Below are 72089 nucleotides of genomic sequence, written 5' to 3'. Positions count from 1 at the left end.
TGTGTGTATAAATCCTGCAATCCAAGTCTCCTTCTTCCTAGTTTTCTTCCTATCCTAGGATGTTGAGGATCATCAAGTATAAACCTTCCATTTTGTAGAATTAAATGAAAAACAAGAAATGACTTATCTAAAATAAAAGAGCAGGGCCTCCCTGGTGGCGCAGAGGTTGAATGCTGGGCTGCGAATCTGCCCGCAGCCTCTGCAGTGCTGGTTCGATCCCTGGTTGCTCCCCGGCCACCGGAGGAGGGTCCCACATGGCGCGCAGACCTCTCAGACCACCCGCTGCTCCCCTCAGCAGTGTATTTCATCAATCTGCCTGTTCTGCTCCCCGCTCTGGCTCTGGTGAATTCGCTCACCCTCCCACACTTCTAACTGTACCCAGTGCTTGTGTAAATTAAACAAAATAAATAAATAAATAAATAAATAAATAAATAAATAAATAAATAAATATTTTTAAAAAATAAAAGAAAAGAACAAGTTTATTTAGCAGCAAAAATGGAAATCCATCATTAGGACTGGGATTGCCACACCATGTGGGACCTTTGCTGGTGGCCAGGGATCGAACTGGTGCTGCAGAGGCTGCAGACAGCTTCGCAGCCCAGTGCTCAACTGCTGCGCCACTAGGGGAGGCCCTTAATGCAATATTTTTAAGAATCAAAATTCATGCAAAAAATTCCATAATGAACAAAATATCCTTTTTTAACTAAAGAAATGTTCCAACATGGTGAGGCAAGAGGGACAAGACTGTACAGGACAGAGTTGGACCCTGTCCTATATAGATATCATACAGAAATAGATGTAGATATATAAATAGATAAATAGATATATAGGCACATACCACATCTTCTTTATCCATTCATCCAGTTTTGATAAGTTTTGTTTTAAATGATGCTTTTTTGTTGTTGTGATTTTGTTTTGATTCAAGGAAAATTTTTCTTCTAGCTGATCAGGACCTGCAGAACTAGTTCTGCTGATCAGAACTAACATGTATTTGCTTTTTCCCTCTCTCTCTTTTATACCATTATAGATGAAATAAATGAGTAAGTATATAATAAAATTAGTATTCTTATTACTCTTGGGAAAATGTCTATCTTTGCACAGTTTCAAAAGGGAATGGTATTTGTTTCTTTAATTTAGAGAATTGGAAACATGTTTTATTATATGGCTTTGACTGAAATTCTTCTGTAAATTGAATTTGAACTTTAACAGAGGAGAAACTACCAGTTTGCTTATAGGGCTCCAGAGTGAGGAAAGCCTTAGGAGCCTGGAGAAGAGGAAATCCCAGGTGGAGTTTGGTAAGACTATGGCCTTGATGCTGAAGCCTACACAGATCAGATGACGAGAGGTCACTGTAAGGTCTTATGGAGAATTCCAGCAAAGCTAACAAAATCCTGTTTGGTTATTCTGCCCTGTGAATTTATGCAAAAATAGGTAAAATAGAGTGGAATTAGACAAAGAGCAAATGCAATCTACTATTGGATGTGTTTTGGAATAAGGTAGAAAAGGACTTAATAATAAAATTATTTTTAAGATGTTTTTGCCTTTCTAAGTTTTTCTGATACTCTGCTATTTATTTGACTAACTCTCCAGTTTTTTTGTTTGTTTGTTTGTTTGTTTGTTTTCCTTTTGACTTGGACTGATCAACTATTTTCCAGAAATGGAGAACTTTGCCACACTGACCATCTATGGATAATGTCATTGCTATTTCTTTTGAACACACTGGAACCCTGGGAGAATGACTCCTAAGGCTATACCCCCAGATCTCACCACCATAGAAATTGTGAAAAACAAATGAAAATGAGGTTATTGTAATAGAAGTTTTTCCATAAAAAGGGGGAGGTTCTGTGTTCCCTGCCTAATGAGGGATGGAGCTGAATAGCTAGGTGAAGCTAGTGATGAAATGCTGGTGGGCTCAGAACACTTGGGTAACACACAGAAGAGAGACACAGGAAAGGAGGTGTGAGGGGAGATACACAGAAGAGAGACATATTAAAAAGAAGGACCCACTTGCTTCTCAGCTTTGGATTTACACTAGAGAATGGGGGGACATGGAAGGAAACACGTGAAGGAGAGACACATAGAAGAGACATGTGGAGAGGCTGACAGTGACAATCATTGCCTTGATTTGTACTTGGTTTTGCTCACTTTGCCCCAGACATTCTTGGTCTCTATGCTTGTTTCATATGGCCCCGTGCCAGAGGAGCCTTAAACTTGTGGCAAGTATTTTGGCCTCAGCAGCCCCACTTCAGGACAACCATGTTTGGATGGACATTTGTCCATGGGTAACTTTAGGTATTTCATTGGGAAACTGTTATCCTTTCTTATCTCTCCTATGCACTAATCCTATTAAAGTTTTTTACACTAAACTTTGTGCACATGGAGGACATGACCCTTTAGAGCATCCAAGTGTGTGAGTTCTGGGTTACCCCTCAGTTTTCCCACTAACACAAAGACAGAGACTTGGGCTGTTTGGTTGTTTCCATATCTTGAAATGAATATGGGGGTGCATATATCTCTTTGAGGACTTGATTTCATTTATTTTAGATATATATACACATAAGTGCAATTGCTAGATCATATGAAAGCTGTATTTTATTTTTTTTGAGGAAATTCCATACTATTGTTCATAATAGACACTGATTTAAATTCTCACCAATAGCATGCAAGTACTCCCTTCTCACATTCTCACCAAAATTTGTAATTTTTTAAAAAAGATTTATTTATTTATGCATACAAGAACTGGGGTACAGGCCAGAGGTGTGGGGGTGAGAAGATTCACCAGAGACAGAGTGGGGAATAGAACAGGCAGATTGACCAAAGTACACTGCTGAGAGGAGCAGCAGGCAAGACAGGAGAGATCCGTGGCTCCATGTGGGGATCTCCTGGCTGGGATCGAACTCATCCTTCAGAGGCTGTGGAAGGCCTCACAGTGCTGTGCTCAACCCCCTGCACCAACAGGGAGGCCCCTGTATTTGTATTTTTTTTAAAGATTTATTTATTTATTTATACAAGCACTGGGTACAGTCAGAAGCACGGGAGGGTGAGAAAATTCATCAGAGCCACAGCGGGGAGCAGAACAGGCAGAAGGACTGAAGTACACTGCTGAGGGGAGTAGCAGGCAAGACAGGAGAGGTCTACATGCCATGTGGGACCCTTTCTGGTGGCTGGGGATGGAACTGGCACTGCAGAGGCTGTGGGCAGCTTTGCAGGCCAGTGCTCAACTGCTGCACAACCAGGGGAGGCCTATTTTTTTTTTATTTTATAAAAAACTTTCTCATGGGTGTGAGGTGATATCTCACTGTGATTTTGATGTAATGTCCCTGATGATTAGTGACATCAAGCATCTTCTCATGTATCTGTGATTTCTTTTGAGACAGAAACACACTGAGCTGGGTGCTGACAGTCTTCATTTTGTTACCAAGCACAATGCTAATTAATGCTCATTTGTGGTCTCTCTCAGGCCCACAGATTCCAGCTGACTCTCTACACTCAGTCGCTAGGCATCTGTCAAAGTTTGCCCCCAGGATTTTGGGATAATGCATAGGGAGCCAGTCGCAGGGTGAGAGAGGGTTGAAGGTGAAACAGACAGAACACTGGTGGCAACTGTTGGGGGCATCTGTGGGCATGGCACCCCATGACTCATGGGCAAACATTGGTGCATCCTAAGACGTGGTCTTGGGAAGCTAGTGTAAACAAGAAGTTGAGATGGAAAAATGGGGAGGCAGATGGGAAGAGTCTCTGCAAAACTTCACATTTGTCTAGACTTTCAGGTTGAAGTTTCATCAATCCTCAGAATAAGCCATATTAGTTGAAATTTTAAGACTTCATGTATTCTAAGTCCGGAGAGAGGTCTCTGGGATGGGGGGCACTGGGAACAAATCAACTTACAAAGATTTTCCTTCATTTGCAATTTGATTTAATTAACAATCTTGCAAAATGGATAACTTTTTTTTAACAAATATAGATGCTCTTGTAGATATCAACCATCAGGACCAATATATATGTTTACAGATTTAGAAGTTTGGCCTTTTTCACTAAAGTATTGGTCCTCTTTTATGCTTACTGTCTTATTTTTCACCATATTTTACCAAGCCTCTAGTCTTGGAAATCAGGGTTTAATCAGAAATAAATAACGTGAAATTATTTTTACATACCTAGTCCCACATTTTCTCTTGAAGAGGTGAAGAAATAAATTTGAATAGTGTAGTATTTGTTCTACTTTTAACCAGTAGTGATTCTCCCCATCATGGCAGGAATCTGTTACTGTTGCTTCCGTTGACCCTTAGACCTTGCTTCCATGGTTTTAGCTCCGAGGGCACAAAGCCATCTTTCTCTTAAAGACATATATAATGGGGTCAGCTTTAACATAAAGGGAACACATTTGCTTTTTAGGAGAGCATCAGATCCATTCTGACTATTCTTTGGTTCCAAATTTGAACCTTAGTTGGGTCTACTGGAAGCTAATATTGAAGGATGATTGTTGTTAACCTCTGAGGGTAGTCTCACCATGCAAAATGCCATGGCTGGAGCAGCTGTGACTATTATGAGGTTAGACTTCAGTCTCTAGAGAAAACTGCATCTTCCTCAGATTCCTCCTGTTAAACAATGATCACTTTATAATAAGCATTAAAATACTGAAATCCTTAGGGCCTCCCTGGTGGCGCAAGGGGTTAAGGCACAACCTATGAAGTTATCCACAGCCACTGCAGCACAAGTTCCATCCCTGGCCAGGGAGCTACCCACATGGCACAGCAGACCTCTCTTGACTCCTCACTGCTCCCCTCAGCAGTGTATTTCAGTAGATCTGCCTGTTCTGCTCCCTGCTCTGTCTCTGGTGAATGCTCTTACTCCCCGCATCTCTGGCCTGTACCCCAGCTCTTGTATGCAGAAATAAATATATCTTAAAAAAAAACAACAAACAAACTGTTATCCTTAAATGAGGCACCATGACAGTATCAAAGTAGTAAAATGCAGAGATCTGATGACTTCCCGGTTTGGAAGTCAAACGGCTATTAGTTCGTGTTCCAAATTGAGCACATATTAACTGTATCACTACAGGAATTCATGTGTTTAAGCTTCTGTTTTTATGAGAGACAATTTTAAGTAACCTCATGAGTATAAGTGAAGATTGAACTGGGTAGTACGTGTAGCACTTAAACAGTGGCTGACACACAATAAACCCTGCCTTTCTCGTTATTAGCCGGTTCTTCCTCCATTTGCTTTCAGTAATGCTCAGGGCTTCTGCCATTTGAACTTAAATACCTTAATATCCTAATTAAATTTCAATTACTCTCATTTTTTGTCTACCATTATGTTTAAGCAGTTTGAGCAGTGCTACTCAAACCATGGTCCTTAGGCTGGCAACCTCAACATCATAAGGGAGCTTGTTAATGGTACAAATTCTTAGGCTGGGCCAACACTTCCTTAATCCAAATGTCTGGGGAAAAAATCTGCACTGTAATAAGCTTTCTAGGAGGTTTTAATGCCTACTAAACTCTGGAAATCACTTTTATAAGTGCATTACACTTTAATGAAAAAGACTTAAAAATAAAGTTAAGATTTGAGTTTAGGGGCTCCCCTGGTGGTGCAGTGGGTTGAGTGGCATGCTGTGAAGCTGTCCGCAGCCTCTGCAGTACCAAGTTCGATCCCGGCTGGCCGGGAAGATACCCACATGGCACGGCAGACCTCTCCTGTCTCACCCACTGCTCCCCTCAGCAGTGTACTTTGGTCTGTCTGCCTGTTCTGTTCCCCACTCTGTCTCTGGTGAATTCTCTCACCTCTGGCCTGTACCCTGGTTCTTGTATACATGAATAAATAAAACATAAAAAAAAAAGATTTGAGTTTAAATCCAGCTCTGTCATTTACTAACTCTATACAACCTGACAAAATATTTAATCTCTTTGACTCCAGTTTTTCTTTGATCATGTGTACAAAATTTCTTGCAGTTTTGTTCAGGTTATAGACTAAGATGCATCAATGTGGAGTCCCCCCGAAATATAGTGTTGTTTTTTTTTAATAAGATATTCTGTTGGTTATGCACATAGTATCAGAAGTCAGGAATCTAGTCCACAGTGAGTGGGTGGCTGTGTTCCATGAGGTCACCTCAGAACTCAGGATCTTTCTGTCTTGATCTTCTACCACCTCCTGGGACATCCTTTTGTCTGAATGGGTGACTTGAGTTCAGTGATTTTGCATCACATTTCTCCTCTGAAGGAGAAAGGAAAGAGAGTAGAGTGAGGAGAACCAATTTTCTTATAAAGAGGTGATGCAAAAGTTACATGTACTGCTCATAATCTCTCACTGAGAAGCTGAATGTTTGGCCACACTTAATGGGAAACTTGGGAACATGTCCATGAGCTGGGTGATGAGACATCTGTATAAATTCTGGCACTGTGGGTATTCTACCCTACTAGCTGATCATGAAAACTTGTAGTAGAACACCCAGCACATAGTAAGTACTCCACGATCACTAATATGGGAGGAAGGGTTAGCACAGTGAAGTCAGACAGACATGACCATGTATGTAAGTTCTGCTTCATACATAGTATGTGACTTTAGGAAGATTATTTCTTCTTTGAAGTCCAATTTCCCATTTTGATAATTCCTTACCTCACTGTATTGTTTTTAGGATGAAGGAATGTTATCCAATTTAGACTACCTCTAATCCCAGGCCAGATGCACTTTGGTTCTCTTAATCACTATGAGACAGAAGACAGCCAAAATTAGAATGTTTCACATGTCATTAATTCCTTATCAAATCCAACTCCAAGCAATATGCTGCAATTACTGTACGGCTTTTGGTCCTCAGCCTGAGATAGGAATCTTTATTCTAGGGTCCATTTGATGGTTGGTGGGTCATACATAACAGAGATCTTGCCAACAGCCTAAAGCACAGCTCTCACTTCCAACAGAGGAAGGGTTGTTTCCACCCCTTTATTACAATTTCTAGGGCTGAAATTTCAAGTCAGTGGTGAAAAATAATTACAAGTCTCTATTGTACTACTTGGGTTATAAACAAGTTCTTCCCTAATCAAATTATAGAAACATAAAAGCAAGTATGCTGGCTTCCTAAAAAAGAGCATTAAACAGGATTTGCACATGCCATTTACTCTGATGGAGCAGAAAAGCAGCTTTGTCGTTACAAACAGTGAACACCTCCTGTTGGAGAACAATACTGCTTATCCAAGCTAGTTTCATCTGTTTTGATAGTAGGAATCTGTTTTGGCACCTATTTTTCTATCATCCCCTTTCCATCTCTTAGAAAAATGACGTTCTCTACATTCTCCAAGTTAAAGCCAAAAGATATCTGTGCTCTCTCTGATCTTGTCCTTCACAAAGCACATTTAATGTTGAAAATAAGAAAATACAGTATTCTGGGGCCTCCCCTGGTGGCGCAGCGGTTGAGCGCTGGGCTGCAAAGCTGCCCACAGCCTCTGCAGCGCCAGTTCGATCCCCGGCCGTGGCGAGGGTCCCACATGGCGCGCAGACCTCTGCTGCCGCCCGCTGCTCCCCTCAGCAGTGTACTTTGTCAGTCTGCCTGTTCTGTTCCCCACTCTGTGTCTGGTAAATTCCCTCACCCTCCCGCGCTTCTGAGTGTACCCAGTGCTTGCATAAATAAATAAATAAATCTAAAAAAAAAAGAAAATACAGTATTCTGGGTGGACGATCAGCTACATTGCTGATGAGCCCTGTACTTGGTGTTCTCGGTTAATAAGGAAAGTTTCTAGTAGTGAGAAAAAGGCATGGGGATTAAAGAAGGTCAAAGGTCTTTTTTTAACTTGGATAGGCCAGAACAGAAGCTGGAACTTCATTTGGGGAGTGCTTCTGAGACAGTGCTAGCACAGTGCTGGAGGAGGGCTGGAACTGGACCAGACACAGCAGAGGCAACAGTCCCAGAAGGTAGTGCGGGATGATCATAAGTGGTGACAGCTCTCAGAGGTGACCTGGTCACAGAGCACCAGCCACCTGCCAGCAGTGCTGCCCAGCACTGGCCATAGTGTAAGTCATCACTGTCACCAGGAGGCAGTGTCAGAGACACAAGTGTTAAAAGCACTTTGTAAATTTTTGGCCCAGACCCACAACAAACAGCTCTTTGAGACACCAGGTACAGGGCCTCTGGTGCTCCTTTCAGGCAATATCAGATGCAAGATCAGAGGAAGGTGCAAAGGCCTGGTTTCTGTGATGAAGATTTTTGATTTTTTTTCTTTCTTTGGAGGTTAGCTGCTGATCCTTCTTTCTTCTTCATAGATAGGAGCAGAGTGGCTAAACTGGCTCCTGTTCTACCTTATATCCTTTTTCAGGGTCCACCACCACCACCCTACCTGCCTGATTAGACTATTTTCAATTCTAAGTGACCAATTGGATTATTTAAGACCTATCAGTCCATTCTTGATATCTTATGAGCTAAGTGTACTGGATTGGTTCATTTAGTTTGCACCTGGTTTGTGCAATGTATAACCCATGTGCCAAACATAAAAAAGAAAATTTGGTGCCTGCACAGACTTGGTCTGCCTTGACCACAGGGCAGACTCATGGGCTGGTGGGCTCAGTGGCCATAGCTAACCTCAGTAGAAATATAGACACTGCACCTGGTAGCCCTTCAGTGTGGCTGGTTGTAACAACATACGGGGGGGAGGGGTACCTGCAGCAGTACTGTGGGGTGGGCGCCACTAGGAGCATTCCATATTGGCACAGGATTCCACAGGCCTCTCTACTGCCTGTGGCTGGCACTATGGGGCCCCATGCCCCTACCAGAAGCCCTGAACCATGAGCTGTGGGGCTAACAATTGCCTCTGCAGCCCCAGTGGTACTGCATGACTTGGGGCAGTGTGGCAGGGAAACCACTGTCCCCCATCATCACTGCCTGCCCCTGCTGGCATCCTAAGCCCCAGTGGAACCACTGGTGACAGGTGGTAAATGCTCACCATCCACTACCACTGGCACTGCCTACAAGCAGCTTCTAGGGCCATACGCTGGAGCCCCGGGAGTGTCGGGGTGCTCTGATGCTCAAACCCAACTAGCGCCCGGTGGCCATCCAGTTTAGCCCACTAAGGTGGTCCTCCATGTAGCCATCCTGGAAGCTGCAGGACAGGCTGGGTGCTTCCCAGAGGCAGTGCTGTCAGCAACCAGTGGGGAAACTCCTGCTATGCCAGAGAGCCTGAGGGGCTCTGTGCTCAAAACTGCCTGCTACCTGGGGGAGCGGCTGCCCATAGGCAGCAACTCTGGTTATGGGCAGGAAATTGCCACTGCATCTCCAGAGCTGGCCTTACCCTTGGCTTGTGCTGTGGGCTCTGGTTTCAATTCCAAGTAAAAGGAATGACGGGGAAGGGGCAAGAAACAGGACAGCATGGAGAGGGGAACCAATTCAAAGCTGTGCTGGGGAACTATCCAGTGTGGTAGCCCATGTAGTTCTATCGTGTGGGATGTTCTGGGAAGACTTATAACATGACTGGCAGAACTCTCCCCCAAAGTGATAAGAAGGGGAGGCAGTTAGTCATCAGTTTCCAGATTCCCTGGTTAAGGTGGGATTGATCAGGTGTAAGGGAAATGAGTTAAAATCAGTCTATTTTCTGCCTTCCACACAAGGCAGCTCAGATCTTCAAATGCTGTGTTTTCCATCATTCCGACATCTAGCAGGTGGGCCTTGCATTTGCAGGAATGTATCGATTGCATGGCTATGGGCACTTAAGGGGGCCTAGGCAGAGGGAATGAGTTGCCCTTATGCCTCTCTCAGTGTTGGAGTCTCTCTGCCCACCTGTCTGCCTGTGTATATGGTCCCTTGTTTCAGCATTAAAGGCCTGCAAAATCCATCAGAATCCAAATTCTTTTTTCGTCTGCCAGAACTGACAATGAACATTCCCATCCTAGGATGGCTGAATGGCATCAGGGTTAATTCTTCTGCTCTTTGGTCATTACACACATCTAGTCTCATTCTGTGACATCTGAGAGACCACGAGGTAGAGAGTAGACAGAGTCGCTGGATCAGACATGAACAGCAGAGGCCAGGAGAGAGTATGGATTTTAGGTGCTGCACAGAGGTCATGGATGTCCAAATAACATTTTATTTCTGGGCTTTATATTTGGTTTCACTGGCTTGTGTGTCTGTTTTAGTTCCAAGACCATACTATGTTTATTGCAGCGCTCTTTAATTTTTTTTAAGATTTATTTTATTTATGCAATCAAGAGCTGGGGTAGAGGCCAGAGATATGTGGGGGGGGGGGAGGGGGGATGAGATGATTCACCAGAGACAGAGATGATTCCCAGAGACAGAGTGGGCATCAGATGATTCCCAGAGACAGAGTGGGCATCAGAACAGGCAGATGGACTGAAATACACTGCTGAGGGGAGCAGCAGGCGAGACAGGAGAGGTCTGCTGCGCCACGTGGATTGCTCCCTGGCCAGCCTGGGATAGAACTGAGGCTGCCGATGCTGCGGACAGCCTCACAGCGCTGCTCTTAACCCCTTGCGCCACCAGGGAGGCCCAATGTTATACAAAAGTTTTAGTCTTGGTGAAAATAAAAGGTCTGCAGGATGAATTTTGTAACCTAGTGATATTTTTTTTCTAGGAGCTGTCTTGGAATTTGAAAAATACCCTACTTTGGAATTATGGGTGGTCTCTGACTTACAGTGTTTCAATTAAATGACTTTTAGACTTGTATAATGCAAAAGCACTATGTATTCAGTGGACACTATACTTTAAATTTTGATTTTTTAATCTATTCCTGGGCTAGCAGTATGTGATACTATTCTCTTGTGATGCTGGATAGTGACAGAAAGTTGCAATTCTCTGTCAGCTCCACAATTATGAGGGAAAACAGCCCATACCCTACAAAATAATTTTTTGCCACATTTTTTGGATGCTATGTTTTGTTTGACATCCCTTCATGTCTACAAAACACACATCTGTGTCTGAGGTATTGAATACTTTATTATAAAGTGACTTATTGTTAGGTGATTTTGCCCAACTGTAGGCTAACGTAAGTGTTTCGACAATGCTTAAGATAGTCTAGGCTAAGCTACAATGCTCAGCAAGTTATGTGCACCAAATGTATTTTCAACAAATATAGTTTCAACTATGATGAATTAATCAGATGTGAGCCCATCATAAGTCATGGAAGAAGACTAGTTTTCTGTACGATTTTGATTGTTACATTGAAGACTAAGAAAAGAACAGAGTCAGAAGAAGGAGAAAATAATTTGAAATATGAAAGAATGTGCTGTTTTGGTGCTTGTGGCTCTAGGGCCGAGCTTCCCAGAGAAGTCAGTTATGGGATCCTGCGGGCAGTGGGTATCTCTGCATTCAGGGGTGATTTCAGCTCTCTATCTGTCTCTGCTACTGGTACTTCTGCTATATAATTTCTGTAGTCAACTCCAAAAAAAGATTTTCACCAAACTCTGCCCAATTGACTTAGGACACATGATTCATTAATCCTGATATTCAGAAATTCTTTCCCCTGTTCATTTTTAATATAGCTTTTATCGGTTGGTGGGGTAGAGCTGACAGCCACTTTGATGTCTTCATCTGTAAACATGGTATAATGCTTTCCATCTTCAATGAAAGTTTATAGTTTCAGTGACATGTTGTAGGTCACACAGTAGGTCCTCAATCCATATTAGTTAAAAGTTTCCTCAGGGCCTCCCCGGTGGTGCAGTGGTTGAGTGCTGGGTTGTGAAGCTGCCCGCAGGCTCTCCAGCGCCAGTTTGATCCCCGGCCACCAGGCGAGGGTCCCATATGGCGCGCAGACCTCTCCTGCTGCTCCTGCTGCTCCCCTCAGCAGTGTACTTCGTCAGTCTGCCTGTTCTGTTCCCTGCTCTGGCTCTGGTGAATCCTCTCACCCTCTGTGCTTCTGACTGTACCCAGTGCTTGTATAAATAAATAAATAAATAAATATTAAAAAAATTTAAAAAAAAGTTTCTTCAAACTTTTGATGCCCCCAAATATATTTCTCAGTTCCTCATATAGGCCAAATTTCTTGAGCAGTCACTCCTTTTTAAGGCTAATAGCTATTCCCCAAAGCTGCAGGATGGCTGAGTACAGACAGTAAATTAAGGAGGATAGTTCTGTTAAAGGGACAGACTCTTCTCAATGCCATGGTTTCTCCAACACACATTTCTGGAGTCTTTCATTATATATATATATATGTGTGTGTGTGTGTGTGTGTGTGTGTGTGTATATATATATATATATATGTCTTGAGTCTTAAAAATGTGTTAGCTATTTTTCTATCATGCTGTCACTGCCCAAAATACAAACTTCTCAGAAACCAATTGGCCATCATTCATTCATATATGCAGACTTAAAGATTAGTCTTTATCTGGAACATTTCCAGACACAATACAGAGATAAAAAGAATATGGAGTGTCATCTGTTGTTTTGGGCATTATTCTTGTTATTGTTTCCACCCTCATGTCATTGGCCAGAGCTAAGATAGTCACTATGAGTTCAACAAAGTGGATGTATAATGCTTTCACAGAGAGGGCAATCAAAGGGAGACTACGAAAAATATATAGTAATTAGGAAAGCTACTTATCCACCGCTAGACACAAGTGCTATATTTCATCTCATCTCAGAATCACCAGATGTTCCTGCTTGATTGGATGAACATATACATCAATTTATACATTCACATATCTTCTGGCTCAATCAACATCCCCAAACACACTATATGAGGTCCCACTTTTGTGTCTTGCTCATAAAATTTCCTCTTGCTGAAATGCCTTTCCTCTGTATTGACTTGTTGAAATTCTGCAGATTTATTTGGGAATATGAATAGGAAATTAAAAAATAAGAAATACAAATAGCCAAGAAAATTGTTCATGCTCACAAATAAGACAAATTTTAAAAAAAGAAATTTTATCTGAATCCTTCAAAATAGGCAAAACTGTGAGAAGAAATATTAAATGCTTTTCAGGTATTTTCATTTACTACCAGAAAAAGAAGATACTCTACATCAAGACATGTCAATAAATAATAGAGGTACTCAAAATTACCTATATAGGGCCTCCCCTGGTGGCGCAGCAGTTGAGCGCTGGGTTGCAAAGCTGCCCACAGCCTCTGCAGCACCGGTTCTATCCCCGGCCACCGGGCAAGGGTCCCACATGGCACGCAGACCTCTCCTGCTGCCCGCTGCTCCCCTCAGCAGTGTACTTCGTCTTTCTGCCTGTTCTGCTCCCTGCTCTGGCTTTGGTGAATTCTCTCACTCTCCCGTGCTTCTGACTGTACCCAGTGCTTGTATAAAGAAATAAATAAATCTTAAAAATAAAAATTACCTATATAAAGATGAGCATTGTGATATTTTTGAACTGCAAAAAAATTGAAAAATTAGAAAGAGTCTAAGTATCTCGATCTCTATCATCCTTTATTTTTCTCCGTACATTTATTACTGCTTAATACACACATTCACACACACTCACACACACAATACACACACACCTTTGTTAGCTTATTGTTGTTCTCTCAAGAGAATGAAGTTCCATGAAAACAGTGGTCCTATCTGCCTTCCTCATCCTAAATATCTCCATTCTCTCTAGAATGAAGTCTAATTTACAATATAAATGTGTACACACAGTAAGTATTTTGTCAATGAATAAATGAATTAATAAGTAGGGTTTTGGTCAAATTAACATGATACAGCTACATAATAAAACTTATAGATATTAATATTATACTTTTGTAAAAAATTAACACATGAGAAAATGCTTATATGTATAGTAAGAACACAGAAATACAGTGATTATCTTGGACTAGTGAGTTTATGATAGTTTTTATTTCCTTTTTAAAAAAATTCAGTGGTCCAACTCAAATGTGACCCCTTCCAGTCCCTAAATTCTCAATAGTATTCGTGATCTTGGCATCTCCAGTCCCCAGGACACTAAGACTGTTCCTCATCTCCAATTTCTGATTTGTGTATATGACCCATTTATCTCATTTATCTGTATTCCCCTTATATTAACACTCTCTGCTAAATGCTAGGGTGAGTGATGGAATAAAATGTACTCAAGAAAGCAGAGTGAGGGGCCTCCCGGGTGGTGCAGCAGCTGAGCACTGGGTTGCGAAGCTGCCTGCAGCCTCTGCAGCACTGGTTCGATCCCTGTCCTCCCGCGAGGATCCCACATGGCGCCACAGACCTCTCCTGCTCCCCGCTGCTCCCCTCAGCAGTGTACTTCATCAGTCTGCCTGCTCTGCTCTCCCCTATGGCTCTGGTGAATTCACGCACCCTCCCACACTTCTGACTGTACCCAGTGCTTCTATAAATAAATAAATAAATAAATAAATAAATAAATAAATAAATAAATATTTTAAAAAAGCAGAGTTAAGATATACACAAGGAATGAGAAGAGAGAAGGAGAATGTGAAGATAACAATTTATCAGAAAAATCTGCAGAAACTTAAGAAAAAGAGTCCTGTAACTGGTTCTTAAAAAATGACTGAGATTTTTGTACTTTCAAATAGTGCTTATTTTTAACTTCAAAGAGATACCCTAAAACTTCCAGCTGACTGTTTTTGAGGTCATAGGTGTCCATTCTGAACGGGTAACATCGATTCCTAGGATGGACAGTTCAAAAATCTGAGAGGTATTAAATAGGCTTATTGTGTGCAATAGGAAAGTTTAGGTAGGTATGGACTAAGAGACAACAGCCACATTGAAAACAAAACTTCAGTTAACAAATGGATCAATTATTGTCTGTTTCAGTCTATTGTACACTGTCTTCCGACCTCTATGAAAAACAACTTCACTAGGAATTGGACAAGAGGAATAGCAGCCTGCATGAATGTGCCTTGATTGGCTTTTCAATAAATGTGCCATTATCAGTCGTATAAATGGAAATTGGGCTTTTATCTAAACGTCCTAACAGTCTACACACAGATTTCAAAAACGGTGTTTTTGATATGTGCAATTTAGGAACTGTTCTCTGTTCTCTGGTTTATGCCTCTTAGCTAACCTTTTTTTTTTTTTCCTGTTTTTTTTTTTGTTTTTTTGTGAGTGTGTATCATTAATTCTTCAGAACAAACATAAAAATATCCTTCATTGACATATTTGGTGAATATAATTGAACCCTTTGATATAAAAGAAGAAAATTAAGAAAATGGACATTTTTAAGTGTGTAAAGAAGGAAGAGAATAATAAAATTGACCTTGATGACGTTTGGCAATTTTATGGAAATTCTTGCAGTTAACCTCAAAGACTCTTATGAGGAAGATATTGTCTCTATATTGCAGATGAAAAATTTTTTGAAAGGGTAATTTACTGAAGATCCCAGAGATAAGTGACAGAACTGTAATGCAAAATCATCTATTCATTGCATCTCATTGTTTGAGGGTGTCTCCTAACCAGGTGTCTATAAAGCTCTGACAGAGGGAAGCATGCCATCTCCTGAAGGCGAAAGTCTATACCAATGCTGAGGGAGAAAAATCCTGGATGCTTAGGCACATTGCCAATATATACAGGGTTATCAAACATAACCAGGATAAATGAGAAAATGCAGTTAGAGAGAAGAAAGGATAATATTTTCCCAATAAAACACCCGTTGTCCATCCCCTAATGGGATAACTGAAATTAGGGCCACCGAGGCTTGAAAAGTTGTCACATGTCTAAGGAAACTTCTGGCAGGGAACCACAGGACGTGGCAGAGGGCCCAGGCTCCCTTCATTCCTTATTTAACTGGACAATAATTATTGGTAGTATTCTTGTAACATTAACAGTTCCCACTGTCCATTTCATATAAATTAAAATAATTTATTGCAGGGCCTCCCCAGTGGTGCAGCGGATGAGCGCTGGGCTGTGAAGCTGCCCGCAGCCTCTGCAGCGCTGGTTTGTTCCCCGCCACTGGGGAGGGTCCCACATGGTGCGCAGACCTCTCCTGCTGCCCGCTGCTCTCCTCAGCAGTGTGCTTTGGTCCTTTTGCCTGCTCTGCTCCCCGCTCTGGCTCTGGTGAATTCTCTCATACTCCGGCACTTCTTACTCTACCCAGTGCTTGTATAAATAAATAATTCTTTAAAAAATAATAATAATTTATTGCATCCTTTTATAAAAATGGCTGTCTTATTTGTAACATAAAGATGTAATAGTAAAATAATTTTTGTCTTTTAAAAAATTAGAAATAAAAGACTTATTTTAGAACAAATAAATACTGGAATTAAAAAATGTTATTGCCTTAAACATTTTTTTTTTAAGATTTATTTATTTATTTATTTATTTATACAAGAATCAGGGTACAGGCCAGATGTGCGGGAGGGTGAGAGGCTTCACCAGAGACAGAGTGGAGAGCAGAACAGGCAGACTGATGAAGTACACTGCTGAGGGGAGCAGCGGGCGGCAGGAGAGGTCTTCGCGCCATGTGGGACCCTCACCTGGCGGCCAGGTATCGAACCGGTGCTGCAGAGGCTGTGGGCAGCTTCTCAGCCCAGCGCTCAACTGATGTGCCACCTGGGAGGCCCTGCCTTAAACTTTAGATTGGACATGCTGAAAGAAAGAATTAGTACACTGGAGGATTCACTCAGGAATCCTACAGCAAAAAATAAAGCAAGTAAGATACTATACTACTTACACTATTTATTTACTTAATGAATCTTTGAAGAACATTAAAAGAGATTCAACTAATTGTTCAATATTTCTAAATTTGTAGACCCTGAATGAATGAAGTTTTGAACTCTCCCCCCCCAAAAAAAAAGAAGTAATAGTGTTATCTTCATGAAAAGGGGAGGTTCCAGGTTCCCTGTCCCACCTAAGGAAGGGTGGGACTGAACAGCAGAGAGTAGCGTGGGAAGGGGACATGGAGCAGAGAGACATGTGAAGAAGTCCCGCTCGCTTCTCGGCAGGGACTTGGGGGACATGGGAGGAAACACACGGGGTCAACATACAGAGATACTTGGAAGAGACAGGGTAGAGACCCATAGGAAGGCTGACAATGGCAACCTTGAACTTGATTTATATTTTGATTTTGCTTTTTTTGTTCCAGACTTGCCCGGTCCCTTCTTATCCTTTCCCCTGAAGAAGAGGGGGGGTGCTGCATTGCTGGCTTAACTGGGGTATCTACCACACTTGGTCCACCTATGACTTGTGCCACAAACAGCTGTTTGTTGTTCCAACAAGATGTCATCCTCACTTCTCCACATGTGTTCACTCTATCCTCTTTGCTGATGCAAATTCTTCCATTATAACAGGCTCCTTATTCTTCATGTGCAAATTAGATTTCTGGTAGGAATGTTTCAGGGAATAAAAGGAGAAGCACACAAGCATACACTGTATAAGAATGAACAAAGATATAAAATATATATATATATATATTTTAAAAATTATATAAAAATAATTAGCTGTTACCTACCCTAAGCAATTTCCATGACAATCCTCCAGCTCCAAATTGGAACATGTATACCTTATTTAGAGTCTCGTATAACATATAGCACAACATCTTAATTTCATCAACCATAAGTTTGTTGAATAAATAACTCAATAAATGAATGAGTGAATATTTGATTGTTTGAAGTCCCTTACATTTCATATTATTGGAGCAACCATCTATCTCTGAGGAGATCTAACCTATTCCTTTCATGTTAATATGCAAAATAAATCTTACTTCACAATGCCACATTTCTCTTTTTAGCAAAATAGAACTATGCAAATGTAGTCATTTCATTAATGAGAACTGATGTCAAAGACAGATCTCCTAACCTAGATTTAAGGTTTCTAGATGCTCAGAGGGCTCATCCTCTGGCGATCCCTAAACTGTGATTATACACAGTTAAAATGGAATTTATTTGTAGCATTTAATACCTAGAAATAGTTCATGTGTCTGTGCATTCTAATCGGTGGCTTTTTCCTCTGAAATATTCCCTTTAATTGTCTGTGTCAGGTGAAGACAGATTAATTAAGGATTAAATTCTTGAAATTACAAAAAAAAAACCCAACAAAATTTTTTGTCAAAAAATACAGTGGCCTCCCTGGTGGCGCGGGGAGTTGAGCACCGCACTGTGAAGATGTCTGCAGCCTTTGCGGCGCGGGTTCAATCCCAGCTGACCAGCAAGACTCCCACATGGCAGGGAAGACCTCTCCTGTCACGCCAGCTGCTCCCCTCAGCGGTGTGTTTCAGTCAGTCTGCCTGTTCTGTTCCCCACTCTTTCTCTGTTGAATCCTTTCACCCTCCCGTACATCTGGGCTATACACGGTTCTTGCATAAAAATAAATAAAATATTTAAAACAAAACAAAACAAAAAAAAAAAAAACAAGACTAATTGTAGTTCATGGGATTTTATAAAACTGTTCAATCTTTCCAACCCAGAGTGATTCAAAATTGAATAAATAAAAACTACTTAAGTGGTGTTAGATCACAGTGTCATAGCATAGTGTTCTTGTCACATATTGTGCTAGTACGGGGACAGGATGGCAAGTCACTCAGTGAGACTACTGAACTCACTATTGCAGTTAACAGTGTCACAGTCTTCAGGGGAAAAGTCAAAACCTTAGGCTTGAGTACAAATCATGACTTTGTCACTATCAGTTGTATGACATTAGTCAACTCATTTTAAATTTTGAGTGTTAGCTTACTGATGTGTAAAAGAATGTATTATTACTTTTCTTAGAAGTTTCTGAAAAAAATGGGCCTATCTGGTGGCAAAGAGGTTAAGCCTTAGCACTATCACCACCGCGGCCTGATTTCAATCCCCAGCCAGGGAGCTAACCCAGATTTGGTGCACCTGACTTCTGTCTCACCAGCTGCTCCCCTCAGCAGTGTATTTCAGTCAATCCACCTGTTCTGCTCCCCACTCTGTCTCTGGTGGATCCTCTCACTCCCACCCCCCACCCCGCCCCACCTCTGGCCTACGCTCCAGTTCTTCTATGCAAAAGTAACTTTAAAAAAAAATTAAGGGACTCCCTGGTGGTGTAGCGGTTGAGCGCTGGGATGTGAAGCTGCCCACAGCCTCTGCAGCGCCAGTTAGATCCCCGGCCGCCGGCGAGGGTCCCACATGGTGCGCAGACCTCTCCTGCCATGCCCGCTGCTCCCTGAGCAGTGTATTACATCGGTCTGCCTGTTCTACTCCCCGCTCTGGCTCTGGTGAATTCTCTCACCCTCCCGCGCTTCTGACTGTACCCAGTGCTTATATAAATAAATAAATATATCTTTTTAAAAAACAAATTTAAAAGCTACATTTATTTAAAAAAAAGTTTCTGAAAAACTGGACTGTGATAATGAATATATAGGTGCTGTCACAGCATTAAGTGCACGGTGTGTTCTCCATCCGTAGCTAACCCTTTTCTACTATCTACTCTAGTATAGCGATAAATGTAGCTTCGCTAGACTAATACACCAACTCCCAGGCCTTCCTGCTCGCCTCATGGATACGGTTCCTAATATCTATATTTATTGGACCACTAATTTAATTTTAATTGAGGGCTAAGAGAAGGTTAATCATTTCCTTTGCAATGAAACATGTTTTGAAAAATAAATATTATTTTCCATCTTTTATCACCATAATCTCAAATGGAGAATACCATCTAACAACAAGAAAATATTCAAAGGATAAAAACCCAGAAGGAAAAATAAAGTACTTGTAATTATGTTTTATATTTTATATAAAATATTACCTGCTTGTGTTTGTTGTTGTTTTTCTCATGTAGTCTAAAATTGGGAGTTCCATTTAGGGATTGGTGCTGGTCTGATATACGGAGCAATGGACCCAAGGTTCAGGTAGACAGCTTGTGGACATGGCCATAGGAAGGACTTCTTAGAACCCAGTTGCCTGGGTGACCAGGTACACCCTCCAACGATTAAAGAAGCCAGTGGTGAGATCTGCCTCAGATATGACAGGAGATATAACCAGTGGTAGAGATGATCCTTAGTCTTATATCTAATCTTTTTAAATATTGTATTTGGGGGGCAAAGATTTCTTGATAGAATTTGAGGACTTCACCAATTCTTTTTTTTAAGATTTATTTATTTATGCATACAAGAACTGGGGTACAGGACAGAGGGTTGGGGAGGTGAGAGAATCTACCAGAGACAGAGTGGGGAGCAGAACAGGCAGATCCACTGAAATACACTGCTGAGGGGAGCAGTGGGCAAGACAGGAGAGGTCTGCTGTGCCATGTGGGTAGCTCCCTGGCCAGGAACCGAGCTCATTCTGCAGTGGCTGCCAATAGCTTCAAAGCGCTGAGTTTAGCACCTTGCACCACCAGGGAGGCCCACCTTCACCAATTCTACAGCTTAGGACTTTGGCTGAGGTGTAATGTGGCTGACTGTGCCTGTGTTGTTGTGTGTATGCATGTATGTGTTTCTGCATGTGTGTCCATGTGCAGAAGTGAGTGCATGCACATGTGAATGTGTATGCATGTGTGGGCATGCATGCATGCACTCAGGGGTTATGGAGCACTTATTAGTCAAATTTGATTTGCGAATATCATTAGGTAAAAATCACCTCTAAAAAAGTGCTGTCTGGTGCATACATTAATATGGGCTTGGGGCTCTATGACAAGATATGTGGTTTTAAAATAAAAACTAAATTCCAATTGTTCTCTACATCAAGAAAGACCTAGAACTGTTCTGTGTGGTTTGGAGGAGACAGTGTAGAATCTTCTATCCATCATCTGTTATCTATATATATCTATAATCTTTCATTATATTATCTGTCCCTTACTGGAGACTGAGAATTAAAATTTTATTCCTTAACATTTATTATATATAATATATAGAGCTCAGTGAATGGATTTTCATCCTCAGAATACCCTTTCTGTTTTTTTGAAACCTTTCATTTTGTGTTAAGAATTTTCAAGAGTGCAATGGTAAGGACTTATTCCATAGCAAATGTGTGATACCCAGTCTAAACCGGCTAAGTAAAAGGCTTGTTCTTCTGACTTCAACGATACCACATGCTCAGTACACACTTGTGAACACTCAAGCAATGCCATTTTTATCCATGCATTCATTATAATTCACTACTTTTTATTTGTATTTTTGTTCATCACCTCTCCCTCATAACATTGAAACCTCCTCTTTTATTAATGTCCTTTTGTTTTTATAAATATTTCTTTTGTCAAAGCTATGTAAATGTGCATTATTTGTCTTTGATTTACTATAAGTAATTCCCTGTATATAATTATTATACACAATTCCCTTCAATTCTGTTCACCCTTGGTTTAAATGGCAACATTTCTTCTTTCCTGATGGCTGGATAGTTTTCCATTGTACTGACATGCAACATCTTCTTTTTTAAAAAAAAATATTTATTTATGCAGACAAGAGCTGAGGTACTGGCCAGAGATGTGGGGGGTGAGAGGATTCACCAGAGACAGAGTGGGGAACAGAACAGATTGACCGAAGTACACTGCTGAGGGGAGCAGCGGGGAGACAGGTAAGGTCTGCTGCGTCATGTGGGCATCTCCCTGGCTGGCCAGAGGATCGAACTTGTGCTGCAGAGTCTGTAGACAGCTTCATAGGTTGCGTCTTAACCCCTTGTGCCACCAGGGAGGTCCTGCAACATCTTCTTAATCCAGTCATATATCAGTGGATGCATTGTTTCAATGTCTTAGCCTTTGTAACTAACGTTCCAAAAAATAATTTAAAACATAATTTTTTGAGTTTATGGTTTCATGTCCTTTAGATACTTGCAAAAGCGAGTCAAATAGTATTTCCATTTTTGTTTGTTAAGGTAGATCCAGATCACTTTCTAAAATGGCTGCACTGCAGTACTTATAACAGCCAGACTATGGAAATAACCTAAGTGGTCAAAGATAGGAGAGTGAATCTAGAAGATAAGATGGATATACACATGGGAGTATTACTCAGTGATCAAAAAGATAAACATGCAGCGACATGGCTAGATCTGGGAGGGATTATGCTAAGCCAAATGAGTCAGTGGGGGAATGTTAAATAACACCTGGTGTCACTTACATGTTGATTATAGAGAATCCAAACAAAGATCAGATAAATCCAAAGTCATAACCTAATCTTTGAAAGTTAAGTATAGAACTGAGGGATTCAGAGGGGAGGTGAAGAGGAAAGGACCAGCACAAAGTGTGGAGGGCGCACAACAGTCTGTGGTAGTGGGGTGTGGGTACTTTGGTAGTGGAAGTGCTATAGTAACACTCCTGAAGGGGGGAGATCTTATATTTACAAAATGAAAACTTATAAAAACCAATGCTATCACCTAAAAAGTATTAAAAATAAAATGAACACACAAAAAACAACTATTGGAAATATGCCTTCCAACTTCATAATGTGCATGACCATCAATGTTAATAAGCTTTGGGGGAGGGCAGCTAGAACTCAGTGGGCAGCTTGTGTTTCCTTTCTCAACATTTATTCCAAAATCACATTTATAGCTGTTTTTATCTGCTCTTTGGATTTTCTTATATGTGGCTCATCATTAATTGTAAAATAAAAACCTACTCACTGAAAAAAAAATCAATTATTTACATATTTAAACATAGTTAAATTACAGAAGAACAGAGGCATTCCCACTGTGGAAAATATAACTAATATTGAATATAAAATTTAATGCTGTGGGAGTGGAGTGAAGCAGGGAAAGTGGGAGATGTTATAAGAACAATGTATTGTTTGGGGGGCCTCCCCTGGTGGAGCAGCGGTTGTGTGCTGGGCTGCAAAGCTGCCTGCAACCTCTGCAGCGCCAGTTGGATCCCCGGCCACCAGCGAGGGTCCCACATGGCACAGCAGACCTCTCCTGCCTTGCCCGCTGCTTCCCTCAGCAGTGTACTTTGTCAGTCTGCCTGTTCTGTTCCCCGCTCTGGCTCTGGTGAATTCTCTCACCCTCCCGCACTTCTGACTGTACCCCAGTGCTTGTATAAATAAATAAATAAATCTTAAAAAATTATAAATTATTCTTTAAAAAAAAAGAACAATGTATTTTTCTTTCCTCTTTTCAAGGCTTAAAAATTTTCAGATATTTAAATAACTGAACACAAAACTCTTTCTCTCTCTCTTTCTCTATCTCTCTCTATATACACACTGTAATATATTTATAATGTACTAGAAAATACAAAAAAAATTAACAGAATTTTAAACTATACTCATACTCCTATGAAAAATCAATATTAACCTTACAATGTATTTCTTTCTGTAATTGTTAGCTAATGAAGTATCATTTTAAATCAAATGGGCATATGGTTTTATAAAAACTTTTCTAGCATTAATAAACACTATGAATTTGTATTCTGTATTGTTCATCTCTTTAGTCTCAGCATGTTGCATAGTTTGCATCTTGCATTTTTATTGGCACTCTATATTACTTAAATGAGTGGGGGGAGTCATTGTATAGGATTCAGCAACTTACCCCATCCCTCAGTGTTATCCTCAGTCATTCTGTTGTTGATTTTGCTCTAACTTTTTGAATAGAGTTGACTGGCACTTGCCCATAACAGGAGTGCTTATATTCTATAGGAAACCTGAGCTGGGCCTCCCCTGGTGGGGCAGGAAGTTGAGACCCTCACTGTGAAGCTGTCTTCAGCCCATGCATCACTGGTTCGATCCCAGCCAGGGGTCCCACATGGCACGCAGACCTCTCCTGTCTCCCCCGCTGCTCCCCTCAGCAGTGTGTTTCCTCAGTCTGCCTGTTCTGTTCCCCACTCTGTCTCTGGTGAATCCTCTCACCCTCCCACGCATCTGGCCTGTACCCAGGTTCTTGTATAAAAATAAATAAATCTTAAAAAAAAAGAAACCTGAACTTATAGATTTCTATATAAACCACATTGTGTCACACAGAGGGTGATAATTTACACTGTTCTAGCAACATCCAGCAAAATACCACTGCCTCTCCCACTTCCAGCAGCATGAATACATGCAACTCATTTAATCATCTTGAGCTTCAGTTTTGCCTAGTTTTTGTATTTAACTGACTTAGACTAGGAGAGTGCTAAGACCTCTTTTAGTTCTAAATTCCATAATACAACATTTTCCCCTAAATTTGAGTACTGTGGAGGTATTTTCATCTAATTTATCATATTTCTACTTATTCAATTGCTTATTCATTCATTTATTGTATTGAGGTAACATAAGTTTGCAACACTGTATAGGTTTCCAGTCAGCAATTTCTTACCTCAGCAAATGTATATACATACAACCAAAATAAAAGGAAAAGAAAACGGCTAAACCAGTTTAAATTCACACCAATAGTGTATTATGGCTCCTCTTTCTTAGTCCTCTCCAGAGCTTGCTATCGGTGGTCTTTTGACATGTATCATTCTCGCAGAAGCATTAAGCCAACCTAAAAACAGCCTATAGGAAGGAAAAATATTTTCACAACACACAACTGACAAGTGGGCTAATCTCTAAAATTTGCACTGTTCTTATACAATCCAGCAACAAAAACCAAACAATCCAACTTAAAAAAAAATGGCAAAGGACCTAAATAGATGTTTTTATAAATAAGACATTCAGATGGACTACAGACATATGAAAAATTGTTCAACACCTTTTATTATAAGAGAAATGCACTTCAAGACCACCTTGAGGGCCTCCTTGTTGGCACAAGGGGTTAAGACGCAACCTGTGAAGCTATCCCCAGCCAGCCACCGCAACACAAGTTCAATCTCCAGGCACGGAGCTACCTACATGGCACAGCAGACCTCTCCTGACACGTCCGCTGCTCCCCTCAGCAGTGTATTTCAATCAATCCTCCTGTTCTGCTCCCACTCTGTCTCTAGTGAGTCCTCTCACCCCCCCCCACCTCTGGCCTGTATCACAGGTTTTGTATGCATAAATAAATTAATCTGTAAAAAAAAAAAATACCTTGAGATACCTCTCACCTGTACCCATATAAAAATGAATGGAATCAACAAACGCTGAGGTTGTAGTGAAAGGGAACTCTTATTCATTGTTTGTGTGCATGCACATTGGCACGGTCCTTGAGAAACTGGCATGACTATTTCTTTTTTTCTTTTTTTTTTAACTCTTTTTTTTTTAAGATTTATTTATTTATTTATACAAGCACTGGGTACAGTCAGAAGCACGGGAGGGTGAGAGAATTCACCAGAGCCAGAGCGGGGAGCAGAGCAGGCAGAAGGACCAAAGTACACTGCTGAGGGGAGCAGCGGGCGGCAGGAGAGGTCTGTGCACCATGCAGGACCCTCCTCCGGTGGCCGGGGAGCAGCTGGGGATTGAACCGGCTATACACCAATATCCCTGAGGAATATTGTTGCAAAATTTTCAACATAATACTAGAAAATCAAATTTAGAAATACATGACAAACATCATGCATAATGTTCAAGTGAGATTTATTCCAGGGATGCAAGGATAATTTAACATATATATATATATATATATGTATATATATATATATCAATGTAATACAGTATATAAACAACAAGAGCAGCTTCGCAACCCAGCGCTCAACCACTGCGCCACCGGGGAGGCCCTGGCATGACTATTTCTTTAAAAAAATAAAAATGGAAATCCTGTACAGTCTGGCAATACATCTTTGAGTAATTTATCCAAATAATGTGAAAACTCTAATATGAAAAATATGTCTATGCCCATGTACATAGTGCACTCTCCACAATTACCAAGTCATAGAATCAACCTAAATTCCCTTCAACAGATGAATGGATAAAGAAATTGTGGAATATATTTTTGTCACAGAAACAGCTGTGAAAACAAAAAGATGAAATATTGGCAATTGGGAAAAAATAAATGGATCTCAAGGTGATTATGTTAAGTAAAATAAATCAAAAAGTGAAAAATAGATATTGGGTGGATTCATTCATCGGTACACTATAAATAACCAAAAAACATATCCAGTCATAGTAGGAATAAACTTGAACTCATTGAAAGAATATGGTGATTGCCACAGGCAACATAGGAGGGAGGTAGATGAGGTATTGGCGCTGATGATATGTACATATATGGAAGAGCAAATATTGAAATAAAAATTGAGAAAAAATATATTGATATTTCAATTGGGATTGCATTAAATCTATGTATTACTTCTGATGGAATGCTTATTTTGGTTATATTTTCCCTATCCAGGAGAATGAAATGTCTCTTTAGCGCTTTATTTCTTGCTCAATATAATTTTTTAAATTTATTTTACATCAGTATTCATTTTTTAAAATTAAATTATGTATATTTTTACATCATTTTTCATTTTTGCACAATGTATGCATTTTCATCTTGGTTATAATCCCCATACAATTCCCACCTCCCCTTATTTTGACCCTAATACTTCCTCTTCTCCCCCTCTCCACCACGTATGTTGTCTCTGGTTTATAGGTGCTGGATCAAGAAGATGTGGTACATAAACACAATGGGATATTACTTAACAATCCAAAAGATAAACTCATGCAATTTGCAGCAACATGGATGGAGCTGGAAGGGATCATGCTCAGTGAAATAAGCCAGAAAGAAAGAGAAAAATACAAGATGGTCTCACTCATAGCAGGAATTTAGAAAACCTAAATAAGGGACCAGGAAAAAGACTAATTATAATAAAGTAAAAATCAACATCAATGTTCATTTTTAAACAACATTTGCTTCCTGCCATACCCTCAGGTGTAGTCCCCATAGAATTTCTTTCATCAATGCATCTGTGCACCATCACCTCAGTTCCCTGTGCTCCTCCCTTCCTCCCTTTAGTAGAGTCATGTAGCTTTTTTTTGTGTAAATCCTTTGCCCCCTCAGTAAGGATAATACCTAGTTATTTGATTCTTTGTGATGGAATTCTGAATGGAATTATTTTCTTAATTGCTTTTTTCTCATTCATTTTATGTAAAAATGCAACAGATTCTTGTATGTTTGTTATAGGACAGGGAGAGGGGCAGCCCAAACCCTGCAAACCTGCCTATTCTAAATGGGTTCTGCCATCCGCCGCATCAACACAAAACATATGAGACTTTAATGGGAAGGAACTTTAATAAAACTAGGAAACAATGCAGGTAAGGCAAAGAGTCTAGTTTCTAAATGAAGCATCCAAAGTTACCCGTCCCCTCGTGAGTAAAAGTCCATCCATATGGGAATGACGCAGAGCAAGGCCCCAAAGCCTGCCACACGTCTAAAGCATCTTCCAGTGGGGACCCACAGAAAAGGGTCACAAACAACCGGACAAGCCCGGAAGGAAAAGAGCAAAATCAACATCAAGATAAAAGCTGCCATTGTCACCTCTCCACGGGTCTCACCCACATCTGTGTCACCCAGTCCACGACCAAAAAGACAAGCTGTTTCTTCACATGTCTCTAGGCTCCATGCGCCTCCTCCAGGTCTCCTGGCTCCATCCTGCTTCCTTCCTCAGTCTCTTTTGCCGCTTCTCCCCTTCCTGCTCAGCTCCACCCTCCCTTGGGTGGGGCAGGGAACCTCCCCCTTTCCTGGGGACCACCCTGTTACATGTTGATTTCATAACCTACTGCTTTGCTATGTTCTTTTATTGTTTCTAACAGCTTGTTGGTATTGTAGATAGTGTTTTCTCGATATATTATCATATTTTCTAGGAATAATGAAAGTTTCATTTCTTAGTTTTCAACATGCATTTCTTTTATTTCCTGTAGTTTATATACTGTATTACATTGATATATATATGTTAAATTATCCTTGCATCCCTGGAATAAATCTCACTTGAACATTATGCATGATATTTGTCATGTATTTCTATATTTGATTTTCTAGTATTTTGTTGAAAATTTTGCAACAATATTCCTCAGGGATATTGGTGTATAGTTTTCTTTTCTTGTTCTGTCTTTGGATTTGGTATTAAGGTAATGTTGCATCATAAAATATATTAGGGATCATTCCCTCTTGGATTTAATAAAATGAGCAAGATGGATATAAATTCTTCTTTAAAAACTTGATAGAATCTTGATAGAATTCTCTTTGTAAAGCCATGTGGCCCTAGAGTTTGTTTTTTGTTTTTGTTTTTTTTAAGATGCTTGCCATTTCAATTTCCATTATTGTAATCAGTTCATTCAACTATTCTCTTTGTTCTTGGTTTAGTCTTGGTAAATCATATTGTTCCAGAAATTTAGCAATTTTAAAGGTCATTGAATTTGCTGAAGTACATAGTAATATCTTATGATGTTTTGAATTTCTGTGACATATGTTGCAAATTCCCCATTTCTAATTCTGTTCATTAATTTTTTTTGATATTCTGATCTTTATTAGTTTAGCTAGAAGTTTATAAATTTTATATATCTTCTTGAAAAACCAACACAGTTACATTGATCTTTTTATGGTATTTCTATTTCACTTGTTTTTTGCTCTTAATTTTATTATTTCCTTTCTTCTATAATGTTAGGTCTTGCTTCTTCCTCTTTTCCATGTTATTTTAGGTATAATATTTTTATCCGAGATTTTTGTTTATCTTAGTGTGAGCCTATATTGCAATTATCTTCCCTCTTAAGGCAGGTTTTGCTGCATTCCATAAATTCTGATAGCTTAAATCTGAGTTTCACTAGTTACAATGCATTTTTTAAATTTTTGCTTTATTTTTTTTAATCCACTGGCTACTAAACAGCGTATTGTTTACTCTCCATGTATTTGTAGTTTTTCCTGTTGTTTTTGTGGTTGATTTCTAGCTTTCTGGCATTATGGTGAGAAATAATATTGGATATAATTCAATCTTTATAGTTTTATTACCAATTGTCTTGTGTCTGTTCTTGAAAATATTTCTTGTGCACTTTATAAGAATCTGTATGCAGTGATATTGGGGTGGAATATTCACTAGATATCTTTTAAGCCCATTTAATCCAAATCTTCATGTGAATCTATTATCCTTATTAAATCTGTCTTGTTGAAATGTCCATAGTTTTAAGAGAAATATTAAAAAAAATTATCTAGTAATATTTTGTTGTTGTCGATATATGTATTAGTGCTTTTAATATTCAACTTGTATGGATAGGTGCTCTATCACTTGGTACATACATATTTATAAGTGCTATTTCTTTTAGTTGCATTAAGCCCTTTATCATAAATCAATGTCCATGTCTATCTCTCATTACTTTTCCTTGCAAATCAATTTTATCTGATATAATGTAGCTGTTCCTAAGTTTTTGACTGTCATTTGCTTGTAGGATTGTCTTCTAGCTTTTTTTTCTTTTATTAAAATTCATTTATTGGGCCTCCCCGGTGGTGCAGCGGTTGAGCACTGGCTTGCGAAGCTGCCCGCAGCCTCTGCAGCGCCGGTTCTATCCCCGGCTGCTCCCCAGCCACTGGAGGAGGGTCCCACATGGCGCGCAGACCTCTCCTGCCGCCCGCTGCTCCCCTCAGCAGTGTATTTCGGTCCTTCTGCCTGCTCTGCTCCCCGCTCTGGCTCTGGTGAATTCTCTCACCCTCCGGCACTTCTGACTGTACCCAGTGCTTGTATAAATAAATAAACAAACAAATAAATAAATAAATAGATTCATTTATTTATTTATACAAGCGCCAGGTACAGTTCAGAAGTGAGGGAGGGTGAGAGAATCCACCAGAGCCAGAGCGGGGAACGAACAGGCAGACTGACAAAACACACTGCTGAGGGGAGCAGCAGGTGGGGTAGGAGAGGTCCGCGTGCCATGTGGGACTCTCGCCAGTGGCTGGGGATCGAACCAGGTCTGCAGAGGCTGCGGGCAGCTTCACAGCCCAGCGTTCAATTGCTGTGCCACAGGGGAGGCCCTCCTTTCAAGTTCATTAAGTCTCTCCATTACTTGCATTTCTCTGCTTGTTAGGCCTCTATTGGATTTTTAAAGTATGATATAGTACTTTTCTGAGACCCATCAGTTACCATTTTTTAACTGTGTTCCTGTTTTATAGCTTTTGTAGTTTTTCCTAAATCAGCAAGCATGGATATACTGTTACCTTAAAATACTCCTCAGGCATAGTCTATCATTCTGTGGGTTTGCCACTTCCTTCTAGGTCTTTTTGCTCCAGCGTTTGTAATAAGCACTTCTATGTTTTCATTTTTAGTTTATATGGGTTGTAATAGAAAGTTTCCTATTAACTTAATAGATCAGCTTTAAACCCTATCATTTAAGAAGCCGTCAGTAGTCCTTAGGTTTTCTATCCAAGACCTTTAGGTTTCCATTATTTCACAAACTGAAGACTTTGCACCTGCCCAGATGGCCAGAAGACTGGAGGCAGTAGGGGATAATGAGAAAGAAGGAACTGAGAGAGTCTTTCTGTTTTAGTGATGGTTTCTTTCACTGTGCAGAAGGCTTTTAGTTTGGGGCTTCCCTGTGGCGCACTTGTCTCCACAACTATGATTATTTATATTTCATTAGACCAAAACTAATGCACTCTTGCTTAATACATAAATTTGGTAATATACAAATATGCCAATGACCTAAGATGATACCAAGGGGAAATATCTTAAGTGTCCAGGATGTTTGAGAATATGTTTATAGTGTAAATCTTGCTTTGTGAAGACAAATACCTTAGCCATTTATAGCTCATAAATTATTAGCTCATAAATTCAGTTGTAACATTAGCAATTATGATGGGTTATTACTTAGAAGTGTGCCTCACTTATACCTCTCCTTATTTCTACAATTGTTGAAATTAATTTTATATCCATGGCAGTGGATACCTGTTTTTACACTGTGATTTTAATATTTGCTAAATCCATTAGTGTATATTCAGTTGCAAGTCACAAAGATTGACTCTGACTTCTTAAGTGCCATAGAAAGTTTTCAAAGCATTATGCAGTTTTATTGACTTGCTAAGTGGCTGAAGGATCAGACTGGGCAAACCTATGAGAATCAAAGTAGCTTTAGAAAATCCAGAAAAAGAATATCAACTTTGATGAAGAGCAATCTGGCCATTATGTTGTTTTTGCATGTAAATTTCTCCCAACTTAATAAATAAAAATAGAAATATTCGGGCCTCCCTCGTGGCACAGCAGTTGAACGCTGGGCTGAGAAGCTGCCCACAGCCTCTGCAGCGCAGGTTGGATTCCTGGCTGCTGGCAAGGGTCCCACATGGCACGCAGACCTCTCCTGCCGCCCGCTGCTCCCCTCAGCAGTGTACTTCCTCTGTCTGCCTGTTCTGCTCCCCGCTCTGGCTCTGGTGAATCCTCTTACCCTCCTGCATTTCTGACTGTACCCAGTGCTTGTATAAATAAATAAATAAATCCTTAAAAAAATAAATATTCATCCATTTATATTCACCTCAATCAAGATTTATTTTAGTATTTTATTTTATATAATTCTTACATCATTTTTCATTTTTGCACAATGTATGCACTTTCATTTTGGTTATATTCCCCGTACAATTGCACCCCGACCCCTTATTTTGACCCTAGTCCCTCCTCTCCCCACACCTCCCCTGCCCACTGTGATTCTGGTTTATAATTGATTGTTGATTTTGATTTTGACTTTGTATTAATTAGTGTTTTTCCTGGTTCCTTATTTAGGTTTTCTAAATTACTGCTATGAGTGAGACCATCCAGTATTTTTCCTTTACTTTCTGACTTATTTCACTGAGCTTGATCTCTTCTAGCTCCATCCATGTTGCTGCAAACTGTATGTGTTTATTTTTTTTGATTGCTGAGTAATATTCCATTGTGTCTATGTACCACATCTTCTTGATCCAGTCATCTATTTTTGGGCATTTGGGTTGTTCCATAGCACAGCTATTGTAAATAGTGCTGTTATAAATGTAGGGATGCAGGTGCCCTTTGGAATTAATGTTTCTGTGTCATTTGGGTAAATACCTAGGAGTGGAATTGCTGGATCATATGGAAGCTCTATGTTTAGTAGGTCAAGAAACCTCCACACAGCTCTCCATAGTGGTTGGACCAGTCTGCACTCCCACCAGCAATGCAGAAGAGTTCCTTTCTCTCCAAATCCTCGCCAACATTTGCTGTTGCTAGTTTTTTTTTTTTAAATATGTGCCATTCTCACTGGTGTGAGATGGTATCTCATTGTAGTTTTGATTTGCATTTCCCTGATTACAAGTGATATTGAACATTTTTTCATATGCCTGTTGCCAATTTGCATTTCCTCTTTGGAGAAGTTTCTTTTCAGCTCTTCTGCCCAATTTTTTTTAAAAGATTTATTTATTTATTGGTTTATTTATTTATTTATATGTTTGTTTATTTATTTATACAAGCACTGGGTACAGTCAGAAGCGCGGGAGGGTGAGAGAATTCACCAGAGCCAGAGCAGGGAGCAGAGCAGGCAGAAGGACCGAAGTACACTGCTGAGGGGAGCAGTAGGCAGCAGGAGAGGTCTGCGCGCCATGCGGGACCTTCCTCCAGTGGCTGGGGATCAGCCGGGGAGCGAACCGGCGCTGCAGAGGCTGCAGGCAGCTTCGCAACCCAGCACTCAACCGTTGCGCCACCAGGGAGGCCCTCTTCTGCCCATTTTTTGACTGGATAATTTTCTTTGTTTTTGTTGAGTCTCATCAGCTCTTTGCAGATTTTTGTGATCAGTCCTTTATCATTAGTGTTGTGTGCAAAAATTTTCTCCCAGTTGGTGGGGTTTCTCTTTATTTTGGTTCTTGTCTCTTTTGCTGTGCAGAAGCTCTTTAATTTGATGTAATCCCAGCTGTTGATCTTTGCCTTCACTTTCACAGCTTTAGGTGATGCCTCTGTAAAGATGTCTTTGAGGTGCATGTCATGTAGTGTTTCACCTATATTTCCTTCTATGTATTTTATGGTTTCAGGTCTTATATCTAGTTCTTTAATCCATTTTGAGTTGGTTTTTGTGCACGGTGTGAGGTAGTACTCAAACTTCATCCTTTTGCATGTAATGACTCAGTTTTCCCAGCACCACTTATTGAACAAACTTTCTTTGCTCCAGTGCATATTCTTTGCGCCTTAGTCAAAGATTAGTTGACCATAAATCTGTGGGTTTATTTCTGGATTTCTATTCAGTTCCATTGGTTGGTGTGTCTGTTCTTGCGCTAATACCATGCAGTTTTGATGATTATTGCATTGTAGTATAGTTTGAAGACTGGGAGTGGGATGCCTCCATTCCCTTCTTTTTTTTTTTTTTTTCAGGAGAGTTTTGGCTATTTGGGGTTTTTGGTGATTCCATATGAATTTCATCAATAATTGTTTTATTTCTTTGAAGAATGTCATTGAAATTGTTATTGGAATAGCATTGAATTTGTAAATTGCTTTTGGTATGATGGCCATTTTAATAATGTTAATTCTTCCAATCCATGAGCAGGGGATGTCTTTCCATTTCTTTGTGTCTTCTATTTCTTTTAACAGTGTTTTATAGTTTTCTTTGTAAAGGTCCTTTACCTCTTTTGTTAGATTTATTCCCAAGTATTTGATTTTTTTTTTTTGTTTCAATAATAAAAGGGATTTTTTTTTATTTCTTCTTCTTCAGATTTATTGTTTGTGTATAGGAAGGCTACTGATGGTTGCATGTTGATTGTGTGTCCTGCCACTTTACTAAACTGATTGATTAGTTTGATTAGTTTTTTCTGTGGAGTTTTTGGGGTTCTCTATGTATATTATAATATCATCTGCAAATAGTGATAGTTTAACTTCTTCCTTGCCTATTTGGATTCCTTGTATGTCTTTCTCTTGTCTTATCGCTCTGGCTAGCACTTCCAGTATTGTATTGAAAAGCAGTGGTGAGAGTGGACATCCTTGTCTTGTTCCAGATCGTAATGGAAGTACTTTCAGCTTTTCGCCATTGAGAATGATACTGGCTATGGGCTTGCCATATATGGTCTTTATGATGTTGAGGTATGTTCCTTGTATCCAGAGAATTTCAAGGGCCTTTATCATAAATGGGTGGTGTACTTTGTTGAAAGCTTTCTCAGCATCTATTGATATTATCATATGGTTTTTATATTTCTTTTTGTTGATGTGTTGGATAATGTTGATTGATTTTCGGATGTTGAACCATCTTTGTGTCCCTGGCATGAATCCTACTTGGTTGTGGTGAATTTTCTTATGGATACATTGTTGGATTCTGATAGCTAAATTTTTATTGAGGATTTTTGCATCAGTGTTCATTAGGGAGAGTGACCTGTAGTTTTCCTTTTTTTGTGTTGTCCTTGTTCGGTTTTGGTATTAGAGTAATGTTGGCTTCATAGAACGTGTTTGGTATTATGCCTTGCTTCTCAATTTTTTGGAAGAGTTAGTAAAGGATAGGCACTAATTCGTTTCTGAACATTTGGTAGAATTCATTTGTAAATCCATCATGTCCTGGGCTTTTGTTTTTGGGGAGGTTTTTGATTACCATTTCAATTTCGCTGCTTGTAATTGGTCTGTTTAGGTGTTCTATTTCTTCTTTATCTAGCTTTGGGTGATTGTAGAGTTGTAGGAATTTGTCTATCTCCTCTAGATCGTTGAACTTGTTTGCATATAACTGTTCATAGTAGTTTCTGATTAGTCTTTTGATTTCTGCTGTGTCTGTTGTGATTTCTCCTCTTCCATTTGTTATCCTATTTATTTGTGCTTTCTCCCATTTTTCCTTTGTGAGCTTGGCTAGGGGCTTGTCTATTTTATTTATTTTTTCAAAGAACTAGCTTTTGGTTTCATTGATTTTTTTGATTTTTTTTTTTTTTTAGTTTTGATTTCATTTATTTCTGATTTGATTTTTATTATTTCTTTTCTTCTGCTGATTTTTTTTTTTGTTGTTGTTGTTCTTTTTCCATTTCTTTGAGCTTTGAGTTTAGGTTGTTTGTTTGAGTTCTTTCTTGTTTCTTGATGTGAGCTTCTATTGCTATATATTTTCCTCTTGTTACTGCTTTTGCTGTGTCCCATACATTTTGGAAATTGGTGTCCTCCTTTTCATTCAATTCAAAGAATTTTTTAATTTCTTCTTTGATCTCCTCATTAGTCCAGTGGTCTTCCAGTAGTGTGGGTTTCAGTCTCCATGAGGTAGGAAAGTTCCTTGCTTTCTTTTTATGGTTTATTTCTAGTTTGATGTCTTCATGGTCAGAGAAGATGGTTGGTATGATTTAAATCTTGGTGTATCTGCTGATGTTTGTCTTGTGTCCCAGCATGTGATCATTCCTGGAGAATGATCTGTGTGCAATTGAGAAAAATGTGTATTCAGAATTTTTTTGGGTTTACTGTTCTATAGATGTCTGTTAAGCCCATGAGCTCTAGATCCTTCTTTAGAGCTTTAGTGTCCTTACTTATTTTTTGTCTCATTGATCTATCCATTGCTGATAGTAGTGTGTTGAAGTCTCCTACCACATACATGTTTTTTTCTGATGTCTGTTTTCAGAGATGATAATAATTGTTTAATATATTTTGGTTCTCATTCATTTGGTGAGTATATGTTAATGAGTGTTATGTCTTCATGAAGTATTGTCCCCTTGATCATAATGTAGTGACCGTTGGGATCTCTTTTTACCTTTTTTAGTTTGCAATGTGTTTTATCTGATAACAGTACAGCTGTTCCTGCCTGTTTTTTTGGTCCACTTGCTTGTAGGATTGTTTTTCATCCTTTAACTTTGAGTCTATTTTTATCTTTTGTAGTTAAATGTGTTTCTTGGAGACAGCAAAATGTTGGGTTTTGTTTCTTAACACAGCCTGCGACTCTGTGTCCTTTTATTGAAGAGTTTAGTCTATTTACATTTAGAGTTAATATTGACATGTTAGCATCTGTATTTGCCATTGTGTTGGTCTTTTCTCTCAATTTATTTATTTATTCTTTTAATAACATTTTTTTGGGCCTTCTTTCATTGTTATTCATCCCTCTGTTGGTTCTGGCTTTAGGACTCCTTGTAGTATTTTTTGGAGTGGGGGTTTATTTGTAATGAATTTCCAGAGTTTCTGTTTGTCTGGGAAAGTTCTTATTCTTTCTTCATAGAGGAAGGATGGTTTTGCAGGATAGAGTATTCTTGGTTGGCATTTGTTGTCTTGGAGTCTGTTGACTATGTCCCTCCACTCTCTCCTTGTCCATAGTGTTTCTTTGGATAAGTCTGATGTCAGTCTGATTGGTTTTCCTTTGGATGTTATCTGTTTCTTCCCTCTTGTCAGCTTCATTAATTTTTCCTTGTCTTGGATTCTTGGGAGCTCTATTATTATGTGTCTTGCTGTGTTTTTCCTTTCATCATGGAAGTTTGGTGTTCTTCTTGCTTCTTGTATGTCAAGTTTTAACTCCTTATTCACATTTGGGAAGTTCTCTTCAATTATTTCCTTGAAAATTTTCTCTGTTCCTAGGTCTCTCTCCTCTCCTTTTGCGATTCCTATAACTCTTATATTTCCTTTCCTCTGGAGTCAGATAGTTCCCGACATCTTTCTTCAGTCTTTTTCATTCGTATTTCTCTTTACTTTTCTCTTTTGGTTCTTTTTATTTCTGTGACTTCGAGAGTGCTTATTCATTCTTCTGTTATAGGACAGGGAGATGGGCAGCCCAAACCCCGCAAACCTGCCTATTCTAAATGGGTTCTGCCATCTGCCGCATCAACACAAAACATATGAGACTTTAATGGGAAGGAACTTTAATAAAACTAGGAAACAATACAGGAAAGGCAAAGAATCTAGTTTCTAAATTAAGCCCCAAAGTTACCCGTCCCCTCGTGGGTAAAACTCCATCCAAATGGGATTGGCCCAGAGAAAGGCCCCAAAGCCTGCCACAAGTCTAAAGCACCTTCCAGTGGGGACCCACAGAAAATGGTCAGAAACAACCAGACAAGCCCGGAAGGAAAAGAGCAAAATCAACATCAAGATAAAAGCTGCCATTGTCACCTCCCCATGGGTCTCACCCCAGTCCACAACCAAGAGACAAGTGCAGTTTCTTCAAATGTCTCTAGGCTCCATGCACCTCCTCCAGGTCTCCTTCTGGCTCCATCCTGCTTCCTTCCTTCCTCAGTCTCTTCTGTAGCTTCTTCTCTCCCTGCTCAGCTCCACCCTCCCTTGGGTGGGGCACGGAATCTGGAACTTCGCCCTTTCCTGGGGACCACCCTGTTACACTTCCATTTCCTCTATTCTGTCATCACTCTTTTGTTAATCCGTTGATCTGCTGCATTTCCTTCATTTCCCTCTTTAAGGACTCAATTTCATTTTTTGAGCGTTGTTTTCCTTAATGAGTTCTGTCAGTTTTTTCATCACGGCAATTTTAAATTCTCTTTCTGGAAGGCTCAGAAGTTCTTCCAAGTCACTGTCGTTGCAATCTGGTGGGTGGTTTTCTTTATATGGTGTGTCTTTTTCCTGAGGAGTTGCTAGGTTGCATGTAGTTTTTCTTCTCCCTGATACCTGTTTTCTAATTTGCCCTATGCATTGGGACACTGTTGCTGGTACTGGCTGGCATCCTTTTGGTGTGCACTTTCTGGGATTTTGGAAACTGGTGGTCCAATCAAGTCAAATACTGTTATGCCAGAAGTCCAGTGAGACAGTGGTACTTTGAGTATATTAATGGTCTCTGTCACAGAATATCTCCTCTTTCTGTGTTTGTTTAATTCCAAAGGTGTGTCTTGAAGTCCCACAGACTTCCCTGGAGGTGGCACGGCTGGATTGCATTCTAGGCCCCAGATTACTGGATCCCCCTCTGGGCTCCAACTCCCTGCCAGGTGGGACCAGGTTTGTGGGGGCCTTCAGCTCACCTCTGGATGTGCAGGGAAACTTCTCCTGGTTTCAAGCAGTCTTTATTGAAGGAAGGTCCCTGTTCTAAAATGGCAAGTCAGAGACGTACTTTCCTGTACACGTGGTCTGCCCAGGCCTTGGATGCCTGCTCCCTCTCTGGGCTCAGACTGCTGGCCAGAAGGGACCTGGCATGAGTGTGCTTTCCAGCTCACCTCTGGATGTGTGGGGAGCCTTCTCCTGGTTTCAAGCAGTCTTTATTGAAGGAAGACCCCTGTTCTAAAATGGCGAGTTAGAGACACACTTCCCTGCGTGCACAGTCTCCTCAGTCAAGATTTAATATTTTAGGCAGGAGTGTCTAGTTTACTCAGTGTGAACCATCACCTTCACCTTGGTTACCAGGGTAAGACAATATTTGAATGTTCAATTTATGTATTTCAAGTTAGATACACCGGAAATGTGAAATAAATCAGATTCTGACAAAATGCCCATTATCCTTGATTCAACCCCTTTTTGGTAAATCTTCCTTCTCCTGAATTTTTAGATCTTTATCATTGTGAATAGATTTGATTCAGCTCTCTCCAGCTATTTTAGGAATTTCTTTTATCTTAGGTGAAAATTCTGCATTCCAATTTTCTAGTTTCCTACAGTCCTTTTATGTGACTAGTCCCCAGATACTCTATACTGAAAAAATAGGAGAAAGGCACAGCCAGCTCATCAGATTTTTGTCATTTGTTTACAAAATGACAGCTAGGACTCAATAATTATAAAATTTACTCTCAGAATAAATGTGTCAGAATCTTCTGGAGGACATACTTGACAGATATTCCTGTACTTATCTCTGTCAGAATATTTTTGTGGTTCTCAGGTAGAGCTTTGAACTTTCAGTGTTCTCAGATGATTCTGACTTTCAGCTAGTTTTGAAAAATACACTTCTGTAGACACTCCCTGATGTTCTATCCAATTTAAATATTCTGCTTTATAACACAATACATTTGAGAATTTCAGATAGCAATGCAAACAGAAAAATTTACTTGAACCCAGTAGATAGTTCATTGCCCCTCAAATCTTAGATTTATATTTCTACTCAGAATCTTGGTATTGAAAGTTACTGAGTTAAGGTTATTACAAGGGTTGGTAAAGTAAACGTAAACTTTAGCTGTATGTAGTGAGTTCTAGATCCTTAAAAACTTAATTTACATTGTGTAATTATGTTTCAATTCTAGCAGCCCTCAAAAATCATCAGGGTGGAGGTTACATTTAGGAATGTCAAGGCTCAAAATGCTCATGTCTTTTCTAATAAAATTTTATGGGTGAATTAGACACATGAGTATAGAACTTGTTAGAAATGTAGCATTTCAGGCTCCTACCCAAAACTACTAGAAAAAAAATCTAAAATTTTGCAACATCCATGGGTAATTCTTAAGTTCAAGAAACACTTGGCTATGTAGGTTTCCTCAAGCACCTACATCAGACAAATATGTCAAAATATGAAGAGATCATTTCCAAAGAGAAATATCATTGCAGCCTATGACTTAACAATCAATGTCCACCATTTTCTGGTGAGTAAGTGACAGGTCACAAGACAGGGAGGGTATCAGAGCTGTCAGGGCTGTTAGGGGGTCTCACCATCAGGCACCCAAATAGGGAGCAAAAGAGAAACTGAAGTATAAAATGGGGGGAAAAGCATTCCCTTTAGGGTTATCTTGAGAGAAGACTTTATTGCTCACAGGTAAGAGTAACTATATGTCTCTTAGGGTCTGACTTTGAGTTTTTTGGTTGTTTTTTTTCACAATGAAATGGACAGGAAGAAGAATCAGGCAAAAGGGCAACATAACATCAAGCAAACAATAATTAATTATGTTATTTAATTGACAGCAATAATCTTCATTAGTGTAAAAGAAAGAAAATATTTGAAATTTTCCTTTTGCTCAAAGCTCTGACTTCGAAATCAGAATACCCTGTCCTCCTGCTCCCCTTAGCCTTACCGCTTTCCTCCCTCTCTCGACCCTTCCCTTTGTAACAACCTCCCTTTCTCTTTTCTTTTCTTTCTTCTACATTTGCTGAGTATTTACCAAATGTTCAATACCTAGGATATGAAAATGAAGGGCATAGATTCTTGTCTATGGTGCAATGAGGAAGAAAATAGAGAGATGATCTCAACAAAATGATACCATCTTAATTAATTTTGCCTTATGTGGATGTGCCTATTGGCTTTTATTTTATTTATTTATTTTTTAAAGATTTATCTATTTTTACAAGTACTGGGTTACAGGCCAGATGTGCGGGAGGGTGAGACAATTCACCATAGACAGAGTGGAGAACAGAACAGGCAGATCCACTGAAATACACCGCTGAGGGGAGCAGCAGGGAGATGGGAGAGGTCTGTTGTGCTGTGTGGGTATCTCCCTGGCTGGCCGGGAATGGAATCTGCACTGCAGAGGCTGTGGACAGCTTCACAGAACTGTGCTCAACCCGCTGTGCCACTGGGGAGGCCCACCTATTGGCTTTTAAAGGAACACATTTTTGTACTACTGATCAACAAGAAAAATAAATGGTCTAGTCAACTTCAGGCAGACAAAATTCAAACAAAACTGGGATGAGTCTAAGTTTCCCACCTTTCTATGAACCAATCCCTGTGACCAAAGGGGCCAGAAACTGCATTATTTTGGGTTACTAGGCCATTTCTGTGTTTAGAGCGGGGACAGAGAAATCACTAAATAGACATGAGGAAATAAGTTGGAAGGTGCTATTTCCAGCAAATAACTAATGTCTCTAATCCTTCTTTACATCTAAACTTTGAGTTTATATCATATCTCGCCAGCAGTTGAGAGAATGTTTTTTCTAACAACTCAAATAAGAATAGACTGTGTCATTTTTGCTGAGGCAGGTGACATGTGCCCATTATAAAGCAATTTTAATCTGTTTCATTTAACCTTATTAAGCAGTTTTCCAAATCTCTTTGGGAAATTAAAATTTTACTAAGTAGTAGGAAGTCATTAACTACTTAAATCATTGCACAGAAATATTAATTACTGAACTTTGTTTACTTTTGGCTTTTGATTGCAAGGAACTAAGGATTTGGGCCTATTAGTAAACAGACATGTTTTGTGTCAACTAGAAAAATTGAAGCATGTGTTTTAGAATTATGAATATTTACTTCTAAATCTTCCAATCCAATTGGCTACTATTTAGAAGTGAAGATTCTAAGAGATAAAATTTGGTCATGACTAGAAACATTAAATTCCTTTTGATAATTATTTCTAGATTGCATTGTAAATTTGATTTTCCTGAACTAACAGCTTTACCTTCCTCCCATGATATTTGAAGTTGGAATTATTTCTCCATAGGTGGTTGAAACTACAATATGTAAGTTCTGGAGCTGTAGTCTTGCCTCCAAATAGACCAAAGAAGCACCAAATAACAGTATAAAGCAATTGGCCTGAGCTAAACAGAAGGAAATACTGAAAAGGAAGCTTTCAGAATGTGCACGCTGTGTTATGGTCGTTAAGGTTACTTCCAGAGAGCAAGCTGCTTTTTTGTCCCCATGGAGTTGTTAGAAAAAAACCCACTATAATTAAACCTGTATTTTTCAGACTAGAAACAGAAAGTAAAAGAAAAAAAAATGAGGCCTGATCATTAAAAATTAAAAATTAGAAATGAAAATATTGTGGCATGCTGGATAGAATTAGGAGCCTGAGCCACATGTTCCACTGTGTTCTCTGTGAGAAGCCAAGATTTATAAAAACTATACTGATTAAGGTAAATAAGTAAATTTGATTTACAACATTGTGTATGTTTTGAGAATGTAAGTTCATACCTCTAGAAATGTATGTTTCCATATAGCACCTACCATGAACGGCCCAATAATACTCTATCAGAATTCATCAGCCCCTTGGGCCTCCCTGGTGGCGCAGCGTTTGAGTGCTGGATTGTGAAGCTGCCCGCGGCCTCTGCAGCACCGGTTCGATCCCCAACCACCGGTGAGGGTCCCACATGGCGCACAGACCTCTCCTGCAGCCCGCTGCTCCACTCAGCAGTGTACTTCGGTCCTTCTGCCTGTTCTGCTCCCTGCTCTTTTTCTGGTAAATTCTCTCTCCCTTCTGCGCTTCTGACTGTACCCAGTGCTTGTATAAATAAATAAATAAATCTTAAAAAAAAATTCTTCTGCCCATGTTTTGATTGTGTCATGTTCATTTTGTTGAGTTGGATGGGTTTTTTCTATATATTCTGGGTATTGCCCATTGATGGATATATGCTGTGTAAAATTTTTCTCCTTTAGTAGGGTGTCTTTTTGGTTTAATGATAGTTCATCAATCTAGAAGAGATGGACAAATTCCTTGAACTATACAATAATCCAAAGCTAGATAAAAATGAAATAGAAAACATAAACAGACCAATTATAAGTAGTTTGAAACAATTATCAAAACCCTCCCCAAAAACAAAAGCCCAGGACCAGATGGCTTCACAAATGAATTCTACCAAACATTCAGCAGTGAATTAGTGCCTATCCTACACAAACTCTGAAAAAATTGAGAAGGAAGGAATACTACCAAACACATTTTATGAAGCCAACGTCACACTAATACCAAAACCAAACAAGGACAACACAGAAAAAGAAAACTACAGACCTATCTCTCTAATGAACACTGATGCAAAAATCCTTAATAAAATCCTAGCAAGCAGAATCCAACAATGCATCAAAAAGATAATTCACCATGACCAAGTGGGATTTATTCCAGGAGCACAAGAAGGGTTCAACATCCAAAAATCAATTAATGTAATCCAACATATCAACAAAAGGAAAAATAAAAACCATTTAATCATATAAGCAGATGCTGAGAAAGCATTCAACAAAGTTAAACACCTGTTTATGATGAGGGCCCTCAAAACTCTTGGGATAGAAAGAACATGCCTTAACATATAAAGTTCCTCTACAACAAACCCATAGCCAATATCATTCTCAATGGTGAAAAGGTGAAAGCCTTTCCCTTAACAACTGAAACAAGACAAGGATTTCCACTCTCACCACTGCTTTTCAATATAATACTGAAAGTCCTAGCCAGAGCAATAAGACAAGAGAAGGACATACAAGGAATCCAAATAGGAAAAGAAGAAGTCAAACTATCACTATTTACAGGTGATATGGTGATATACATAGCGAACACTACAAACTCCACAGAAAAACTAATAAAAATAATCAATTTAGTAAAGTAGCAGGATACAAAATGAACACACAAAAATCAATAGCCTTCCTATACGCAAACAATCAATATGAAGAAGAAGAAATGAAGGAAACCATGCCTTTTATATTTGAAACAAAAAAAAAAAATTAAATACCTGGGAATAAACCTAAAAAAAAAAAAAAAGAAAGACCTATACAAAGGAAATTATAAAATATTGTTAAACAAAATAGAAGACACAAAGAAATGGAAAGACATACCCAGCTCATGGACTGGAAGAATTAAAATTATCAAAATGCCCATCCTACCGAAAGCAATTTATAAATTCAATGCTATTCCAATAAAAAATTCAATGATATCCTTCAAAGAGATAGAACAAATATTGATGAAATTCAGGGCCTCCCTGGTGGCACAGGTGGTTGAGCACCACACTGTGAAGCTGTCTGCAGCCTCTTCAGCTTGGGTTCAATCCTGGCCAGCCGGCAAGAATCCCATGTGATGAAGCAGACCTCTCCAGTCTTGCCTGCTGCTCCCCTCAGCAGTGTATTTCATCAGTCTGCCTGTTCTGTTCCCCGCTCTGTCTCTGGTGAACCCTCTCACCCTCTCACACATCAGGCCTATACCCTGGTTCTTGTATAAATAAATAAATATTAAAAAAAGAACAAATATTGATGACATTCATATGGAACCACAAAAATCCTCAACTAGCCAAAGCTTTCCTGACCAAAAAGAAGGAGAATGGCAGTATCACACTCCTAAACTTCAAACTATACTATGAAGCTATAATAATTAAAACTGTATAGTACTGGAACAAAAAAGACCAATGGAATCAAATATGAAATCCAGAAATAAACCCACATATTTATGGACCACTAGTATTTGACAAAGGTGCAAACTATATGCAATGGAAAGACAGTTTATTCCATAAATGGTGCTACAAAAACTGGACTGCTATATGCAAAAAAAATGAAGCTAGACTATGAACACACACCAGCACAGAAACCAACTCAAAATGGATGAAAGAATTGAACATAAGACCTGAAACCATAAGATATATAGAAGAAAATATAGGTGAAACACTACAAGACATACATCCCAATAACATCATTAAAGACTCATCACCCAAAGCAGTGATAGTGAAGGCAAAGATAAACACCTGGATTACATCAAACTGAAAAGCTTCTGGACAGCCAAAGAGACATTAACCAAAACAGAGAGACACCCCACTGATTGGGAAAAAATGTTTGCCCACCAGTCACCTGATATGGGACTGATCACAAAGATATACAAAGAACTCACAGTGCTCACAGCAAAATAAACAATCCAGTCAAGAAATGGGCAGAAGAAGTTAAAAGACATTTATCCAAAGAGGAAATGCAAATGGCCAACAGGCATATGAAAAAAGGTTCAACATCCCTTATCATCAGGGAAATGAAAATCAAAACTACACTGAGATACCACCTTACATCAGTGAGAATGGCACATATCAAAAAAACAAGCAACAAAAAATGGTGGCGAGGATGTGGTAAAAAAGGAACTCTCCTGTACTGCTGGTGGGAGTGCAAACTAGTCCAACCATTATGGAGAGCTGTGTGGCGATTCCTCAGTCTACTGAAAATGGACCCAGCAATTCCACTCCTAGGATTGACCCAAAGGACACAAAAACATTGATTCAAAAGAACACCTGTACCCCTATGTTTACTGCAGTACTGTTTACAATAGGTAAAACCTGGAAACAACCCAAATTATTATTCAGCAATTAAAAAAGATAAATTCATGCCATTCACAGCAACGTGGATGGAAATAGAAGGAATTATGCTCAGTGAAATAAGCCAGAAGGAAAAAGAAATATATCGGATGGTTTCTCTTACAGCAGGAACATAGGGGAACCAATTATGACATCAGTGTAAAAATAATAACAGTACAAAACACAACAAAGCAAAAACAGATAATTACAAATCAGAGATATCCTGCAGGAGAGGAGGCGGGAGAGGGATCAGAGGGAGAGAGTGAGGAGCACAGGGGACTGTGGTGATGGTGCACGGGTGCCTTGGGGAAGGAAATTCTATGGGGACTCAACCTGAGGAGGTGGGGGTAAGAAAATATTGTTTAAAAAAATAAATAAATTTATTAAAAAATAAAAATAAATGTATTTAAAGAGCAAAAAAAGAAAAATATAATAAATCAAAAAACAAAATTAATAGGCAACTATTAATCAAAGACAAGCTGTAGAGGAGGGCAAGGGAGATCAAAACAGAGGAGGGAAGAATACACGGGACTATGGTGATGGTGTACAGGTGAATTGGTGGTGGAAATTTTATAGGGAATACACCTAAGAGGAGAAAGCATGCATTGTAAAAGAAGGATGATGTAATATATATATATATATATATATATGTATATATATATATATATTCTATGTAATTCCATTTGTTCATTTGTTGGTTTTTGCTTTTGTGTCACTAGTGTTGGAGTCATGTTCCTAAAGATATCTTTGAAGTCAATGTCTTAGAATGTTTTGCCTATGTTTTTCTTCCATGTATTTTATTATTTCAAGCATTACATTGAAGTCCTTGGTCAATTTTGAATTATTGTGAATGGAGTGAGACAGTGATCTAATTTCATTCTTTTGTGTGTGGTTGTCCAATTTTGCCACCACCATTTGTTGAAGAGAATTTTTCCTTTCTCCATTTTATGCTTGTGACTCCCTGATTATTTAAGAGTGAGTTTATCTTGGGCTATAAATTCTATTCCATTGATCTGTGTGCCTATTTTTTATTCCAATAATATATTGTTTTGATTTCAGCTGCTATGTAACATGATTTGAGGTCTAAGAACATAATACCTTCATTCTTTTATTGTCAGAATTATTTATTCCCAGACTTTTGTGGCTCCACACAAACAACATCAATGTTTGCTATAGCTCCTTAAAGAAAGCCTTTCGAATTTTGATAAAGATTGTATTTAAACTCTATATTGCTTTGAGTAAGATGACCATTTTAACAGTATTAATTCTTCCAATCCATGAGCAAGGAAGATCTTACCATTTCTTTGTGTCTTCTATTTCTTGTTTTTAAAGATTTATTTATACATGCAAGAACTGGGGTACAGTCCAGAGATGTGGGGGATGAGAGGATTCACCAGAGACAGAGTGGGGAAAGCAGAACGGACAGACTGACTGAAATACACCACTGAGGGGAGCAGTGGGGAGACAGGAGAGGTCTGCTGTGCCATGTGGGTAGCTCCCTGGCTGAAGGATGGAATTCATGCTGCAGAGGCTGCAGACAGCTTCATAGGTTGCAACTTAAACCCTTGTGCCACCAGGGAGGCCATGTCTTCTATTTCTTTTAACAATGTCATGCCCTTTTTGTCAGATAGGTCTTTTACTTCCTTTGTTAAGTGTAATTTTAGGCACGTAGTTCTTTTCCATGCAATTATAAATGGGATCGTTTTTCTAATTTCTTTAACTTTTAGTTCAGTATTTGCAAATATGAATGCAACTGATTTTGTATATTGATTTTGTAGCCTATCCATTACTGTTCTGATTTATTGTTTCTAATATTTTTTCATGTTTTTAAGGAAAACATGAAATTGTTATGAATATCATCATGCCATGAAAAAAGGGGAGATTTTTACTGCTTATTTCCCAACATGTATTCCTTTTATAACTTTTTTATTTCTTAATTGCTTTAGCTTGGATTTTCAATACTATGTTGAATAATGGTGTTGAGAATAGACATCTCTGTGGTGTACCTGCTGTCCATGGAATAGTTTTCAGTTATTCAGTATTGATTATGATATTAGCTGTGTGTTTATCATATATGGGCTTTATTATTTTGAGCTATTTTCCTTCTATTTCCATTTTTGTGGGTTTTTTTTTAAAGATTTATTTTAGTTTATTTATGCATACAAGAACTGGAGTGTAGGCCAGAGGTATGAGGTGGGGTGGGTGGTGAGAGGATTCACCACAGACAAGAGTGGGGAGCAGAACAGGCAGATTTACTGAAATAAACTTCTGGGGGAGACAGTGAAGTTCTGCTGCACCATGTGGGTCAGCTCCTGCTGGGGATTGAACTCATGATGCAGTGCCTGGGATAGCTTGATAGTGCTGAGACTTTAACCTCTGCACCACTATGGAGGCCCATTTTTGTGATTTTTTTTTTTTAACCATTAATGGATGCTGTTCCTTAGCAAATGCTTTTGATGCATCTATTGATAATACCATATGATTTTTATCTTTGCTTTTGTAAATGTTTTGAAATACAGTAATTGATTTTCTGATATTGAACCATGTTCGCAGTCCTGGAATAAATCCTACTTGGGCATAATATACGATCTCTTTAATGGATTGTTGAATTTGGCTTGGTGAGATTTTGTTGAGGATTTTTCCTCTATGTTCATCAAGGATATTTCTCTGTAGCTTTTTATTCTTTTTTAATTTCCTGTTTGCTTTTGATTTTAAGGTAATTTCACCCTCATAAATGTTTTTGAAGTATTCCCTCTTCAATTTTTTTGGAGAGTTTGGGAAGGTACTAGTTCATATTTGAATGTTAGTAGAATTTACTAATGAAATCATCTGGTCCCAGCTTTTGTTCTGAGGAGTCTTTGGATTGTTTTTCTAGTGCTTCTACTTGTAACTGGTCTGTTCAGATATCCTCTTCTTGATTGGGTATTGGGGTGTTGTATGATTCTAGGTATTGTCTGTTTTTTCTAGATTTTCCACTGTGTTGGGATAAAGATATTAATAAAGTAATTTTATGTTCCTCCTTATATTTGTGCTGTCTTCCATAACTCCTTTTTTATTTCTGATTCTTTTTAATAGAATCTTTTCTCTCTTATACTGAATGAACCTAGCTGGAGGTTTGTCTGTGTTGTTTATCTTTACAAAGACCAGTTCTAGCTTTGTTTTTGTTTTTTTTTTAAGATTTATGTGTTTATGCATACAATACCTGGGGTACAGGCCAGAGGTGTGTGTGTGTGTGGTGGGGGAGGGGGCGATGAGAGGATTCACCAGACACAGAGTGGGGAGCAGAACAGGTGGATTGACTGAAATCCACTGCTGAGGGGAGCAGCAGGCACAATAGGAGAGGTCTGCTGCACCATGTGGGTAGCTCCCTGGCTGGGAATAGAACTCATTCTGCAGTGGCTGTGGGTAGTTTCATAGGTTGCGTCTCAACCCTTTGCGCCACCAAGGAGGCCCCAGTTCTCGCTTTTTTTTTTTTTATATAGAGGCATATTTTATTTATTTGTTTGTTTGTTTGTTTGTTTGTTTATACATGCACTGGGTACAGTCAGAAGCCCGGGAGGATGAGAAAATTCACCAGAGCCAGAGCAGGGAGCAGAGCAGGCAGAAGGACCGAAGTACCCGAAGTACACTGCTGAGGGGAGCAGTAGGTGGCAGGAGAGGTCTGTGCACCATGTGGGACCCTCACCAGTGGTCAGGGATCGAACCGGTGCTGCAGAGGCCGCGGGCAGCTTCGCAACCCAGCACTCGACCGCTGCGCCACCGGGGAGGCCCAGTTCTCGCTTTTAATTGGCCTTTTGTACTGTCATTTTGGTTTTCTATTTTGTTAATTCTGTTCTAGTTTTTACAATTTCCCTCCTTCTACTGACTTTTGGTTTTTTTTGTAGTTTTTTTTTTTTTGTTTGTTTGTTTGTTTTTTGTTTTTGTTTTTAACTTCTGAAGGTGTATGGTTAGATGGTTTATTTGAATTTTTTTTTTTTTTCATGTGGGCCTGTGTTGGTAAGTGTGGCTTGACCTGGTTTTGTTTTGGTTTGTCTTGTCCTTTTATTTATTTACTTTTTTCATTTCTTCAAGATTTGTTTGATTCCCTTTCCTTTGCATTATGTGTTACATCTGTTTATTTTCATTTAAGAGTTCTGCTGAGGTTTGTATGTGATGGACAATTTATGGACTCATTTGATGGTCGAGTTTCCAACTCATTTTGATGTCAAATTATTGTTCTCCTCCTTCCTCATGTTAATGGTTTAGGTAGCTGTTACCACTATTGTTGTGGTTCTGTTGCTTTATAATAACCCCATTAGCAGTTCCTTCATGTGCACCTTTGTTCTTTAATTTTTGGCTTTATGGTGAAGCTTCTTACTCTTCTTTCTGTCTTAATTGTTAATCTTGAAGGGTAAAGTATTGTAGGCTGGAAATACCTACTTTAAGTTCTGTATTTCCTGCCAATCCCTTTGTGCTTGTGTTTTTTCTGCTGAAAAGTTGCTGACAATCTGATTCATGTTCTCTTATCATTTATCCTTCTTTCTCTTGATATTTTTATTATATTGTCCTTGTAGTTGTTTTTCAACTTTCTTATAATGTGTCTTGGAGTGTGTCTTTATTATTTTGTTTGGAACACTGGCCTCTTCCATCAGGACATCTGGTTCTTTTCTCAAATTGAGATTGTTCTCAGTAGTTATTTCTTTAAATAAATTTTCTATGCCTTGTCTTTCCTCTCCTTCTGGGACACCCATGATGTACATGCTGTTTCTCTTGGGCTATTCCAAAGGTCTCTTACACTATTTTCTGCTTTTGCTTCCATTTAGGCTTCTGTTTATCTGCTATTGAGGCCTTTTAAGTTCATTTAGAGTATTTCTTACCCCATTACTTCTAATTGTCACAGTTTCATATTTTCTCTATGTCCATTCTATTGCTGTTTTATATCCTCCATTGTTTGTTTGTTTATAGTTCTATAAATGGTATTGTAACTATTAAATCAAACTTCTCTTTAGTCATGTTCCAGAGTTGTGGAGGATTGAGATTGCTCTCAGGTTTTTATTTTTCCCAAGTATTTCTGATATATTCTTCTGTCTCTTAATTTATAGTTTGTATGACTTTTTTAATTTTTATTTTTACATCATTTTTCATTTTTGCACAATGTATGCATTTTCATCTTGGTTATAGTCCCCATACAATTCCCACCCCCTTATTTTGACCCTAATCCCACTTCCCCTGCCCCCCAGGCCTCCCCGTCCCTGTAGTGTGTCTCTGGTTTATAGTTGCTTGTTGATTTTGATTTTTACTTTATTATAAATAAGGAACCAGGAAACTGACTAGTTTGTATGACTTTTAACAGGGACAGGCTTTCAGACTGTTGCTTTTGCACCCATAATAAAAGACGGTACTGGGACTCCCCTGGTGGCGCAGCAGTTGAGCGCTGGGCTGTGAAGCTGCCCGAAGCCTCTGCAGCACCAGTTCTATCCCCGGCCACCAGCAAGGGTCCTGCATGGCGCGCAGACTTCTACTGCCACCTGCTGCTCCCCTCAGCAGTGTATTTCATCAGTCTGCCTGTTCTGCTTCCTGCTCTGCCTCTGGTGAACTCTCTCACCCTCCCGTGCTTCTGACTGTACCCAGTGCTTGTGTAAGTAAATAAATAAATCTTAAAAAAAAAAAAAAAAAAAAGAAAGAAAGAAAGACAAAAGATGGTACTGGCAGGGCAGTAGGGCACCGAAGGACTACTCTCATTGAGTGCTAGGACTACTCTCATTGACTACTCTCATTAAATGTCCCATCATGTTGTAGGCAGGAGAATTGCATGGTAGGGATCCATAGTAAGCTCTTTATCTAGGTCAGCTTCTTGTCTTAGCATCACTTACAGTCTACTATCAGCTTCCACCTTTACACTGTTTTTGAACACTAGATGAGATGTTGGGCCCATTTTGAAGCTGACATGGGGTCAGAGGTCCAGCTTTGTTCTCGTCCCACTGCCCGTCCCTCCTACCAGAGGAGAGACTTCATCCTGAGTTATTGCTCCTGTTGTTAACAGTTACTTAAATTCTGGTTTGTGAAATTGTTCATTTGTTGTCTTTTTTAAAAAAGATTTATTTATTTATGCATACAAGAACTCAAGAACTGGGGTAAAGCCAGAGGTGCAGGGGTGGTGGTGTAAGAGGATTTATCAGAGCAAGTGGGGAGTAGAACAGGCAGACCGACAAAATACACTGCTGAGGGGAGCAAAAGGCGGGACAGGAGAGGTCTGCAGCACCATGTGGGTCACCTCCCTGGCCAGCGGGGGATCGAACTTGTACTGCACTGCCTGGTGGTAGCTTGATTGAGCTTTCTTTAACTCCTGCACCACCAGGGAGGCCCCATTTGTTGTCTTGATTTGCTCTGTGATCGGTAATGACAGGTATTTTGAATATTCCACAATAGGCTTCCAATAGTAGACTCTTCTGAGGAGATACAGGTCATCTGACCTATTTTTCCCAATGATTCAGCCTCTAGCTGTTCTATATTGAGATCCTCAGGCTCAAGTCAATAATCCTCACTCTGAACCCCTATTCCTGTAGTTCTATACCAGTGACTCTTCTGTGTCCTCTGTATGCTCCTTTACCCAGTACGTATGGGTCTTAAGCGTTCCCAGTGTGGCATGCACATCTATAGAGGGCATCTATAGAGGGTACTGTATAACAGTCACTCCTCCCTTTTGTGTGCAGTGCTGTACTTTTATCACTATAAGCAGTTAACTTAAAGTTTTCCTACAACTTTCCATCCAGATGTTGCTCCCATTGTATGCTGTGGCCATCCATTTTTCCTCCTAAGGATTTTGACTTTGCTCTGTTTCAGTCTTACCTATGAGTATATGGTGTAATAAGCAAGAGTCTTCCCCTTGCTGCAAACTTGTTATACTATTTCCCTGATTTTTTTAAAGATTTGTTTATTTATGCTTATAAGAGCTGGGGTACAGGCCAGAGATGCGGGGGGTGAGAGGATTCACCAGAGACAGAGTGGGGAACAGAACAGGCAGAATGATGAAATACACTGCTAAGGGGTGCAGTGGGCGAGACAGGAGAGGTCTGCCGCACCATGTGGGTAGCTCCCTGGCTAGCTGGGGATTGAGCTTGTGCTGCAGAGGCTGCGGTTTGTTTCATAGTGCTATGCTTAATCCCTTGCTCCATAGGACACCTATCATACCGGGATTGTTTTCCAACCCTTCTCTTTTAGTGCATATTTGTCTATAGAGTTCATATGGGTCTTGTTGAGAAAGAAGAAAATTCTGGTTTTGTTTCTTATCCAACCAGCCACTCTATCATTTGATTAGTGTGCTTCAGTCATTGAAATTTAGGAAAATAATTGATATGTAAGTATTTATAAATCAATTTTTCTCTATTCTTTTGTTCTCTTATTCTCTTCCCTGTATTTTGAAAACTACCTTTGGTGTGTAATTTGGATTCTTTCTTTCTTCTAGGTATTTTTGTTTTGAGATTACTATGTGATTTACATATGTGATTTTATATATATGGCCAATCTTAAATTGTAAATAAGCTAATCTTGAGGTCCTGACAGTAATTCCTATTTTTACTATCCCTCATGCCCATAATTTCTGACTTTGGGAACTTGTTGCTTCTATGAGAGGTTTTTTTTGTTTTATGTATGTCTCTTTATAATTTTCCGTAAAGCCAGTTTATAAGAGATTAATTCCTTTGCCTGCTGTTTGTTTGTAAATTTCTCTATTGTTTCTTCAGTTCTGAGCTTTAGCCTGTCGAGAGGATGCCTGGCCAGCAACATTTTCTGCTTAGAAATCCACTGCTAGCCTTCTGCATTTCCCTAATATATGACTCTTTTCTCTGACGTCTTTAGGGATTCTCCCTGTATCTTTAACTTTTGCCATTTAATTGTAGTGTGTCTTGGTGTATACCTGTTTGGGCTTGTTTTGTTTGGAACATTGTGAGCTATCTACATCTGGACGTCTACTTGCTCCCCAGGTTGAGGAAATCCCAGCTACCATTTTTTCAGTTAGTATTTCTCCTCTTTCTCTCTCTCTCTTTTCCCTTGTAAAGCCTGTGATACAAATGTTATTCTCTTTTATGCTATCCCATAATTCCCTTATATTGTGTTCATTTTTATTGCTCTTTTCTCTTTCTTTTTTTAAATTATTTTTGCTCTTGGGGCCTCCCCGGTGGCGCAGCGGTTGAGCGCTGGTTTGCGAGGCTGCCCGCAGCCTCTGCTGCACCGTTTTGATCCCCGGCTGCTCCCCGGCCACTGGGTGAGGGTCCCACATGGCGCGCAGACCTCTCCTGCCGCCCGCTGCTCCCCTCAGCAGTGTACTTCGGTCCTTCTGCCTGCTCTGCTCCCCGTTCTGGCTCGGTGAATTCTCTCGCCCTCCCGCGTTTCTGACTGTACCCGGTGCTTGTATAAATAAATAAATAAATATTAAAAAAAAAAAAAAAGATAATAAATATACCAGAAACACATACAAAAAAAATTATTTTTGCTCTTTTTGGATGATTTCCACTACTCTATTTTCTGTCTCACTGATTCATTCCTTGTCCTCATTGAGTCTACTGATATGCCCTCTATCATATTTTTAACTTCAACTATTGTGCTCTTTAATCTCTTTGGAACTTTTCCATAACTTTTCTGTCCTTGTAGAATTTTGCATTTAGTTAATCCACTGTTTTCTTAGTTTTAATAAGTATAATCAACACTGTTGTTCTATAGTTTCCTCCAGTAGTTTTTTCAACCCTGTTGTAGTAAGATTTTTCCCAAAAGTTTGTCTTGATCTAAAGATTGAGTTAAATTTCTCTGTTACCTCATTCTATTTGATGTTTTGCGTTTATTTCTATGGATTAAACTAGACTGCTTTCCTTTCTAGTTCTGTTGTGACAGTCTTGTGTTAAAAATCACAGGTTTCAGCATGTTGGTTTAGGATGTTGGTCATAGATGCTGGACCACTTACTACCCAGAGGCCTCAGTTCCGCACACACCCAGGGGCCAGTGTTATTTCAAGGAGATGGGGAAGTAGGGAGCCATTGCTCTGTTGTCTGTATTGGACTAGACAACAATAAGACAGTTGTCTAGCAGTTTCTGTTGTTCTATTGATTGGAATTTCATCACCACTAAGTATGACTGGAGCTCATAAGCCAATATAGGATGATGACTCAATACCCTAGCCTATAGGGTAAAGGCTGATACTATGAGGGATATTGAGGTTGTTGCACTAGATTTCTGAGGACAAATGCCTCCCTCAGTGCTGCAGCCTCTTGAGATATGGCCAGGATATGCAATCACCAGATCAAAGCTCATCAATGCTGTCCAAAGTGGTGTTTTCCCAGAAACCCTAAACTGCAAGTGACTCTTCAGGTGTAACTTACATCTGATCTTTGCAAGCTTTGTTGACAGTGCTTTTCTCTTAACACTCTGACGTGAATAGTGACTTGGAGGCTGTGAGCTTGTACCACAGGCAGGTATCACAAGAAGTTGCAGATTACAGCAGTTTGGCTGTATAGCTGCTTGCTAAGCTCTGATGTGGTAGGCATGGTACTTCTTACCCTAGCCAAGATAGCTGCCTGTTGACACAGGCACCACCATCTCAATACCCACTCAAAAGTCTGTGGTCTCCCTGAGAGACCTAGGTTCATCCTGCTACAGTAGGCTGAGAGAGGCTAGAAGCCCGAGGGATCCATGCTGCGAGTTCCTCCCAGCACCTCCACGTTAACTTCCAACAGCTCACGTGTGTCAGCTCAACTCCTACGCAGAAGGTAGTGCTGCTTGGGAGAGACCAGGGTGGGGTAGTAAGGATTGTTTCTCAGCACCAGCTGTCCCAGGTGTGTTAGCATCATGCCACCAGCAGTCCGTGTTCCATACAATAAGCGGCATCATCCTGCCGTAGTATACCAACAGCTCAGGAAAGCCTGGGGTTAGTCAGGTGAGAAAAGGGCAAGTTTTGGGGTCTCCAACTTAAATGCTCACTGTCCCTAATTTGTCAGTTCCACACCCACCCAACAGCCAATATTTTAGGGAGGCGGGGAGACTGGCTCATAGTGCTCTAATACCTACAGCAAGCTAAGAGTTCGGGGGGAATTAAGGTGGGTTTTGTTGCTGATATAGAGTCAGGCTTGACAGATTTGGAAAAAAATTGCCTCGTTCTTTTCCTAAGAGCAGGAAGGAGTGCCATTTCCTACCATACCAGTCTGCAAACATTCACAGGGCTTCAATGTGTAAGCCCGATTTTCAGCTTTGGCGGGGGCTGGGTCCTCCCTGCCTCTGAACAGGAGGTCTAGGAAGTTGGGTCCCCAGAGATTTGGGATTTTCCCTGCTGGTTCAGTACCATGGCAGCTAAGCACTCTGCTGGGCAGAACTGAGGGTGGGTTTTGTAGCTGTTAGCGGCTAAGACTTGATATGAGATGTATGAGGTATTTAGTTGTTTTTTGGATGTACTTAAGGAAATATTTTCCTGGTACAGCTTACACTGCCATGTTTTCTTGGTGTGTCCTCTCACACAATGTTGTAGATGAAGTCAGTTTAGCCTGAAAAATAAGACGGAAGTGGTTGAAGGTTGACTCTCTTAAATGAAGGTGAGAGCATTAGTGTTACAAAAAGGAGGAGTGGATTTGTGGCAGCAACAAATACCACTATACTTATTTCTAGTACAAAGTCATGTTGAAGTATCTGCCTGAGAACTAATTTTTTTGTCACATCTCTGTTTCTGCTTCTCTGCTTTCAAAAATGCCCAACAAATGCGTGGATAATCTAGAACTTGAGTCAGCTATTTCTTAATGTAATCATAGAGGATTCATCTTTGTTTTAAGTTTAACTTTTATGTGATATTTCAAATGGTGCATAGCCGACCATGCTGTTGCCTCTTTAAGGGCATTGCTGAGGTTCTTGAGGAAATGTAATTTAGCAGCCTATAGTGGAGTTTGTGTCCCCCTAATTGTTAATGAGACACCTTGACTCTGAATTAATACGAAAAAGTGCAATAAGATGATCTGCCCCTTACTCACCTTGCTGCTGATTCCAGAGTCAAGAATGTGCAATTTAGAAGATCTGAGCAGCCTGTGCAGTTTAAATCCTGAGGCTCAACTGTCCTAAAGGCGAGTCAGGAGGTTTTGACTATACAGTGATGGACTAGTTATAGCTAGAAGAATGGGGGAGGGGATGACTAGAGATGGGGTCCAAATTCTTACCTAATAAAGAAAGCAGGGGCCTCCCTGGTGGCTCAAGGAGTTAAGCACAGAACAGTGAAGCTATCCGCCGGCTCTGAAGCACGAAGCATGCATTCCATCCCCGGCCGGCCAGGTTGGTGACTCACATGGTGCAGCAGACCTCTCCGCTGCTCCCGGCAGCAGTGTATTTCAGTGGATCTGCCTGTTCTGCCCCCTACTCTCTCTCTGGCGAATCCTCTCACCCCCTGCACCTCTGGCCTGTACTCCAGTTCTTGTATGCATAAATAAATACATCTTTAAAAAAAGAGAGAAAGAAAAGAGGCTTTGTAGAATTTAGTTTGCTGGAGTTTTCATAGTTGGCTGATGATACCAGGACCCTAGTGAGTTCTAGCTCACACTCCTCCACAGACATCCATTAGAGGAACTGCCAGAGGCTCAGGGGAGGTGTGGTGAGATTGTAGGCCTTTAGAGAAGCTTGGTAATCCTGGTAGAATACTAAACAGGCTGAGTCATCCATCCAGATAGGGTAGAACTCCTTGCACAAACCTCTCTCAGAGGTGTCTTTCCGACACATTCCAAGTTTACCTCTTTTTTTCTGATGGCATTAAATGCCATCTCAGGGAAATTTCAATCACTGCCTCTGTAAGGGCAGGACTGACCACAGGGCAGGTTTTCTGATCCCATGCAGACCGGGTAAAAGAGGAGTCAGAGTCCTCAGTAGGTTTTTGCAGGTCTTTTATTGGGGTTCACCAGGTGTATGGCAGGCAGGGGTGCTGGCTGGGGGGCTGGGAGGCTGGCAGGCCTCCCAGCCCCCAGCAAGTCTTCACTCTATCTGGACTCTCTGGCGTTCGTTCTGCTGCTTCTCGGCTTCTGTTTCGGCTTCGGCTTCTACTGCTGCTACTGGTGCTGCTGCTGCTACTGCTGCTGCTGCTGCTGCTGCTGCTGCTGCTGCTGCTGCTGCTGCTGCTGGCGTCCCCATGACGCCGCCCTTAAAAGCACAGTCTCAGCTCAGCTGAATCCCATCTACCTATGCCCACACCCTATTCCAGGTGCCCGCCATCAGGCATGCATTCTGGACAAGGATCCATCATCTATCCTGATGGCAGAAGGGCAGAAAAGCCTGACATTTTCTTTACCCTACAGCCTCCCAGTCTAAATTTCTTTCTTAGCAAATTTTCCTGGTCCATAGCATGGCAAATAGGTGCAGAGTAAATACTGAATATACATAGAGAGAGTTGGACTCAGGAGCAATTTAACCTTGAAGAACAAAACAAAAGGTCATGTAAACATAGGGCTACTTGTTCAGATTCTCTTGATGATCCAGTTATGTAATAAAGCTAGAGGCTATTATTTTCTCCCACAGCTTCCCCTACAACCATTATTCAAATGTCCCACTGTAGGGGAAGTAAAGTATCAGGTTTTTCTGCCCTCCCACCATTAGATTAAATGCATACCTGATGGGGGGCACCTGGAGTAGGGTGTGGGCATGCATAGGTGGGTGCATCTGGGCTGAGAGACTGGGCTTGTAAGGGTGGTGTCACAGGGATGCCAGCATAGTGACAGAGACACTGGAAGAGCACCAGCGGAGAAGCAGAGGCCATGAGAGAAGGCTGGAGAGCCCAGAAAGACTGAAGACTTGCTGGGGGCTGGGAGGTCTGCCAGTCTCCCAGTACCCCCTCCCCCGCCTCCTGTGTACCTGATAAATCCCAATAAAAGCCTGGAAAAGCTACCAAGGGCTCCTAGGACTCCCTCTTTTGCCCCGTCTGCTTGAATCATAGAACCTGCCCTGTGTCTTCCTGCCTGTAGGGTAAAGAAAATATCAGGCTTTTCTGCCCTTCCGCCATCAGGATAGATGATGGATCCTTGTCCTGAATGCATGCCTGATGGCGGGCACCTGGAGTAGGGTGTGGGCATAGGTAGATGGGATTCAGCTGAGCTAAGACTGTGCTTTTAAGGGCGGCGTCACGGGGACGCCAGCAGCAGCAGCAGCAGCAGCAGCAGCAGCAGCAGCAGCAGCAGCAGCAGCAGCAGCAGCAGCAGCAGCCAAAAGAGAAGCTGAGAAGCAGCAGAACGAACGCCAGAGAGCCCAGATAGAGTAAAGACTTGCTGGGGGCTGGGAGGCCTGCCAGCCTCCCAGCCCCCCAGCCAGCACCCCTGCCTGCCATATGCCTGGTGAACCCCAATAAAAAACCTGCAAAAACCACTGAGGACTCTGACTCCTCCTTTACCCGGTCTGCATGGGAGCAGAAAACCTGAACTGTGGTCGTTCCTGCCCTTACACTGCCCCTACACTGGTAAACTCAAAAAAGCCTGAAAAAGCCACCAAGGGCTCGAGGACTCCTCCGTTACCCATCTGCTCGATCATAGCGATCCTGCTCTGTGCCATCCTGCCAACCGCACCCCCCCCCCTCTTGTTCTTTCCCTTGCCCCTATCTGCAAGGGTAGGTGAACACATGTTCACTTCACTTTTGTTCTCACTCAAGAGTTAACAACACAGTGAGAATTATAGAGGCATTTTGTGTACTAGCTAAGGAAAAGGTTACAGATGTCCAAAGTTCTTAATATACTTGTTAATTTAACACATACATTCCCATTGAATCATCAAAACTAACAGAAGGGGACTGATACTGTGAGTAATCCAAATATAATTTCTGTTTGTCTTTGAAGATTGTTCTGTTCTGACATTTGAATACTGCTGTGCCTGGAGTTCAGGGAATTCACAACGTGGAAGCAGCCATATGGTATTCAGTGACCAGAGGATTCTGAAGAACAAATGATTCTGTCTTTTTTTTTTTTTTAAAGATTTATTTATGCATACAAGAGCTGGGGTGCAGGCCAGACATGCAGAGGGTGAGAGGATTCACCAGCAACAGAGTGGGGAGCAGAACAGGCAGACCGACGAAATACACTGCTGAGTGGAGCAGCGGGCAAGTCAGGAGAGGTCTGCTGCGCCATGTGGGTTGCTCCCTGGCTGGCCAGGGATGGGGAAATCCAACTTGTGCTGCAGCGGCTGCGGACAGCTACTCAGGCTGTTTTTTAACCCCTGTGGCACCAGGGAGGCCCCAAATGATTCTCAGTCGTACCTACTAAACTACTCACTATTCCAGGGCAGGCCCCACACCCGCCCACAAGTATACATGCCTTCCAGCCCGTTCACAGCCCCTGCCTGCATGAAGCTATCTTCTCCCGCTCATCTTAGCCTTATCCTTTCCTTCTAATTCTGTAACATACATTAAAGTTCCTTTGTGAGTGTAGGGATCAAGTATGCTTAGAAAAATAATCTTTAAAGGTTTTATTGGATGTATTATCCATTTGATGTTTTAATGATGAAAATTACTTAAAACTGTATCTAAGATAATTTTTCAATAATTATTTGAATAATTATTTTAAAAAGTAAACTGCCCGAGATTGCAAATCACAACAAAAAGAGTAGCAGAAGGTTTAAAGACCAAAGCAATCATCTAAAATTCTACTGTCATTCACGCTGGCATAGAGATAGACTATTCAAATAATGATAGACTATTCAAATCAGGGGAAAAAATGTCCCCATGTTATACTGTTAAAAGGAAAGAACAGGTCAAAACATAATATGTATGGCATGATGTCTTTAACTAACTAAATGAAAAGTGTTTACCAATGCAAAAAAATAAAAGTGTAGAAGGAAAATTGCCCCATAGTTAATAGTTGTTATCCCTGATCCCCGCAGCAGGAACTGGAAAGGTGGACATGGGGAGATTTTACCCCTTTCACAAAGCATTCAGAATATGGTAGAGAAATGAGCAATTTTTGTTTCTCTTTATTTGTTTTTATTTTCAAAATAATGAGTTTTTTTTCAACTTTTGTTGTCCTACTTTTTTAAAATTTAAGATTTTTTAAAAGCAAATTTACTTTATAACACTTCCTCTACACTGTAGTGCAGGAAGGCACAGAGCTGGTTCTTTATGATCTGAGCAGACCCGGGTAAAGGAGAGTCCTGGAGCCCTCAGTGCCTTTCTCAGGCTTTTATTGAGTGTAGTGCAGAACCAGGCACATGACGGGCAGGGGTGCTGGGAGAGGGGGGGCAGGAGGCCAGTAGGCCTCCAGCCCCCGGCAAGTCTTCACTCTTTTCTGGGCTCTCTGGTGCTCTCTCTCTCTACTTTTCTCTCCCCTGTTCTCTCTCTTCCCTCTGCTTCTCTTGGCAAATATATCAGTACTGCAGCCCTGGCCCACAGAAGTAAACAATACAACTAAATACAACAGTATAGGAGGGATTAGGGTCAAAATAAGGGGGGTGGGAATTGTATGGAGACTATAACCAAGGTGAAAATGCATACATTGTGCAAAAATGAAAAAATTATGTAAAAATATGTAAAATAAAATAAAAATAGAAATAAAAAATACTATGAAAATTTATAGTTAAAAATACTTCATGGGGGGAAAAGCAGGAGATTACTATATTGAAACAAGCACTTACCCCCTAAGAATTGCTTTCTATCTCAATATTAAAAATAGGTATCTTTTTAAAAAAGAATAATAAATGTAAACTGAAGATGATCCCAGAAATAATAGAATTATCCTTTTCAGAGGGTGTGCTGTGTGGGGGTGGATGACAGATTTACCAATATATTCTTTCCACTTTTGAGGCTGCACAATCTGTCTCTTTAATGCAATATAATTACCATCCAAAGTGACACACTGTATGAAGCATCTTGGCATGGAAGTGGAGTTTATTGTGTTCTGGAAATATTTACAGTCACATAAGTTAGATGCTGTCATGAAACCAGTCTAAAATACTGTTTAAAAAACTCACTTGGAATGTGTTTAACACAGTCTCTTCAGGACAAAGGATACAGGTGCTTTTGAAAACACATATCTGAAATAGCAAACAGTGTGGGTACATACCTGGCAGTGTATTGCTTATTCCTCGTGACTGATAGCTTACTGACTTTGCTTAGTTTTATCCCTATGCTCATGTGCCTCTGTGGCCCCAGAGACTAGGTGATCTCTTCAGTAGTTTTTATTAAATGTATTTTTTTCAAATTTGGGGTTTATAGTCATGTAGTAAACTCTATGCTGAGGAAAAATATCATTTGGTAACCAATATTCTTATTCAATCATTCATTCAACAAATAGTTAATGAAGGTTGATTATGTAGGCTTATACTTGGGTTTGAGGATATAGGATGAATGGATGAAACAAAAAAAAAAAAAACAGGAAGGCAATTATAATGCAGAGAGAGAGAGAGCATGTACACACACACGCACACCACAAATACAAAAACACACATACCATGGCCAGGACACTCATACAACATTTTAAAAGAGAGGAGAAATAGAAATGGTACTTACACCTCACGTAGGTCTGGGAACAGTGCCTGATTCCCTAAACCAAAGTAGAAAATCTCATAAATCAAAGGAAACTGGTTAAAGTACATTGAAGGATCTTGTCTTAGAGTACTTGGACCCTATCTTCCAAAATCTAAAAGCAAAATATGAAAAGATACTACTGTTTTGAAGTAGCTTAATCATGAAGCAGTAAAAGAATTCACAAATATATTTAGCAATAGAAAAATAACTAGTTTTTAACATGGTAAAATTCATGATCAAGCTTCCAATAAAAATTGCCAGGATGTTAAAAAAAAGGAAAAAAAAAGTCATAATGAAGACAAAAATCTATTGAAAAGAACACTGAAATGGCATAGATAATAGGTTAGTAGACAAGTTCATTGAAACAGCTAATATTTCACCCAATGTGTTCTAGAAACTAATAGAGGGATTGAACATGTGAAGCCTGTTAGACAAATGTCTAGTGATGAAATCTACAATAGTAGGGATGAAGACACACTAGATAGGGTGACACACTAGATAGAAAAGATTATTAGTTAATTTGATCACATAGCAATTGAAAGTATCCATATTGAAACACACAGAGGAAAAAGATGAGGGAAAAAAGAAGAGTGGTACATAAGTTAACTGGGGGAAAATTGCATATAATTAGTGTCCTTGAGGGTAGGGAAAATATTTGAGGAAATAATACCAAATTTACAAAATTCATTACTCATACACAAACAACTCAATGAACTCCAGGCAAAAAGAAACAGCAACACAAACAAACAAACAAAAAAAAAGCTGAAGAAAATTTCTCCAGTGTATGCGACAATCTAATTACGTAAATCTAATGATAAAGTGAAAATCTTATAAGTAGACCCTTGAATAAATGGCAAATTATATTTAAAAAATCAAACATAAGGATAGCATTATATTTCTTGACAGGAAAAATAACACACAAGTTAGTAGAAAATATAACAACATCAATAAAGTATTAAAGTGAGAAAAAAAACCTGTGAGCCCTTAATTGTTTAAGCAATGAAAATAACTTTCAAAAATAAGCACATCTTCAGATGAAGAAAATCTGGAAATTTTCATCATCAGATTACTTACACTAGAATAATCTTAATGTATATCCTTCAAGTAGAAGGACAAAGATATCAAATAGATTTGGATCTACACAAAGGAATGATGATCACCAGAAATGGAACTAATAGGTAGATATAATGGTGACCTTTTTATTTAGCATAGTATGCTAAGTCTATTTAGGGAATAATTTAATGTTTGTAGCATACATAAAAGTAAGCTGTTTTAGAAAAATAAAGTGGTTAGGAATGAAAATATACTGTTGAAAGGCTCTTTTACTATAGAAAAAGTAGTGCAATATCACTGATATATGCACTGATAAATGTTAAAATACAAGTTTTGCACTTTCAACAACTACAAAAGTAGTATAATTGAGTTACAGTTAATAAACCAAACCAAATGAGAAAAATTCAGAATCATAAAAAAAGACAACCCAAAAGAAGACAGGAACAAAGTAAAAAAGAACAATTGAGATAAGTAAAAAAACAAAGAGCAAGATGATATATTTAAATTCAAACACTTCAATAATATTATAAAATATGTGTCATAAGCATCTCAGTTAAGTCACATTGACAAGTTGGATTAAAAAAACAATATTCAACCACATGTTGTGTATAAAAATCCCATTGTATATGTAAAATAGAATAAGCAAAAAAGGGAAATTTCTGTTAAGATACCACTCAGCAGGAAAAAGCTAGAATGTCTATGTTAATAACCAACTATTCAGAGCAAAGAATATTACCATGGATATAAAGGTTCATTTTACAATGTGTGAGAGTTAATCAAATGGTATATAACAATCCTACATATTTACCTAATATCTAATAGCAAATTTATCTAATACCAAAACTTCAAAATGCTTGGGGAAATAATGATAAAACTACAAGGAGAAATAAAAAAGTGCACAACTGAAACAGGAGATTTCAATACTTCATAAATATCTGGTAGAACAAGCAGACAGAAATTTAGAAGATCTGGAAGGGATCATGCTCAGCAAAATAAGCCAGAAAGAAAAAGAAAAATACCGCATGGTCTCACTCATAGCAGGAATTTAGAAAACCTAAATAAAGGACCAAGAAAAAGACTAATTGCATTAAGTAAAAATCAAAATCAACAAGCAACTATAGACCAGAGACACATGACAGTGGGGGGCAGGGGGAGGAGAAGAGGGTTTAGGGTCAGAAAAAGGGGGTGGGAATTGTATGAGGAACATAACCAAAATGAAAATGCATACATTATGGGGCCTCCCCTGGTGGCAAAGCGGTTGAGCGCTGGGTTGCAAAGCTGCCCTCAGCCTCTGCAGCCCCGGTTCCACCCCTGGCCACTGGGTGAGGGTCCCACATGGTGCACAGACCTCTCCTGCTGCGCCCGCTGATCCCCTCAGCAGTGTATATCGTCAGTCTGCCTGTTCTGCTCCCCACTCTGGCATTGGTGAATTCTCTCACCCTCCCACGCTTCTGACTGTACCCAATGCTTGTATAAATAAATAAATAAATTTAAAAAAAAAGAAAAGAAAATGCATACATTATGCAAAAATGAAAAATGATGTAAGAATTATATAAAATAAAATAATTCATAAAAAATATAGCAAAAGCAGGGCAGCCTCAACTGAGACATTGTTAATTGGCCAAGGGGATGTAGACAGAGGTGGAACCAGGGCCTAAAATTAATTGGCCAACAGTGAACCTACATTTAATTTTTACTTATAAAATATATGAAGAACAGTAAAATATTATTTATTAATAATAAGAGAATCATTTTAAAATTAAAAAAAAAGAAATTTAGAAGATCATGGGTACTATGGTGGTGGGAGAACTATGGGGACTACACCTGAGGAAAGAATTCAAATACTGTTAAAAAATTAACAACTATGAAGGGAAAAAATACTTCATCTAAAAATAAACTTAAAAAGAAATTTGGAAGATATGAAAAATATCATAAACCAACTTGAATTTCTTATTCATAGAATAAGCCACCAAACAACAGCATTATTTTTCAAGTACAAATGAAACATTTACCAAGGTAGACTATATTCTAGCCTTAAATTGAGTTTCAATATAAGTTTAAAAGAGCCAGGCTACCCAAAGTATTTTACTAAACTCTGAGGGAATTAAGTTAGAAAGCAGTAATAGAAAAATAGCTAGAATATCCACAAATAGTTGGAAACTAGTTCACATGCTTTCAGGTAAACTGTGAGTCAAAGGGAAAAAAAAAAACTAAAATGATATTCTGTAGTATTTTGAACTGAATGAAATTGAAAATACAGCACATGAAAATGTGGGGATTCCCTATAGCACAGTACACAAAGGAAATATTTACTACCGAATGCTACAGCAAAACAGAAGGTCTCAAATCATTGAGGTCACCTTCCACATCAAGGAACTTGGAGTATCTGAGAAAATTAAATCAAAATAAAGAGAAGAGGAGGGGCGGAGCAACATGGCGGCAAGGAGACGCTGCGAGTAAGATCTCCCATTAAAAAAAGTTAATAGGGAGGAAAAGCGGCAGGTCCCAGTGAGAACCGGGACACGGAAGATAAACGGACGACTCCAGCAAATTGCCCGAAGAAGAAAGTTGCCATAAAAGAGGACCAGAAGGGAGGGAAGCGCAGAACCCTGCTCCCCTCCCCCGCCCACAGAGGCGGCACTCTCCGCCCGGCAGAGAGGAGGAAAACAACAAACTAAAACTGCCAACAAGAACAAAGGACTCAGCAAGTGGGACTGTGAGTGGAAAGGAACTATTGCAGCCACCACACCCTGTGAACGGGAGCTGTGGAGAACCCCCGCAGAATCCGCCGCGGAGGTGAGCTCCGGGCGCCATTGAAGAGAGCCCCGCCCAGGAGGAGACCAGCCCCAGCACACAGCCCGGTAAGCCTGCCCGGAAAAGCGGCGCGCCGGAAAAACAGACACAGAGCGGGATTGCGCGGGGAAAGCGGAGCGGATTGCGCGGATGGGATCTCAGCTGCCCAGGTCCCCGCGCCTGCGACCTAGGCTTGCGGGGAGATGACCTAGGCTTGCGGGGAGACGACCTAGGCTTGCGGGGAGACGCGCGGAGGCCCTCCTGGAGAGAGCAGGAACCAGGCGCCCAGGCAGGGGAGCGGGATTCAAAAGGCGCCATTCCCGCACCACTGATCTGGGCTACAGCCCGCGTCCTGGAGCTGAGGGCTTTGGAACTGAGACCCGGGGCACGAAATTAGGGGTGTGGGTTCCCCACGACGGTGGGGCACAAGGCAGACACAGCACCCCAAAGCCGTTGAGGTGTACCCTACCATCCCTGCTCTGCTCCCTGTCCCACGGGGTGGAAAATCAGCTCTCCAAGGGCTCTAGGAGAGATCTCTGGCGCCACCTAGCGACTTGAAGCCAGCACAGGCTCCTGAAGGAGGTAGTGGCCAGCTGGGGAGTGAGCCCACTCCGGGCCCCTTCCGAACAAGTAGTCTGAGCTCACAGGGAGAGCGAGCACCCACAGCCGGGGCAGACCAAGTGCGCAGAAGAGTGTGCCTGAGACCGGACGCGCAGGGAGTGTGTCCCATATCACCATTATAGAATAGGGACATTTCTTCAGTAAAGACTACCTGCAGAAGGCTTCCTCAGGAGCCAGAGGTGAGCAGGGGAAGTTCGCCCACGCCAGACCCCCTCTGGCCTGCAGTCCAAGCCCAGAGGGGGAGCAGGAACCCACCGCCGGGGCAGACCAGGCGCACAGGGGAGTGTGTCCCCACATCGGCATTTTAGAACAGGGACCTTTCTCCAGTAAAGACTGCTTGAAACTGACAGATGACTCCTGGAGGAACCAGAGGGGAGCAGAGAAGCCCACCCAAGATGCCGGCCAGTCCCAACTACACAGTGTCCCAACGCATACGGCAAATTAGAAAACAGACAGTAGGGAGGAGAAGAACCACACGCAACCTAGCAACTCTCCAGAGAAAAAGCACACCACAAAAAGAAAACCAGCCCCCAGATGGCAACGACAGTAACTTGGAAGAACTTCTGAGCCTTCCAGAAAGAGAATTTAAAATTGCCGTGATTAAAAAACTGACAGAAGTCATAAAGGAAAACAATGATAAGGGAAAAATAATCAACGATCAGAAGAATGAAATTGAGTCCCTAAAGAGGGAAGTAAAAGAAATGCAGGAGATCAAAGAATTAATGGAAGAACTAAAGAATTCTGGGAAAAGCAATGAAAGCAGATTTGATGAAATGGAAGAACGAATAAGTACTCTTGAAGACACAGAAATAAAAAGAACCAAAACAGAAAAGGAAAGAGAAGTACGAAGGAAAAAGAATGAAGAAAGACTTCGGGAACTATCTGACTCCATGAGGAAAGGAAATATAAGAGTTATAGGAATACCAGAAGGAGAGGAGAGAGAAGTAGGAACAGAGAAAATATTCAAAGAGATAATTGAAGAGAATTTCCCAAATGTGAAGGAGGAGCTGAAAATTGATATACAAGAAGCAAGAAGAACACCAAACTTCCACGACGAAAGGAAAAATACAGCAAGACACATAATAGTAAAGCTCCCAAGAATCCAGGACAAGGAAAAAATAATGAAGCTGGCAAGAGGGAAGAAACAGATAACATTCAAAGGAAAGCCAATCAGGCTGACATCAGACTTCTCCGAAGAAACACTACGGGCAAGGAGAGAGTGGAGGGACATAGTCAACAGACTCCAAGAAAACAGATGCCAACCAAGAATACTCTATCCCGCAAAGCTCTCCTTCCTCTTTGAAGAAAGAATATGGACCTTCCCAGACAAACAGAAACTCCGGAATTTCATTGCAAATAAACCCCCACTCCAAAAAATACTACAAGGAGTCCTAAAGCCAGAACCTCAGAGGGACGAATAACAATGAAAGAAGGCCAAAAAAAAAAAAAGTTATTAAAAGAATAAATAAATAAAATCAAAGGAAAGACAAACACAATGGCAAATACAGATGTTAACATATCAATATTAACTCTAAATGTAAATGGACTAAACTCTTCAATAAAAAGACACAGAGTTGCAGCCTGGATTAAGAAACAAAACCCAACCTTTTGCTGTCTCCAGGAAACACATTTAGCTACAAAAGATAAAAATAGGCTCAAAGTCAAAGGATGGAAAACAATCCTACAAGCAAATGGACCAAAAAAGAAAGCAGGAACAGCTATACTTATATCAGATAAAACAGATTTCAAACTCAAAAAGATAAAAAGAGACCCCAATGGTCACTACATTATCATCAAGGGGACAATACTTCAAGAAGAAATAACACTCATTAACATATACTCACCAAACAAAGGAGCACCAAAATATATCAGACAACTGTTGTCCTCTCTGAAAACAGACATCAGAGAAAACACATACGTAGTGGGAGACTTCAACACACCACTATCAACAATGGATAGATCAACAAGACAAAAAATAAGTAAAGAAACCAAAGCTCTAAATAAGGACCTAGAGCAATTGGGCTTAACAGACATCTATAGAACACTAAACCCCAAAAAACGGAGTACACATTTTTCTCAAGCGCACACGGATCATTCTCCAGGATCGATCACATACTGGGGCACAAGACAAACATCAACAGATACACCAAGATTGAAATCATATCAACCATCTTTTCTGACCATGAAGGCATCAAACTAGAAATAAACCATAAAAAGAAGGCAAGGAACTTTCCTTCCTCATGGAGATTAAAAACCACACTACTGGAAGACCACTGGACTAATGAGGAGATGAAAGAAGAAATTAAAAATTTTTTGAATTGAACGACAAGGAGGACACCAATATCCTAAATGTATGGGATGCAGCAAAAGCAGTAATAAGAGGAAAATATATAGCAATAGAAGCTCACATCAAGAAACAAGAAAGAACTCAAAGAAACAACCTAATCTCGAAGCTCAAAGATCTAGAAAAAGAACAACAAAAAAACCCCAAAACCAGTAGAAGAAAAGAAATAATAAAAACCAAAGCAGAAATAAATGAAATTGAAACTAAAAAAACAATCCAAAAGATCAATGAAACCAAGAGCTGGTTCTTTGAAAAAATCAATAAAATAGACAAACCCCTAGCCAGGCTCACAAAGGAAAAAAGGGAGAAAGCACAAATAAACAGGATCATCAATGAAAGAGGAGAAATCACAACGGACACAGCAGAAATCAAAAGAATAATCAGTAACTACTATGAACAGTTATATGGAAACAAGTTTAACAATCTAGAGGAGATGGACAAATTCCTACAACTCTACAATCACCCAAAGCTAGATAAAGAAGAAATAGAACACCTAAACAGACCAATTACAATTAGCGAAATTGAAATGGTAATCAAAAACCTCCCCAAAAACAAAAGCCCAGGAACTGATGGATTTACAAATGAATTCTACCAAACATTCAGAGACGAATTAGTGCCTATCCTTCACAAACTCTTCCAAAAAATTGAGAAGGAAGGGACAATACCAAACACGTTCTATGAAGCCAACATTACACTAATACCAAAACCGAACAAGGACAACACAAAAAAGGAAAACTACAGGCCAATCTCCCTAATGAACACTGATGCAAAAATCCTCAATAAAATTTTAGCCATCAGAATCCAACAATGTATCCATAAGATAATTCACCACGACCAAGTAGGATTCATTCCAGGGACACAAGGATGGTTTAACATCCGAAAATCAATCAACGTTATCCAACACATCAACAAAAAGAAATATAAAAACCATATGATAATATCAATAGATGCTGAGAAAGCTTTCGACAAAGTGCAACACCCATTCATGATAAAAGCCCTTGAAATTCTTGGGATACAAGGAACATACCTTAACATCATAAAGGCCATCTATGACAAGCCAACAGCCAGTATCATTCTCAATGGTGAAAAGCTGAAAGCAATTCCATTAAGATCTGGAACAAGACAAGGATGTCCACTCTCACCACTGCTTTTCAATATAATACTGGAAGTCCTAGCCAGGGCAATAAGACAAGAGAAAGACATCCAAGGAATCCAAATAGGAAAAGAAGAAGTCAAACTATCACTATTTGCAGACGATATGATATTATACATAGAGAACCCCAAAAACTCCACAGAAAAGCTAATTCAACTCATCAATCAGTTCAGTAAAGTGGCAGGATACAAAATCAACACGCAAAAGTCAGTAGCCTCCTATACACAAACAATAAATCTGAAGAAGAAGAAATCAAAAAAACCATCCCTTTTGTTATTGAAACAAAAAAATCAAATATTTGGGAATAAATCTAACAAAAGAGGTAAAGGACCTATACAAAGAAAACTATAAAACACTGTTAAAAGAAATAGAAGAAGACACAAAGAAATGGAGAGATATCCCCTGCTCATGGATTGGAAGAATAAACATTATTAAAATGGCCATCCTTCCAAAAGCAATATACAGATTCAATGCTATTCCAATCAAAATTTCAATGTCATTCTTCAAAGAAATAGAACAATTATTGATGAAATTCATATGGAATCACAAAAAACCCCGAATAGCCAAAGCTCTCCTGAAAAAAAAGAAGGGAATGGAGGCATCACACTCCCAGACTTCAAACTATACTACAAAGCCATAATCATCAAAACTGCATGGTATTGGAACAAGAACAGACATCCAGACCAATGGAATCGAACAGAAAATCCAGAAATAAACCCACAGATTTATGGTCAACTAATCTTTGACAAAGGAGCAAAGACTATGCATTGGAGCAAAGAAAGTTTGTTCAATAAATGGTGCTGGGAAAACTGGGTCGCTACATGCAAAAGAATGAAGCTTGACCACTACCTCACACCATACACAAAAATCAACTCAAAATGGATTAAAGAATTAGACATAAGACCTGAAACCATAAAATATATAGAAGGAAATATAGGCGAAACACTACGTGATTTGCACATCAAAGACATCTTTACAGACACATCACCCAAAGCAGTGATAGTGAAGGCGAAGATAAACAGCTGGGACTACATCAAATTAAAGAGCTTCTGCACAGCAAAAGAGACAATAACAAAAACAAAGAGAAACCCCACCAACTGGGAGAACATTTTTGCACCCAACACTAATGGTAAAGGACTGATCACAAAAATCTGCAAAGAGCTGATGAGACTCAACAACAACAAAGAAAATAATCCAGTCAAAAAATGGGCAGAAGAGCTCAAAAGAAACTTCTCTGAAGAGGAAATGCAAATGGCCAACAGGCATATGAAAAAATGTTCAACATCACTTGTCATCAGGGAAATGCAAATCAAAACTACCATGAGATACCATCTTACACCAGTGAGAATGGCACATATTAAAAAAACTAGCAACAACAAATGTTGGCGAGGGTGTGGAGAAAAAGGAACTCTTCTGCACTGTTGGTGGGAGTGCAAACTGGTCCAACCACTGTGGAAAGCTGTGTGGAGATTTCTGGACCTACTAAACATAGAGCTTCCATATGATCCAGCAATTCCACTCCTAGGTATTTACCCAAAGGACACAGAAACATCAATTCCAAAGAACACCTGCACCCCTATGTTTATAGCAGCACTGTTTACAATAGCTAAGCTTTGGAAACAACCCAAATGCCCAAAAATAGATGACTGGATCAAGAAGATGTGGTACATATATACCATGGAATATTACTCAGCATTCAAAAAAGATAAACACATGCAATTTGCAGCAACATGGATGGCACTGGAAGGGATCATGCTCAGCGAAATAAGCCAAAAAGAAAAAGAAAAATACCGGATGGTCTCACTCATAGCAGGAATCTAGAAAACTTAAATAAGGGACCAGGAAAATGAATAACTATAAGAAAGTGAAAATCAAAATCAACAAAAAACTATGAACCAGAGACACTTTTAGGGGGGCAGGGGCGGGAGGGGAGGGATTGGGGTCAGAATGGGGGTGCTGCAATTGTATGGGGAATATAACAATAAAATTTATTATCTAATAAAAAAAAATAAATAAAGAGAAGAAACACATTTATATATGTATGTGTGTGTGTGTGTGTGTATATATATATATATATATATATATAGAGAGAGAGAGAGAGAGAGAGAGAGAGCGAGCAAGATTTATATCAATTAAGTAGAAAACAGAAGAGCAGGGCCTCCCCGGTGGCGCAGCGGTTGAGCGCTGGGTTGCGAAGCTGCCTGCAACCTCTGCAGCGTCGATTTGATTCCCGGCTGCTCCCCGGCCACTGGAGGAGGGTCCCACATGGCGCGCAGACCTCTCCTGCCGCCCGCTGCTCCCCTCAGCAGTGACTGTACCCAGTGCTTGTATAAATAAATAAATAAATACATACATACATACATAAATCTTAAAAAAAAGGAAAAAAAAGAAGAAAGAAAACAGAAGAGCAGAAAAGCAATGGAGGAAATAATGGAATGAAAGACAGGTCTTGGAGAGCATCGATAAGGTCACTGTTCTGATACCTAAACCAAACATGTTAAACAAAGAGTTTCTTGGAGTCCTTTGTATGTTCTTGATGGAGTCGTCATCAGATATGTGCCTTTCAAAATATAAAGTGACAAAGTAATAATTGGTTATACCCAACATTTTGGATTAATCTTAAAAGAATTATGTTGAATACAAGAAACAGAAAAGGGAGTATATCCTGCATAATTGTACCGTGCAATGGGGTGGGGAAGTAGAAGGAAACAGTACACAGGGTATATGTAAACATTTGGACTTGATAAATACTTGATATAATTAATTTTGGTGATGTTTGCATGGGTGTACAAATACATAAAAACATCTTTTTTTAGTTTAATTATATATCTGTGTGAATACCTAGCTAGCTAGCTAGATAGATAGATAGAAGCCTAATATACATAATGTGTTGATTATGGGACGGCATCTAAGCTGTGCTGAGAAAGACGCATCCAATGCATTTCACTGGTGGGGAACCAATTTCTTAACTCCAGGTACCTCGGCAGAACATAGTAAGGACATGTTACCCAGCTAGGAAGTTAAGATATCACCCCCAAAAAATAGTATATATGTTCATCTTTATTTTTAAAGTTCTATTATTTTTTATTTGTCAATTTATTTATTGATGTAACATTGTTTTACAACTTTTTTGCATTTTAGAAGTACAGGATCCCATTTTAGGTGTCATTACAGCATTGCACCAACTACCACCACACCTATAGTCTACCACTTTAGACCATTGTGCCCCCCCTTCATTCTTGTGCCTCCCCCTTGACATCTGGTAGCCTCAATTCCAGTTTGAAAATGGTATCTGTATTA

General features: G+C 39.8%; 1 long non-coding RNA gene across 1 annotated transcript; it reads right to left on the bottom strand.

Annotated features, from left to right (window-relative positions):
- Positions 1 to 24123: 24123 nt before the first annotated feature.
- Positions 24124 to 55356, bottom strand: LOC119254712 (uncharacterized). Its single transcript, XR_008553517.1, has 3 exons — positions 55319 to 55356; positions 54783 to 54841; positions 24124 to 24225 (listed from the first exon to the last, which is right to left on the bottom strand). It is a non-coding gene; the product is annotated as an uncharacterized LOC119254712 (long non-coding RNA).
- Positions 55357 to 72089: the final 16733 nt, after the last annotated feature.

Source organism: Talpa occidentalis, unplaced genomic scaffold (genome assembly GCF_014898055.3).
Source record: "Talpa occidentalis isolate TD23 unplaced genomic scaffold, MPIMG_talOcc4v2.1 talOcc4.3, whole genome shotgun sequence".
NCBI lineage: Eukaryota > Metazoa > Chordata > Mammalia > Eulipotyphla > Talpidae > Talpa > Talpa occidentalis.
This window is presented reverse-complemented; position numbering and strand designations above follow the sequence as displayed.